Below are 59,967 nucleotides of genomic sequence, written 5' to 3'. Positions count from 1 at the left end.
TAGCGGATAAATACAAACTTTTACACCACATAAATTGCTCGGCATTTATATTATTTGCTTAGCATCGTTTATCAGGCAATGTCCAAGCACTCGCGATCCAATTGGCTGGCTGGCCATAGAAATGTACGAGGGACGGACCCTACTTTATAGTCGGGCTCTTGGCAGCGCTTATTTATTAGTTGGTCTTTTTAAAATATCGCATATTTATATTGTATTTATTGTGGCTGCCCGCTGCCGCCTCTTGCAGCTTTAATATTTATTTCCGTATCCGTTTCCGGTGGCCGCGTCCTTGTTTGCCCAGAGCCAAGCGGCAAGTCCCTCAAGCTGCAGCTGTGTGCTCATTACTTCACTTGCGGCGTACGTAATTCAAGTTGCTCCTCGGACGAAATGGCGGATGCGAACGCACACAAACACACACAAGCATGGGGCAAAAGAGGAAACGGAGACCCACAGGACTCTGTCTGTGTGTCGCAGACACTGACACAGATACAGTTACATATACAGATGCGGAAACAGACACACACACCGATGCAGATGCAGGCGCACACAGACAGACGCAAAGCGACAATTGGGAATGACACAGTTTTGTCGCGCAGTGTTTGCATCGCTGGGCATTTGTGCCTTATATTTTTCCGTCTTTATACCCGATAAGAAGGGTTGCCAGGGCTTAAAATAAAATAATATAATTTGGTATCCTTTTAAAAACCTTTAATCTGTAGAAAAAAACGCAGAAGTTGTTTATAAGACATTCCAAGACATTCTTAATTGCAAAATCTGAATTGTAATCACACATTTTTAGACTTTTTATTAAAACCATTATTAAAACCAACTGATTTATCGATTGATCTATAACTTAAAAATCACGGGTACTTTAAAGTCGACTGTTGCTATATGCTACCAATTTTGCTATATTTTTATTTGCATTATTTCCTCACTGGCCAAGCTCTGGCTTCCAAAGATTTATGTGCAAGTTGCTACTTCAAATGTAATTTACAACAGACTCTGGCCAAATTTATGCGGGTCAGGGAACGGGATCTGTGAATCTGAGACTGAGCCCAAATCGCAGACTCCGTTTGAGTGTTTTTATACCCTTGCAGAGCAAAGGGTATTATAATTTTGGCCAGAAGTTTGCAACGCAGTGAAGGAGACACCTCAGACCCCATAAAGTATATATATTCTTGATCAGCATCACCATCTGAATCCAAATCCGTCTGTACGTCTGTCCGTCTGTCCGTCTGTCCGTCTGTCCGTTTCTGCCTAAACTAGTCTCTCAGTTTTAAAGCTATCTCGCTGAAACTTTCCCAAAATGTGTGTAGTTATTGCACGCAGTATATAAGTCGGAACGGGCCGGATCGGCCGACTATATCGGATAGCTCCCATACGAGAGAATGAAATAAAAAATTCTTACTCCGTTGTTTTTGATCAGATCGACTTGAATTCTTCAAGATGGCGTTTTCTAACTGTTATTGAATTTCGGATTAAATTTGATCAAAATCGGATAACTCTATCATATAGCTGCCATAGAAGAGATCGAAAATTATATATAGAATTAATGGAAATAAATTGATAACATCGTTGTTTTTTATCCCACGAGCATGATTTTTTGAATATAAAGTTTTTTAACAACGTTTATATTGAGAAAAAAGTTTCATAAAAATCGGTCATCTATATCTTATAGCTGCCATAGGAAAGATCGAAAAATCTATATAGAAATAATGGAAATAAAATTATAACATCGTTGTTTTTCATCAGACAAGTATGATTTTTGGAATATAGAGTTTTCTTACGACTCTTGAATTACGAATTAAATTTGATCAAAATCGGACAACTATATCGTATAGCTCCCATATGATCTATAGTCAAAAATATGGAAAATGAATAGAAAAATCGTTTTAGCTTCGATGTTGTCTAGCCTTTATGAGTTTTGTTCGACATATTTGATGACTGCAAGGGTATATAAGCTTCGGCTTGCCGAAGCTAGCTTCCTTTCTTGTTTAAAAGCACTTCGCTATTCGCTCCGCGATAGCAGGCCGAAAAAGAAAAGTTGTGGCCCATGAATTGCCCATTAATGAGATAACATCGAAACGAGCGAAAACCTTTCGCGAAGTTTCGTGAGCACGCTTTAAGCCTTGATGCAATTACGGGGGAAACTGATTACCAGGACATGTCAGCACAACAGACGGAGAGCCAGGAAATTGTCTAGTTTTCAGTCAAATGTCATGAACTGAGTTCAACTCAGACGGGTTGTCCGCCACGACTTCTCCTCCGCCGCTCCGCCGAGTTCGTGGCACTTCGAAACTGACATTTGCACTTTTTCCCAGGCACAAGCCTTCTGTTCTTGGCGCTCGACTCACTTCCAGCTCGCAGTTTCCTTTTTTCATTTTTTTTTTGTTAGCCCGTTTCGTTTTGACTCCATTTTTCGTTATCCCTTTTAGATATTCATATTTTGCCATTGATGATATTTTCACTACTTTCGTATGCATTACACGTACGGCGCCCGCACAGCCGCCCATCTATAATATATATATACGTATATATCTATACTGTATGTGTGCGACTCCTGTTCCTGTCTATGTATGTGTTTCTATGTGTGTGTGAATTTTCGGAGGGGCTTGCCTTTGGGCCGTATTAACTCTGCCCGGCCGAACATCGCTGTGTGCGTTGAATTTGCATATTTTTTGACTTAACACATCCTTCAAAAATTGCGAAACGCGTTTGCGATAGCTTTGGCATTTCCTTGACGTCTTTCCGCTTTTTCCGTCTTTCCCCCTCATTTTTTTCTATCCCGTTTCGGTTGTTTTTTTCCTTTTTTGTTGAGCTATCTATTTGGCCTGCTGTCGGCTAAACTCGTTGTTGGCAAAAGTTCAGCCCATTAAAGCCAAACGCTTTAAATGCGGATTGTGTCCAATGTGCGGGCCTGGCTTTTATGGGACTCCCGTGTGCTGGCCAAATTGAATTGGCCGCATTAAGCGAGCGCACTCCATTGGGGCAGTGTGTACACAAATATGTATGCGAGTATGTAGATATCGGTTGGCCAAATTGATTCGCAGTGGCTTTAATGGCGGCTGGAATGTATTTAAATTTCATGCGGTGCGGGTTTTCGTGCTCGGCTCTTAAGACAAGTGGCGCTAATCCTTGACTTTGCTGCTAATGCACGTCGTATGTCAAACACCGAAAACGTTTACCCCCCGCCGGCATTCCCCGCTTCTTCCGCACTCCCCGCCCCTCCCAGTTTTTCCCGCTTTTCCCGCCTTTAGCCACCCGCACAAGTAACGCAATTTATATGCCTTCCTCACTGGCTTGTTTGTCTTGGCAACGTCTTCTGCGTTTTTCCTCTCCGCTTCCCCTCTCCTCCGCCCCCCTCACCCCGCCCCCCTTTGTGTGCCATGCATTTTTCTGCACTTTTGACTTTTAAGCGTGCACTTGGCCAGGCTCCGAGCCTCGGTTTCAGCCAGCAGCCAGCAGCTCCACTCCCCTGAAAGCCTCGCTCGTTTTGTACGCGTTGTTTGTCTTAAGGGATATATACTCTCTGGTGTGTGCGAGGATATTTGCCAGCACTCTGCCGCAGGCATTTTGATAAGAAAAACAAACTGGCACACACACACACACACACAAACTCACTCGTACACTTACACACACTGGCGCAGCACAGCACACCACACATCACATCAGAGCGAGTCGGGCTCAAGTGTCATTTATGCGTTTTAATGCCGGAATTTAATTTTCAAATTAAGTAAATAAGTTTGCGTAAAAAGTTCCCATGGATACAGACCGAGCATCTCCATCTTCCATCTTCAGCTGTGCACAAAAGCCGCCTTTGGCTGTTCACTTCGCGAGTTGCAGTCACTCTTCAGTCGTAATAAACTCTTGGCATTGACGAAAAATTACATGGTAAACTATAAGATACTTAACGGCTCTGGAGACACTTGAAACATAATTGAAGCGATTCCATTGCAAGGAGATCGTTGAAAGAAATATACCGGGTGAACTGTATTCGAATACTGAAAAAAATTATGCTTTGAAGTCCGCAATTATTAAACCTTAAAGATTTAAATTAATATACATTTCTATCAATCTTAAATTTCATTTGGGTACAGCTTAAAAAGCGTTAATAACAAAACGAACTTTAATAAATGATTATTTGGATTCTTGATAATAAGATGTTACCTTTACCTATGTAATATTTATAAATAAAACTGTAATACGAAATCATTTTTTCGATCAAACAAATTTTACCACTGAAGCATTTTTCTGTGCAGATTGCTGCGTGGAGCTTTCAATTTATTAAGTTCCTTAGAAACCCTTTCGCTTTAGGACCAGTTTCGAGTTCCGTTCGAGCCAGCTCAATAAGCCGCTCTCAACTGTTCATCTAACTGCACGTAATGGCCAATAAGATGGCGACGCGTTACTATTCTGCAGGATTCTCGCTTTGAAGTAATTTTCGTTACTTTTATAGATTGCCTTTGGCTCTTGGCATTTCCGGGCAATTTTCCCCAGCTATTGTATCAATTTGCAATTATGTTTCAATCAATTTTATTGCCATCTAATCTGCGGAGCAAAATAGATTGCTTTTTGCAGGGCAGCGAGGATATGTTGCCACCAGATATGGAGCATGGATATGTATTTTAGGTTCCGATTGAATATCCCATATCGTTTCGTTCATTCACCTTGGAAACTTTGTGTAAGCTGTGTAAAGTGTGTGATCTTTTATTTTAATAAATATTTGTATACTTTTATTTCGTTTGTTCGACCAAGGGGAAAATGATTTACTTCTGTTTTCCCTTTATTATTTATAAATATTATAAATAAATAAGCCCGTAACCCCTGGACACATTTTAAATTCCAATTAAAGTAAACTTTATTTGCTTGGCTCTCACCTTTTATCCTCTGTTCCCGGCCAATTGTCACTTTGGCTTGTTAGGCCCGAGTGTCGCATTGTGGTAAATGACGGCGCTTGTTAGCCGAGTTAACGAGACTTGCAAGTCGCACAAATCCCCGCTTGGAGACTCATTATGGGTCATGTGTTCGCTCAGCCGGGAAATCAAAGGGTGGACTCTTTGCAGGAGGTCCCCATGAATGCGAGTAATTGGCCAAACTGCCCACGCAACTATTTCATAAACAAAATCAGGACACCAGCTGGAGGTCCCAAACATTCGGACCAACCGATTACAAAGCCTGCTAACCGAATTTCGGGATGTGGAAATGATTGCACTGCACGAAATGTTATACTTTTCGAAATCGATTTTAATTTTCTCTTGAATGCTTAATTGGGTATCTTAGATTTGCACTCACTTTTAGTTCAAAAAGTCAAGGATTTATATCAAAATAGTTATCTATTCTCATCGTTTTCGTTATTCACCATCATAAATATCCTTGTAGCTAAAACGGAATTTTTTTTTCTGTGCACTTGAAGTGCGTTCTATTGCCAAAACATCGATTACATTTTGTCTGCGTGCGGCGAAACATTTATCATCAATTAATGGCATTAGTAAATGTTTGGCAAAGAATTTGGCGCTACCAAAATATTATTGTTTATATGCACTGCCATAAATAATACCAAAATACCGTTCTTTGTGCACCCACACATATGCACACACACACATACACAGCAACACGCCAGGCAACTCGCATATTGAATGCAATAAATTTATGGCACATTTTAAATTCAATTGAATTCATGCGTAGCTTTGTTGGAGCCTCCACATATCGGGCTGTATATTTCGTTTTTTAAGCCATACAGCATCAGCAAATATTGCTATTAATTCTTAATAATAATAATAGCAGAAACGGCGTGGATGTGGAAAAGTCTGACTGTTTGTCTGCCGTGGTGACGACTGCCTGGCCTCGCCGTGCTCTTAGGCTGCATTTTATTTATGGCCGGCATTTTGCACTTTTATTGTTTTTAAATTTATTTACATTTTTTTTGATTAAAATATTTTTCATTTGCGGCTTAAGAGCAAATTTATACTCGGCCGTTCGAAGCCCCGCCTGTTGCCAATGCCTTAAATAAGTTTTATAAATTATCCTGCAAACGACCGCGGCGTTTTAAATAGTTGTGCTTTATTTAATTACACACAAACACCGCGGGCATTATATCCCAACCCAACAACATGTGGCCTGCTCTTTTAATTAATCCTCCATTTGGCCACGGGCAGCTTCGATTGGGCCAACTGGACTTGGTTAACTACACTAAATGAGACTCAAACGAAACTTCAAATGTCAGACACAGCACACCCAACATTTTCACTCACTGAAATTTATTGAGTGAACTTATTGTAATATTTACTGGATGATTTTTTAAGCCTCCATCTGCATTATCCATGAGCTGCGACTTGAAGGACGATCTCAGGCGCTTCCTGCACTGGGGTCCTATAACACTTTTCAGTCTCACCTTATTTGTCACATGGACGGTGATCGAAATGAATTCCATGTGGTGGGCTCCTGGCGAAACTTTTGGATCCGTGTTGAATTACTCAATGATCTGGTTTCTCACCTTTGGCACCTTGCACCACTTCGTGAAGTCTTTAATAGTGGGTCCTGGATTTATCCCACTCGAATGGCATCCGGAAAGTGTCAAGGATACTAAGTTCCTTCAGTTTTGCCTCCGCTGTGAGGGTTACAAGCCTCCCAGATCGCATCACTGTCGTCGTTGTGATCGATGTGTCATGAAGATGGATCATCATTGCCCCTGGATAAATACATGTGTCGGCCATTTAAATCAGGACAGCTTTATCTACTTTCTACTCTTTTTCCTAGCGGCCAGCATTCATGGCGGTTTTATAATAGTATCTGCCGTAATTCGAGGATTATCCAAACGCTGGTTGATCAGAAAAGGATTTCAACATTTGGCCACGGTTCATTTGACTTATTTAAATCTAATGGCCTGTATGTTAAGTTTTGGCATAACCACTGGAGCAGGATTGGCCTGTATTAAGTTGCTTTACATGCAGATTAAGGAGGTCTTAAAGAACCAGACTGAAATCGAGAGTTGGATAGTGAAGAAGGCCGTTTTTCGTCGCAACGCATATCCTGGCAATCGAATTAAGCCATTTGTTTTTCCCTACAATCTTGGCTGGCGGGAAAACCTACGTGAAGTCTTTTGGGATAATGGCGATGGCATATCTTGGCCAGTTTTACCAGGCTGTAATCAATATACGCTCACTCGGGAACAACTGGAGCAGAAAAAGGATAAAAGAGCTCGTACTCGCCTATACAAATGCATTCGTCCTGCAACTGGCCATTGGGTTCCCATTTTCTCCCAGGGTCTCTGGATTTCCCTTAAAATACCTTGCACTGATGATCCCCGCATTATCCTGGACACTGACGATCTTATACAGGTGACTCGCATTAGTGACTATTGGCTTTATGGTGAGAGGATAATCTCAGAGGAGGAGAAGGAAAGAGGACTCAGAAGAAAAGGTGCCATTAGAGGTTGGTTTCCAGCCCGTTGTGCCATTGAAATAATTAACGAAGAATTTGAGAAAGAGGAGGAAATGGATTATATGCCAGCAGGAGAACCCTTTCCGAAAAAAGAAGTATTAAATATTAAATCTGGTGATGCAAAAGAAAAGAAAACTAACGAAGAAACCACTAAAAATCACAGGATCTTCCAAGCTCCCAGTTCAGATGGAAAACCCAGAAAGCGCCTGCGTGTAAAATAAAGGGCATTTAACTTATCGACTTTAATACAAGAAACAAATCCCCGACATATGCCGCAATAAAATTGCTTTGGTCAACCGACGCATTAATCTCTTAATGCTTAATGCTTTTCAATAATGCATAAATAAATAAATAAGTACTTACGCGGCGGCAGCAAGCCAAATGCGAATGTTAATGTTAATGCCGTCTGATCGGCGGCAGTTCATTCTATGCCCCATAATTGAGTTGCGGACCCGATTACTTCACGGTACATTGGCTTTAAAGTGACGGCAGCAGCTGCTCTTAACCAGTTGTGCATCTGCTGGCAAGTAATTTGCAAAGCTCCATTGTTTTCGTTTTTTTTTTTTTTTGTTTCTTTCCCCCAGTTAGGTATCCGTGACGGGAAACAGGAACACACACACACACACTTGCACACAGTTGAACAGGATATAAAAAACGGACTGCAACAAGGACGAACGGCATTGAAAGCCGGCTCGGGAATCAATTGAAATGCACGACCTGCAAAAGTTGAGCTGAGTCGCGGATTTGCCATTGTACTATAAACATGGCCATGCAAATCAATACGACTTCTATATCCTATATCCTCTGAATTTCTATCTGCAGGTGCAGATGTAATGGTGCAAGAGGAAGGGGGGGGGAGGCTGAAATAGAAGCGAAGGACAAAAGGTGAGTGAATTCCGCTGAATCATTAGCGTGGCGTCTATTAAATTGAAAGCCCGCCTGATCAATGGGTTTTCTCCATTCGTGCAAAGTGATATGAATACCAGCCCGGCTTGGCCAATGCAAGGGGCATTGAGTAATCACTTACGGCCATCATCACGCTGCTCCGCTCCTCTTGGCCATGTTTTGATTGGGGCGTTGTAACAGGATCAGCTTTTGGCCGGCAAACAAAGCCGTCGCCCGTGGGAATTTTCCCAGTGGCATGTTGTCCAAGTCCAAGGCTGCGGCTGCGTGTTCAGTTCAAAATTAGATAAATGCAATTTGAATTTGAATTTGAATTTGTGTGTAAGTTGTAGGAAGCTGGCCGTGGGGAAATCAGTTGTCGTTGTCATGAGTTAATAGGCGCTGGGAATTGTTGCAAAGAGGCAGCAGCTCGGTCTCATATGACAGGCGGTATATGATAATTCAATGCAAAAGAGCGCAGCAGTCAATAAATATTTGCACGAAGTGTTGGGGCGCAAGGGAGCGTGAAATAGCCGGGGCTGGAGATCTGTTCAGGATTCTCGTTCCGAGATGCCATCAGTGGGGTTTCAGGAGAATCCCCGTAAGCCACCCACTTTGGGAAACCCTTCTAAGCTGCGTGCTGTTTTTGGGGTCATTTGGGTGACGGCGTGGAAAATGCAAAACAAATAATCGCTTCTGGCCAGTGGAAAATCAATAGAAAAAAGGATTTCGTTTTTGTCCGGACTCTGTCTGGGGAATTGAGGTTAACATTGGGGCGATGGGGCGATGGGGAGGAGCAACCGAGCAGCAGCAGCAGCAGCAGCTGAAAAGTATGCAGTAAAAATAGCCATAAATAAATCTGCGTAAAAATAAAGCATGTGCCAACAGCCATAAACATAAACAATGCAACTTTCTGTGCCGCTTTCGCAGCTAGTTTCCTTGTTTTTTTCCACTCACTCCATGGCTCCGCTTTTATAAAGCGGAAACAAAATAAATTTTACATAAACATTTGCCACACAACAAAAGAGTACTTTAATGACTTTTGTCGTTGCAAAATAATTGTGCGTGAATTTTTCGCTGCCACACACAAATCGCTTTGTTTTGCCTTCTTTTTTTTTTTGAGAAGGGGAAGTCCGCGGAGTTGAACTGGCAGGACTCAGATCGCTTTCAATGTCCTGCTGGCATTTAATTTCACGGACTGTCGTCCATTTTATGCTTTGGCAACACTTTTGACTTTTATTTTGAGGCACATCCCCCGGCTTTTCCACTCCCTTTTCCCACCCTCTCCCACTCTGTGGAAAAAAATCCCCCAATTTCATCCTCTTTTGTTGGCTATTTAGGGGCCTGTCGGAATTGGAAGCTGATACCCTCGCTTTGGAAAACGCTTTAAGGACGCCGCTTTTGTTCGCCCGGCAATTATCTGCACTATGACGACTCGGCATTTATCTGCTCGACAATGACAAGCCAAGCAGGTGGGGAGACACTCGTATCACTTACAGTCTGGCAAGCAGAACAAAGGCAATTATGGCATCATTAGAGCCAGATGCAGCAATTGCATCGGCAGGAAGCACTTATCCCATATCGGTAGCAGCAAAGTGCCCGAGTGGATAAAAGCCCAGCAGAGCTGCTCCTCAGCTTAGCAGCACGGAGCCGATTCAATGCCACATGCACATGCAACTGGGGCAGAGTGGACCTTCTTGGGAAAGAAAAAAAAATATTTAGAAACTCTTTAGAGAATTTTAGTTGATAAAAAAAACTTACAACGTGTAACAAATAGATAAACGAACGCCATTCAATTTCAATCATTGGTTATGCATAACAGCAAATGAGACATTTTTTGCCTTACGAAATGTGATTAAAATAAAAAAAGTTATGGACTTAGAATTAGTAAATATTCAGCAAACCCAAATTTCGAAAATTTTGAAAGGAGTTGTAAACTAAAACAATAAAAGTTGTGGGCTTGGCTAACCATTTTTGATGAGTGTAATTTGGACTAAGATTTAAAGTGTAATATTTTTATTCTTTGGTAATCTGATTTTGATAAAATTTCATTTGATATTCAATAGTTGTTAAAAAACACAATTTGGGAGAAACAAATTCGACATGTTAAAAAATAACGGCATAATAATTTTTCCTCATAATTTTTGTCGATATCTCCGATGGAAGCTATCCGATATAGTTGGTAACTATGTAAAAATAGATGCAATAATTGTTTTTTTTTTTTTAATTAATGAAATTCTCTGAATCGGAAAATCTGACTTTTTTTAGTGGTTTAAAGCTGGATGCCAGAAGCAAAGCCCCAACTCCAGACCACTTAGACACACCCCTACTCTTGCATTTGAAACTTTAAAGTTCCGATTGAATCGGAAGTGAATTCTAAGCCAGCTGCTTAGGTTTAGAGCCACCTTAGAACCTTAGAGCGGCAATCGCAATCCAATCAGGAAGTTGTAAAAATGTAGAAATGATCGAATACGCCCCGAAGCGCTGAAGCGTTGAGAATTCTTGGCCGTGTAGCCACACACTCGCAACTTCAATTTACTGCACTCACTTTTCGGCGAGCTATAAATTCCCGGAATTGATATTGAATGCCGGCCGCCATTCGGCCGATTTCCATTCACGTTCCGCATCGCATCGCATCGCATCGCTCACTCGGCCGCGCTTTCAATCAATTCAAATGCCAAACGTCTAACAAATTGTACGATTTTCGCCAGGCATTGGGAATCAGCTTCAGTTTCAGCTTCAGCTTCAGTGCCAGCTTTCGCCTTGGTCCTCGGCTTTTTTGTTATTAATTTGCGCCCCTCGGCGATTCGCGCAATTCCGCCCGGATTAGTGAGGACCTCCTGGCATTTCTGCTCCACTGAAAGCGGCCCTGATCTGTTGTGGATCATTGAATGGACCGGTCGAACTCTCGAAGCTGCCGTTGCAGTTGCGAAATTGCATTTGCCTCCTGTACGCTTTGTCCAGGCCCTCGTCGTCCTGGCTCGTCCTTGTTTATTTATGACGCTGGCCAAGCGGTGCAAATGCAAAGGCAAAGGCAAAGCAATTTTTCATTATTTAAAATGAAGTGAATTGCATTCGGTTGTTCCTGTTTTCCTTGGCTCGCTCCTTTTCATTCGTTCTTCATAAATAATTTATTAATTATAAAAGTTTCTGGCACTCTGGGCGCATGCAAATTCGTCCTGCCCCCCCTGCTTCTCATCCTTCGACTCCTCTCGAGTGGCAAGCGGCAACAGTTGCAAGTGAAAGTTGGGCCAAATATATGGCCAAAATATTACTTGCAATGTCATTTTGCGACTTGCCAAGCAAAAACTTTTTATTAGTTGGCACTGGCACTCTGGCTCACTGGACTGTTTGTCCAACTCCATCTCCTCGACTGGCGTATTTTTCATATTTTAATTGACAAAACTTTTGGCCAAGCGAACTGATGGGTTTTTGCTTAGTTTCTGTTACTGCAGCCTAATCAAACAGTGCCACCTAAGAACCATCTTGCCGCCATCTTCAATCAACTCGGGTTTGCATTTAAAGTTTTCAGTTAATTGAGAGGCAAGTTGCTCGTCGAGGACCTCTTAAAGGCAGAAAAGGACGAGCACTTCACTGCACTCTCAGTTACAGGATACCAAGGGGTTGGAGGGGGGGAGGAGCGGCAGGATTCTGTGGCAGTATTCAAGGCTTTAAGTGGCTGCCATTTAATGGCGAACATGTTTGATGCATGTGGCAACAACCAGCGACCGAGAACATTTCCCTCACCACTGAGCCTCCATGTTGCAGGCTCCAAATCCTGTGGCAGTCGCGCACTCAAATTGTCGCAGCGAGTTTCATGTCCGCCTCCTTCGAAGGACCCTCTGCTACCCCCGCTCATAAGTATGTGTGTTTGTGTGTGTGTGTGTCAAGGTTTATGCTATAATATGCAAATACTGCAACTCTGAGGGGCTGTCTACGAATGTCTCATAAATTCGTTATTAATGTCGCCCGCTTTGATTCCGTATTCGGAATCAGGTTTTAATGCAGCTGTCACTTAGGCGCTGCATTTGGTCGTCTAGATCATGCAGCATTAATGGCTCGCAAGATGGCTACAACTATTATTGGCTTAGACTTCGTTGCCCTAATGTGTCGGCCTAACGAAATTAGCATTAAAATTTGCCAGATTCCATGTGTGACTAACTTCATTTTCGTCACCATCCAGGGCTTCTGAAGGAATTGCTTTTAGTGGAACAAACGACATTGATTGCCGACGACAGGCACCTAATGAAGTACGCACAAAGCTATTTGCTGTAAGGACTTGGACAGGAGAGTCCCTTTGGTAAGGTTACATCATTAAGCTGAACGAAGCAAACGGATTGTCGATGTTAATTAGTGGCTGAAACGCGGGCTAAAAAATAAATAACAATAATAGCCATAACAGTAACCATGAATATTTATGACATCGCCGCCGCAGTTTCCGTTGCGATTTCTTTCTGGGTTCCATTTCCATTTGATTGAAAACAGTGCAGAAATCGATTAAATTAACTGCTCTATCAAATTACGCATACGCCGCATGAGCGGCTTTCATTAAATTGCATTTAATAGCCCGTACTGAGTGGCGAGTCAATATTTATTAACGACATAATCAATAATTTGCTCTGCGCACCCCTTAATGAGATTAAAGTGCAGGCAGCTAACAAAAACGAACAAAAAAAAAAAAAAAAATTAATGCATTTAGTTGTGTCACGCCCCCGAAACTTTTCCCCGGCCTTTCCTCTTCCGTCTTTTTATTTTTGATTTTTTTTTCTGCTTTGTTTTGCCACTCTGAACTTTTCTGCACGATTGCGCCAACTTTCATTTCCTGCAGAACTTTTGAATTTTCAAGTAACCATAAACTGGCTAAGCAAAAAATCGGTTATATAATACATATACTAGTATATAAAAATGTCTGGTGTGTGCCAGTGTCTGAGTGTGTGTGTCTGAGTGTGTGTGTCTGAGTGTGTGTGTCTGTGTGTGTGTGATACTGCATAATTAAGCCTGGCAGTTTGGTGACATTAAGCGACATTGAAGCGACAAACGCCGCTGGCAAAGAGGCTTTTCCAGAATTCCGTCATTTTTTTTCCCGGCTTCTTGCCAACTTTTGGCCAATTGTTTTTGTAGTTTTGTTTGTTTGTTGGCTGAAAACTTAAGCCAACCGTCTCTCTCTCTCTGTGTGTGAGTTTGTTTGTGCATGTTAGTGGGGCCATAAAAGTTGGCGCGACTTAATAAATTAATAAGCCCGGCGAAGAAAAATATGAGCTGAGCCATCAGAAGGACCCGGGAGTTCATCACCGGGAGCCGCAGCATCTGGCCCGGCTAATTTGTCGGCTTGCCTCCTGATAACCATCAGCGGATTAGGCCGCGTTTGTGTTTGCATATAATTAACGCGGCTGTCATGTGAAAATGCTCTTTTTTCTCCAAGGAGGAGGAGGCTGCTAAGCGACGAATGATAGGCCGCCCGGAAAAGTATTCAAGGGTTATGGTCTGGAAGTAAATTATCATAAGCTCATTGCGTTTGATGTGTGGTTCATGAGTTTGCCGGTCGAGGCGAGGTGTTTGCCAGTTTGCCAGTCGGCTTATTAAATACTTGTCAAGTGTGCTCTTTGTTGCCAGGCAGCGCTCCTTGATGGCCTTCCTTCCGAATCATTTAAGACTTAAAGGCGCTCCACGCCAATTTGTGGCTTTGGCCATTGAAAAAAGGGGGAAATGGCTGCCTGACTGCTTGGTTGAATGACTGAGTGATTGAATGGGAACCGCTGGAAGAGAAGGGGTTGGGGGGTGGAAATTCCCCGGCATTCAGACGCTGATTTGACTGCGGCTTGTGGCCAGAAGAAGCCGGGAAAATCCAGCTCCATTCTCAGCCGCAACTGCGGTACTGAGGTCAATCACTGCAATTACTTTCGGGAATTTCGGTTGAGTCGATAAGGCTAAGAAAGTTAATTTCTGGCCAGTCAATCATTGCCAACCGAATCCTGTAAACTGGATTACAGAAGTGGCTTGTATTTCTCGAGGAACCAAGAGCAGTCACCTGAAAACTAAACACTTAAATAGCCCATTTACACTATTCTTAGGCAGTCAACCCGAGTTGAGCACTTGTCAAACCGATTTGCTGCGCATTAAAACTTCACTTCTGTCCTTGGGGAATGGCATTTAAAATGTATTAAATGAATTCCAACACCAGGAGAAGTAGCAGCAACAAATGTGTCAAAACTTTTGCCAGTGTGCAAAATTTATGGCCATAGATTTGCGCCCTCTCGGAGAAGAACTATGTACGAGAAATGTTGACAAACCAAATGAGTAAAATGAGCAAAAATCTGCCAAGTTTTCCACCCCGCCCACTCGGCCTATAAATAAATAATCCCAACATGGGTAACACATTTCCCTGGCAGCTGCCAACTGGAAACCGACAAAAAAAAAAGGAAGGCAGGGAAGGGGAAAAGGGAAACGGAAAACGGGAAAAGGGAGAAGAGAGAAGAGAAGTGAAAGAGAAGAGAAAGCCTCAACATTCTGTCTTCTGGTGTCCGGTGTTGGCCAAGTTCGAACATGGCCGCAATTGTTTGCACGTTACGTGGTCATGTAGCCGGGTCAATAATTGGTTTTTTCGATAGCAAACAAGTTGATTGTGATTGCCAAATGATTACACGAATCACACGGAGCGGAGCAAAGCTCCTGGCCAACAGCCAACAGCCAACAGCCAACATCCAATGGCCAGAAACGGAGCAAAACCGCAGTTGAGAATTGGCTCACAGCTGGGCACCCGAAAAAGTCTTAATCTTCCTGCCAATGTGCGCCTGTAAATTGCCGTGTGTAATTATGTTTGTTTACTCTCTTCTGCTTCTGGGGGGCCTATAATAATATTTTTGATAAATGCACACAGACAAAAATTAGTGAACCGCAGTCTAATGAAGTTTTCACTCGTTCTGGGGAAATTGTTTGCGAACCTTTGGCTTCCTTCTGCGCAATGAAAGCGATTGCGGAATCCGTAAATCCGAATGGCAACTACTTTTCAATCATTGTCGAGCCATTTCAACTCTAAACGGTGGCCAAGTCCTGAAGTGACATAAAAGGCAAATGCTCATGAGATAAATTCGGTGGGGTTAACTGCAGGCGGGCACAATAACTCGAACTCGAAAAAGAGTTTCGTTTGGTTTCGTTTCGGTTTTATTTCATGGCCAGCCATCCATCCGAAGGAAAACAACAACACTTTTTGACTATGTAATTTGGCTGACGTCTTTACGAGGCCGAGAGCGCAACTTGAGCGACTTTAAACGACATCAATAAAACCTGCAGGCATTCAATAAAAATTTCTAGGCCGTAGCACATTTCGTCGCTCGTTTCCTGCCACTTGGCAGTCAAAAGTGCAAAAAAAGGAGGAAAATAAAAAAAAAGGGAAAGTGAATAACGAAGAAATCGAGCTGCAAGCTGAGAGTTTCCCTCGACGCTTTTCGCCTACTCTTTTTTCTTACTTTTGGCTCAACGTGAAAATGCTTTTTAGCCAGGGCGAAACTTTCGATATGTGTGTGTGCGTTGGCCGGATGTGATCCTTGAAGTGTGCATGTCCTTTGGCTGCGAAAAGGCCAAAAGGTGTCGAAGTGCGTGTGGTCGTCGGGTGACGTTTTCATTTGTTCATTTGGAGCGCGTGTCTTTCGGGGGCTTTATATTGCCCCGACTGAAATCGGAGAGCCGAGTCATAAATAGAACTTGCTGCACAGCACACCGACTGCGGCCACACATCTTTGTCAAAGGCTCATTATGCAAATTGCGCACCGACCACGCACCAAGCTAATTTGTCACTGTCTTCAGTTGTCAAGCGTCACACTTAGCCACTCGCCCAGTCGCCCACTTTGCCACGCCCACCTTTGAATGGCCATCGGCAATGGTAGCGGGAATGGCAACGGGAATGGCAATGGCGGCGGCATGGCACCAACCATGTTAGCCATGGCCCAAAGGCAACCAGCACTCTCGCTCGACCGGTGGCTGCTGCTTTCAGCTCTATCACTTTCATTTCCTCGGCCATAAATTAGCAACACGATGCGCCACTCCCCCTCCGCCCCTCTATCCGCTTTCTCGCCCCTTTTGGAGTCCATATCCCTGACAGTCCTGTGGCACAAGAAAGGTAGCCATATTTCCTAACCGACTCCTGCTGACTAACTGACTGACACACTGGGCGAAATATTATTCCGTTTTGTCCAAGTGCTCGGGATGCGTGCGGAATTTATGATTACTTCCGGGTATAATGAAGCAGCCACGTGCGACCAACTCATCCCTTCCGTTCGGCTTAGTTTTCCACTTTCCCGCCTTCCCACTTTCCCACTTTCCCACTTTCCCGCTTTCCTAGCTCCCCGGTTAAGTTAGCCAAGACCTGGAAGACTCTGTCCCCGGCAGACGCGTCTAAACAACTAATAGCTGCGAGTCCTCTCAAGGATTCGCGATGAAAAAGTGCAGCTGCAACCGGCTTCTCAAGTGGCCGTGGCCCATGCAATGCACTCCACTTCAGTACAGTTCAGCTCTCTTGTTGTTTTTGTTGTTGCTGAAGGAGCCGGCAGTCTGAACCCGGCCAGACCCTTCTGCTTTTCGCGCTTTTCCTTCTGGCCATGCTGCCTGCTTTTCGCTCTGCCGCTGCCGCTGACAGCGGAGACAATTTTCAATTAAATAAATGGCTCGTTTTTTACGCCAGACGCACAATGGGACCAAACACTTGAAACCGCGGGTTAATTGGGTAACCACAACACGGATTAAACGGGTGGCTTTAGGTGTGATAACTTTTTTATGAATATCGTTTAGTTGCATAAAAACGATGTAGCTTTAAAACAGTTCGCATGAATTCACAGGATTATGTTCCGTTTTTATGGTAACAAGAAACTATGTCGTTTTTTAGTACGCTGTCTGAATGCGTGATAAAATCTTTCAAAAGTGCCATGAATTTGGAACAACATTTTCAAGTGATGTAGTCGGTTTCTTAAGAAAATTATATTCTCTTAGAGAAAAGTAAAAAATATATTAGTAACTAAAAATCATGTACAAAATACTTACTCTAATATTTTCAGTTCAACATTATTTATTTATTTATAAATTTATTAAGAGCTAATGGATAATTAAAATTATTGACTAGCAATGATGTTGAGCAATGGCGACATGGAAATGGCGCTCGAGTTGTACATAATATTATTTTTAGGATTTCTTATAAGTATAGGTATTTATTTATTAGTTCAACATTATTATTATCTCCTATTTGCTCCTTTCTATCATATCCACAATTAAGATGCTTTTATTAACCCAAAATAAATGCTCAAACATCAGGCCCATTGTGAAATTCTCTTCTGTCAGAAACTCTTGGTTATTATTAAACAATTTTGCAACCGAAATGTTTGTGAATTTTTGCATATCCAGCACTCACTTAGCTGAGACTCAATTAAGATGCGGCTAACTCGGGGTTTAATTGGGTCTCGGCTCGGCTTGGGGTCACGCTCTGCCAAGTGCAAATAATTAGAGTGCAACCGGCTCTTAACGCAGAATTATGGCATAAGAAAACCCATTGCTCACCGTCACCATCAGCGCAACACCACACGCACACTCACACTCACACACACATACAAAGTCGGGGCACACAGATACAGATACTTGCAGATTGCCAACAGGAACTTACATGAGTTGGCCATTTACCGGGCCAGTCATAAGCCGCATAATCTATGAAATCGAGTCCTGCGAGAAGGAGAAGGAGGATGAGCAGGATGGGCAGAGGACTTAAACCTGGACGGAAACTCCTGGCTGCTAAGTTAAAATTATTGTACAACGGCTTAAGCCCTTCGCCGGTCAGTTGGCCTGGTTTAATTGGAGATGGTCGACAGCTGGTGGAGTGAAATGAAATGAAATGCTTTTAGCGCGCTCCATTAAAGCCCGACTGCATATGCCCAGATTGCCGGCGAAATAATGATATATGGACAGCAGCATGCTGGCCGGACTAATGAGCCAAAATGAATTGTTGCCGCATCAAAAATCAACGCAATTTGGCTGGCATTATGTAAAGACCAGAGAGCCAAAAAGAACCAGAAGGCCAAGACGTAGACGAGAAACGAACGAACTCCGAAACGGCCGAAACGGCAAAGTTAATTTCATTAAGGAAATGAAAAAGTCATATATCATTTTTGCCATCGTCTAACATGTCCATTACAAAGGCAAACGCCCACTGACATCCGCCCGGTGGCCCAGACTCCCAGATTCCCAGATTCCCAGACTCCCATTTCCCATCCCATCCCCTCCCCTATTCCCCACTCCCAAATTTTGGCCATCTTGGGGGACTGGGAAAAGATGTTGGCCGAGAAGGAAGTGCAGTGGCCGAAAGTTAAATTAAAGTGTTGAAAGTAGCCAAAGCCGAGTAATAAATGTTCCATGGCCGTGCCTTTGACGGGCTGGCTTAAAATTAAAATGCATAATTCAATGCTCCAAAAGGCAAGGGGGTTGGGGGGAAATCTATAGGTGGCTTAGCTGGGCATTAGCGCCATTTACATGTGAGTTTAAAAAGACGTGCCCCGGCCCCTTGGAAAGATAGCTAAAAGTGTTTCACGTTTCACGGTCCATTAAACGCCGAGTTCGTCGAGTCATTTTGAGCGACTTATCGCTTGGTAGCTCGCCTGCATTGTGCCGCCTGATTGATTTCTTTATGCGTAGCCATAGGCCCCTTGGAATGGGAATGGGAATGGGAATCGGAAAGCCAAGGACCCAAGGAGCAAAGCACCCAGGACCTTCGCCCGCTTAAAGCGGCCTGCTGCTGCTACTGCTGATGACAGGCCAGGAATTTTTTAATAAGTCTCAAAAGGAATTTTTATATGGGCCCTATGAGTGGGTATTTAAAAAATAAAATTCAACCCAAAGGAGAGGCTGGGCGAAAAACATAGGCGGAATAATAAAAATATATATGAATCCACACGTCCTGAAGCGTATTTCGAATTCAGATTGCCTCGTGATTATTTTCAAATTTTGAGTTATGAGCCATTCGAAAATTGCCATCCTATCTGGCACAAAGGACTCGAGCACGGTGCCATTTCTCTCGTTGGATTCGACTATTTCGGCATTTCCTGCATTTATTCAGCGTAATTAACAAAATTCCCAGGTGTATACGAGTTTCGCTCAGTTTTGGGATGCCTGTCTGCCAGCGAGGCTTCGGCTTGAGCTCTTGCCCCTAGTATTTCGGGGCATTTAAAATTCAAGCTGCGTAAATCTTTTATTGGCACGAAATGCCTAGGCAAAAGGTCCGCCAAACAGAGTTGCATAATAAATTATCGATGCGTCGCTAGGAATTTTAAGTGAAGGTCCCAAGCTCGAACGCTAATCAGCGACCAGTGGCCGTACTTATTTCGACAGATCTCCGGACAGCTCCCAATCTCCGCCAGCTCCTTCGACTCCTTTTGGCTTCTTCAGCTCCTTTAGCTCCTCCAGCTGAGACATTTCACTCGACCCCACTTGTCGCTTGTCAATACCCGCAGACAAATAAATTCTGCTTATCGCTCGACAAACCCTTTCTGCACTTTCTTTTATGCCGCCCGTTTTACAACCGCTCTCCTTACAAAGTGCACTTGGCGGTGCCTTTGTCCTTCACCCCTCCCCCTCCCCCTTTAGGAGGAGGAGACTCTTTGATGTTTTCCTCACTGCTGCTGGTCACAGTTTACTGGAAGTACGGAAAGAAAGGTCGGAGACAAACGCAACGAAAGATAAAACTTTTGCTCACCTTGGCAGCTCTTAAAACGAGCGTTTACTTTGAGTTTTCATTTTTTGTCTTCCTGGTGTCGTGGCAGTTTATTGTTTTTATTGTTTGATAATTATCGCAGAGAATGCGAAAAGCTTTCACTACGGCCAGTGCAAACGAAAAGATAAGTGGGGGCTGAAAGGTGGGTCCACAAAGGACCATTGTCCGACAAGAGCTGAGCATCAACATCAACACCTAAATGTTCCTTAATCTCGCTGAAATCTCAGCTAGTTAAAACGAATACCCTCCGAGCTGTTCTACTTTTGCGAGGCATCCAATTTGTAGCATGTGTCCTCTTTTTGCTAAGGGGAAAAAATATAAATACGGTTGACAGTTAACGAATGTGTCGCCATGCCAATTGGTCCTTCGAGCGGAAAGGGGCGCACATGTGTTGGGAAAAGGGGGCGCCCTTTTCTGAATGGGAAAACTCCGCCTTTGATCTGCAATTCCCGTGGGAATCCGGCGACCCTCCGCTGCTTTCGTATGCAAATTCATTAGGTTAAACATGTGTACGGGCCTCTGGCTCATGGCATATTTAAATGCCGGGAAAGTTACGCGACAGTCTCCCTACGCTTTTTTCGAAGATACTCTCGGTTGATTGATAGCTGGATATTGTAATGAATATTTGATTGCAACAAGTGCTCCAATGGCGCACCAGATTCGCTGGCTTGTGGGCTTATAACCCAAATAGTTGACAGAAATGTCAGAAATTTGTCGCAAACAAGGCGATACACCGGCGCAGAGACACTTCACCCAAATAAATGACATAATTAGCCGCAAAAGACGCAAGGATATGGGCAACTTCTTGGGATATTTTGGCAGCAGGCAGGCAGTAGGCAGCAGGTCGGATTCTAAGACAGCTTTCAATTTGCACAAATGCACTCAAGTTGCTGCCACCAGACAGGCAAAATGGCAATTGGGAGTGTGAGTGTCTCAGCCAGTGAATTGCGTCGTATTAGCCTTATTGACTGGCTGTCAGCCTGTCTAGAGTCTGTCTAGAGTTCGGCTTCTTATTAGACAGCCTTGCAACTGCTAGACAAACATTGTCCTTCTCGGCTTTAATTATTCACCAGTTCACAGGGGGCGGTTGCCCCTAATCAGGCTTCTGGATTTCAATTTGATTGAGTGCCCAGACATTAGTATGTTCAAATAGGAATTATGCAAGTAATTTATTGATATGCCGCATTTAATAATCGGAACTGAGGCAATCCGCACACCCCGAAAGTTCGGCTAATGAGTTCCGCCGCCATCACGTGCAGGAGGTGCCATAACGTTTTTTCCTTTGAGCCAGCAGCTCCAATTAGCTGCAGTTGCAATCCTGGCGGCGCTTACGTGACTCCGCCATTTGGCACAACTTCCCAAGTCGTTCGTTGCCACATGAAGTGCTTATGCCGGCTAATTTTCATGGCGCAGATAACACGGCTTACATCAAGTTCTGCCAGCTCGGGTAGTTCGAAATCAGATTTGGCTAATCCAATCATTTTAATTTAGCTTAACATCCGCCATTATGACGGCAAAGGAAAAAATGTAATGAAAATTGCGAGTTGGGGGGTGAGAAAAAATGCCAGCAATTTGGCACGACACAATGATATCGCCGGCTTTTGTTAATATTTAATATTTATGGCGACAATTTGCCAAACGTTTTGGCCAAGCTCGATAAGAATCGAGCGAGCGAACGGTGGTTTCAACTTTTTTCCAGCGATCTTTCAACGCAACACGGTGCTGGTGAAAAGTTTCCGGGTAAAACTTTAGTTTAAACAATTTTGCGCCCTTAGATGGCGAAGTAAAGAAGTAAAAAAGTGCAACGGCAGCAAAGATATCGGGCCGGAACAAATGGCCAACTTAAAGAATTCCTTTTCGCAGCGGCATTAAGTGCAGCCGGCAGGGACAGTGCATAAAAGGCAATAAAATGCAATTATCTCAAACGGCATAACTGTCCCGTTTTTGGCAACGCTTGCCGGCCCCATAAATTGCCAAAGCGCTTGCCAAAAGCCGACGAGGGAAAGCGCGGCAAAGTCGGGAAAAAACAACGGGGAAAGCGCGGTAAAACAGAGAGAGGGAGAGGGAGAGGCAGATAGTGGAAAGCGACTGACTTTGATCTAATTTGTCTGGTAGCGAATGCGCAGCTTAAAGATGTTAGCTGGGGAAATGGGAAAACTGGCTTTAAGGCGGGCGGAAAACTGCAACTCAACTCCCGCCCCTTTTGGCAATGTTTGCAAATGAGCACGCCGCCATTTTCCATTGCACGTTGCACACTTTATTAGTTTTCATACGCGCTACGTTCGCCGCTGCCGCCCGTCGGCAAAGGTACAAAAGTTTTCCACCAGCTCCGCGCTTTTCCCGCCCCGCTCCCCACCGCTACCCTACTGTTTTCCACCCCGTTTTCCCGCCCATCGACCGTGTCAACCATGCGCAAGTCAAATGCAAAACATGTAACTTTGGGCCCATGAAAGTTTTGCAACAAAAGATGCAAATTTACCCCCCCTCCCATCCCCGGCATCCCCGTGCGCCGAACGTGAGTTTTCCAAAAAGGGAAAATCGGGTGTTGGGTGGAAAATGCTCGCCCCCCCTATCCGCGGCAGAGCTGTTTAACGGTTTAATTTTGCATGCAAATAATTAGTGCACCCACCGTTCGGCGGGGTGGCTTTAGAATCCCTTAAAGCTCGGAGGGCAATTGAAAAGTTTTCCTATTGCCATAAAGTGAATGCTCGGATCGGTTATAGTTGCCCAGCCCATGCAATTAGTTTTGATTTTATTTTCCCCCTTTTTTAAAAGGGGGATTGCAAAGGGTTTTCCTCGTTAGATAGAGCCAACATTGCGCATACGCAGTGTTGCGGCGAAACAAACCGAATGCACGCCATAATAGAACATAGATGGTATAGTAAGTTGGCTAACGGGGAATGGCCACGGGATAACCCTGTGAACTTTCTGGGCCATTTAGCAGCTGCTAACGCTCGCCCCCAACTGAAATAATCAAAGGAAGTTGTTTATTGAAGCGCCGGGCCCGAAAGGAAGTGCCCAACTAGCGGCGTGTAATGTTAGTTTTATGAGCACGTGTTGCCATTTTTATGGCCCACCCGAAAAATCCCCATGCAATCCTCCGCAAATGAACAATGTGGGCGGAAAGCCACAACAAAGTCCAAGACATCGGCTCATTCAATTAGAAGGCAGCGCTCTCGGAAGTTGCAGAATTTCAATATTTTCTGCTCAGAGGAAACCGCAGACGCAGCCATAAAGAAATTCTTTAATATTTTGATTAGAAGTGCTTGCGGTTTGCCGCTAAACGCAGTTCAGTTTTCCTTTGCCCCTTTACCCCGTTTTCTTCCGTTTTCCCCCTTTGCCTTTTTTTGCTATTTGTATTTCTGCAATGCAAAATGATTTTATTTGACAGGCATTGTGCGGTGTTGCCACAGAAAGGACGAAGGAGGGAAAGGGTTTTACGCCAAAAGTATGCACTGCATGTTCAGGACTGAAATATAATTTGGAGTGGGTGTGCGTGTGCATGTGTATGTGTATGTGTATGCGAGAGTGCAGTTGACTGGGGAAAAGCGGAAACGTCTGTGCCACATCCGTTTCCGCCTTGATGGTTATAACTTCTTTTTCCGGCGCTGGCCAATCAACGTTTCTGTGGCCAGGATCACACAACCAGCAACCAGCAACCAGCAGCAGGAACCAGCTGTTGCAGCTGTCCCAACGCTTTTCCCCGGCTTTTCCCAAGCCCTTCCCTTTATCCCTCCCCCCCCCCCGCTTTTCCACTGCCCCCCATTTGTTATTTCAGCTCCTGTAGCCAGTGCGTTTGGCCAGTAAACTGCTTTCTGACAGCTGCACTTGTTCTCCTTCAGCTAAAGCTTAGCTCCTGAGACACAGCGACTGCAGAGACTGCCCCTCCGAGTGGAACTGAGACTCGGATCCAGCCGGTGACACAAACAATAACAGCACAAAGGCGCAAACAATGCATCTGGAATCGGAGTAAACAAGTGTCCACCTTGTGGAGGAGGATCCCATGTCCTGGAGCTCCTTGATGCGGCTGGGCATTAACCGATTGATAGGGGCCATATGTTGTCGGCGTTAAGCTGGGAATCGGAACAACAAATTGGTCAGTTGGCCGCTTATACAGGCTAAAAGCCTATTGTTTTCAAGCGCACTCGAGCTGGCTAACTTGTTGGTTTTCAGGTCGACAATTGAATCACTCTTGCTCTAAATATAAATCCAAGCTTAAGTCGATAGACAAAAAGCCAAAACAAATACTTCCAAGTCATTCGAATGTTTTGTAAGAAAATATACAAATTAATTGTAATTGACAGTTGGCTAAAATTAATGTTTTTGTAAGAAAGGGTGGTTTTTGCTATCTTTGGTGTGAGTAAAAATGTAAAAAATATTTATGTATTTCTAAAAATGCCAAAAATGTATTCCCTATTTTTGATATTTTATCTGTACAAGTTTCTAACGAAGACAAAAATAACCAATAAAATATTTTTCAAAGAATGCAAAATATTTTAAAATTATTGGTCAATTGAAATTATTTTTTTTTTTAATTTAGTTATGAAGCATTTCTTGAATTTCTTTGTCAAACCTCATTTCAAACGAACAAGCCCTTACATTCCTTAAGACGTGTCACTCACTAATATTGTTGATTTTTCAATTTTGTGCGCCGTAAACAGCATTCTTAAAATAAACTCTCACTCAGAGAGCTTCGCATTTCACCCAGGATTCCTGTCCAGGCACTCAATTTATTTTGGGGACAGTGGAAATAAATTTTGGCACTTGCTTTTAAATGCCGGCAAACAATCAGCATTCAGTTGTGATGACGTCTGTTTGATCTATCCATTTGCATTTGCATATTGTGAGCTCACCTCTGCCCCAACACCTTCTTATGTGCAACCATATTTCTATATGTATATGGTACATATATATATTTGTATGCTCTTTCGTTTGTTGTGTTCGGGGGGCGTGGCCGAGTCGCCTTGCCCGGCCAATTCATAACAATTGCGTTTCATGTGCCGGGAACTTGACACTCAAGTGCGGCATGCCAACATATTTGCACTTGAATTGCCGTGGAGCGAGTTGCAGTTTATATGGAAATTTTTACGTTCACGTATATTTGCATGCACTGGAAATGCTCAAAAAAAAAAAAAAAAAAACAACAAAAAAAAAGAAAACAAGAAAAGAAAAGTTTAAAAAGAGGAAAGGAAGGACACAAAGGTCGGAGGAGAAGGTGGAGAAGCGTTTTCGGGCCAAAGGCTGCATTGTATGAGAATTGCAGCGGAATGGGGACGATGTGAAGAGAAAGGGGGCGGGTTACGGCCCACAGATGGCAATCAATTTGCCGGATGCCGAAAGTAATTCGCTTGCAGTCTGAATTTCAGAATTACAGTTTGACGAGCACTGGCAAACGGAGTGGAGGAGCGGCCAAAACGACTTTTAAAGCCCGGCCAAAGCAACTGGGCTAAACTTTAAAGGCGGTCGAGATCCATTCGGATTCCCTGGTGGGGAAAATTGCATCCGGCCCTTATCTCGCCCATAAGCGTAACGAAAATAAAATTGTCTGGCAATTGCCAGCAAAACGGCAAAACGGCAAAATGGCAAACGGCGCTCGGCAATCGCGTCAAAGTTGCATATTAGCATTTCAAACGAGCGGCAGTTAGCCGAAAAATTGCTGCCAATGGTCGCCAAGAAAAGTGCGCCAAATTGGAAGGTGCAAAAATGTGCACAAAGTCAAATCAAAAGGAAAAAAAGAGATCGAGAAAAAATAGTAAATTCCCCAAACCCCAAGAGAAGCACAAAAGAAAGCCACTTAAATGCAGATTACAATAAAAGGTGCGGCAAGCTTTTTGCATCTGACGGCTTTGGCGTCGACTTTTGCATTCGCCATTCGCCATTTGGCATTGGCTATGTTTTTTGGACAGTTTCTGGGTTTTTAGTGTGTGTGTGTGGTGTGTGGCCTACAAATCAAATCGTCAGCGGCAGCTGCTTTAATGGCCGCCACATGCGAGGTCTCTAAAATAATTCCCTAATGCTTGTCACAGCCATTACCAGCAGCAAGGACCTCCGCCATCAGGAGCAGGACTCGCTCCGGCATGCAAAATGCAAATGTCGGCGAGCAGGTGAATCACTCAAGCGGCTCACGTTCTCAGGTAGACGCTGTCTGCACTGCCGGTGACGATGGAGAAGGATTTCGGGGGCAGAGGAGTGGCAGTAGGAGCTCCTGCCGAGACCCTGAAGTTGGCAGAGTGCAAAACAAAAACGCTAAAAACGTCACAGAACGATTCACGCTGCCAGCACGCATGACGAGCAGCTTTCGCACTCCCGCTGCGAACAGCACTTCACCTCCTTTGGTCACCTGAAAAACACAAAGCCTTTAACAAGGTCCTGCGACTTAAAGGAAAAGTATAAAAGCATTTAAGGTGGGGAATAAAAAAAGTTAATTTTCTGATATACAGTTCCTAACTTATATTTAATTCTAAACTTCTGATATTACATCACAAACACATTATAGCAATTTTAGAACAACACCAGAGAGCACAGAACTAATGATGCAATTTTTCCCAACCAAATGTATACAAATTTTAGGCCTGCATTTTAATTTCATACCCAAACAATTCCCCAATTATTTGTGCAAATATTTAAGGAGCTCACCGTTCTACCCGTTATTGCAGCGCTTTTCATTAAGTTTTATTAAAATATTCATGGTTGATAGTCTGCGAAAATGAAAGTTTAAAGCATTCCGCGACTGCCCTATATTCCCGGTTTTTATGTTCCCACCCGCATGGATTTTTTTCGTACTCGTTTTGATGCTCCCCCAATCCCCGATCCCCGATCCCCAATCCTCAATCCCCGCCGACTGTCCGCTGCAAGCCGTGCACCCGTTTAATAAATTGCCCTCAATTGTTTCCTCTTTTTCGGTTATGTGCATCACTGCACCGCTTCGCCAACAAACCGCCCGCCGAACCACCCACTGGGTTTTCGGCAAATTATTTCCGCTTATTGTAAATGATTTGCGCGGCAAGCGGCTTAAAGCCAAAAGTTTATTTACCCGCGCTGCTTAAATATTTCGAGCGCCTTTGATTGCGAGTAGCTGCAATCTCGGCAATTTTATTTGCGCTTTAAGCAAATTCCAGCAAGGCAAAAGTTGCCACAAAGTTATTTCATTAGCTGCAACCGTGCTGAGCAGAAGAAGAAGAAGAAGAGGAACAGAATGAAGAAGAAGAAGAGGGAGAGTCTCTTTTAAGGAGGATTTTATTAAACTTCAATGCTTGTTAGTTGCTTGTTGTTGCCAAGTTTTTTTCCCCGTTGATATTGTTTCTTGCACCTTTCGCAGTGAAATCAGAGCGAAAGCCATTTAGAGGGTAACTTTTTTAATTTCCTTGCCGTTGTCTCTGTGCATTCGCTCTGCACACGCGGCGTATACTTAATGCGACTGTCAGCGTTAAGCTCAAATGTCAAGCAAAACGCAACGACTGTCCTTGACAATTCTATGTGCATTTTCTAAAACGCATTTAGCTGTCTACCAGAAAGGGGTTCTGGCCACCCAAACCGCCAAAACAGGAAAAAAGGAATAACCAAAATAACTTTTAATTAAGACATTTGCAGGTCCAGAGGACCGACATATTAATTTTCAACTGCCGCAAACAAAACTCGCAATGGCGAATGAAGATGGCCAGATGGACAGCAGCAGAAGCGGCAAGAGCAGCAACAATGATGGCAAAACTAAACGCAAAGTGTGTCAAACTTGCAAAACAAATTGAAACTCAAATAAATGTCTGTGCAGTGAGATGTCCGTTCGGAGACGCAGACAAATGCAGCAAAGAGTGATTGGGCAGCCTTGCTAATTGTTAGTTTTAAATATTGAAAATTTCTCAGATAAAATTGTCTTACCTACGGGGCCATGCCAGTCGAAGCAATTTGTTGCCGTCTGCCCAAATGAGAAAACAAAGACCTGGCACTGCAGAAACGAGAAACCGAAACTTCAAACTGGCAGCAATTGGAATTGCTCAAAAATAAACTTTTGAATTAATTGATTTTTGTTTGATTTCAATTTGTATAAATAAAAGTTTAAAATGTGTATAAAATATATTAAGTACAACTAAACAAGCTGTCGTATAAACTTCCAATTAGGAATAAATACAATGCTTTAAATTCAGCAACTTTTTAAGAAGTCCGTCTTAGCCAAAAATCCGATCCCCGGCTGTATGGCAAACACAACGACGATTTATGTCCCTGGAGTCCTTTTCATCCTTGTGGCGCAGGAACATCTGGTAGTCCATCAGCTTTTTCGGGTCAAGAGGACCCCAATCGGAATGCGGCTTAATTGAATTGCTAATGCGACATTTTAGCGATCCTTTTGGCTGTTTGCAGTTGGCATAAAATGCCCAATAGAACAGCTGGCCAATTATGAAACCAGAGACACACCAGCCAAATACTAAAACAAAGAGTATTTGAAGGGTATATTACCCTTTAAAATTAATAACAATAATTATTTTATTTTACCTCTGTAGGAAAGTGGAAATTCCTGTCCATTGTAACTTAGTGGTCGCATGGTGAGCAAGCTGTAGATTAGGATGATTACCATTACCAAAGGAGTGACAATGGACCAGCAGATCCTATAGTAATAAGATGTCTTTATGTTTAGCATATACTCGGCATCTCGGCAAAGGCGTTTTGTACCTTAAAGGAATATTAAAGTAATTTAAAACAAAATAATTTAATAATTTGAATATATTAATCTGTTCTCCAATTTTAAGTCCAGTATTTTAATAACTTCTTCCAAATTTATTTAATATAAATATATAGCAACCAATAACAATTTTTTAATAATTTTTTTCTTACCGTAGATCCAGCCCACGGCAAATAGCTCAAAAATGGCCGAAACCAAGGAGACAAAAGTCACTCCATGAAAGTCCATCAGCGTGATTATATATTGTCCTCCGGGAGTTATGTAAATCAGACCCACAAGAAATCCAATTAAGGACAGGCAGACCACGATGATCCATAACTTCAAGTTGACCAACTGATCCTTCAGAACCGTCATAATGCAGCTGACCATGCCCACATTACTGCCAACGCCCAGCATAAAAAGCATGGCAAAGAACAGCAGCGAAAAGACCTGCGGCAGAAACTTGAATTTGGCAATGGCATCTGGATAGGAGATGAAGGCCAATCCAGGACCCGCCTTCACCACACTGGCAATATCCTTGGTGCCAGATTCATGTGCCAAGTTTCCCAGGATTCCAAAGATAATCACTCCAGATAGCAGCGAGGTAAATGTGTCCAAGGTGGTCACAATATTGGCATCTCTATAGACATTGTGTCCGAATCGATTGTATGAGGAGTACATGATGATCACGCCAAAACAAACAGCCAGGGAAAAGAACACCTGGGTAACTGCATTGTACCAAACCTCTGGTTCCAAGAGTTTTCCCCATTGTGGAGTCAGGAAGTACATGACGCCATCGTAGGCTCCTGGCAAAGTTAAAGCTCTCACAAGCAGAATGAACATCACAACATATGGAAAGAGGGCCAGAACATAGGCAGCCTTTCCTGAACTCTTAACTCCCCGAATGATGATCAGTGTGACTGTGAGCCAGGAAATCCCAAGCATCAAAGTTAAACTACCACTCGGATAACCGATTCCGTGCTCCAGCGAATCGGTTTCATTTAGCACAACGCGTTGCAGGTAGAGTTGCGTGGAGGAACTGAAGTTCCCCGACAGCTGACCTTGAAGAACCTGATCTCCTGAAGCACTCACACACCCATTACCCCATTCCGGGCGGCAGTTGCTCCACGGCAACTCCGATGCGAAGGAATCGAAGAAGTATCGCAGCGTTAATGCCATCACCGAGGCATAGTAAGTGGCCAAGACCCCGAGGGCCAATAACTGAGCATAGCCCACACCTGGAAAATAAACAAAAAGTGTTTAGTAATAATAGTAAGTAAGTTTGAATACCAATGATCGAATAAACTTTTGAGAAAATATTTAGTAAATAAAAATTTAAGGCAAAAAAAAAATAAACATAATTATTATAATGATGGAGGTACCAGAACTGAAGTTTTTTAAAACCCATTTACTTGTTATGTAATTAAATAAAGGATTATATTCAATGTAAACATGTTTTTAAATTAATTTTTTTATATATAAGTTGTAGTTAAGATATTTATTTGTTGTGCAAATTAAATGAAATTAATTGATGTATCCGTTTCGGAATTAAATGATTTCGATATCTGCTTACCTCTCATGAGCGGTGCAAAGTCGAAGACCTGCACGATTCCGCGACTGGAGAACTGGCCCAGCAGCATCTCCATGTAGTAAATCGGCTTTCCCACCACGAACAGGACGATGAGGTAGGGAATTAGGAAGGCGCCGCCTCCGTTTTCCAGTGCCGTGAATGGGAAGCGCCACACGTTGCCTAATCCCACGCTCAGGGCGATGCAGGACATTAGGAACTCCAGCGAATTACCCCAGTTGTCCCGGGCCTTCTGATCCGCCGCCAGCTCAGACGATTCCAATTCCATGGGCACCAAGGATGGCCTTAGCAGCGCCTCGCCACTGCTGCAACACTGTGCAAAATTCAGGGATAAGATTTTCATTGAAATAAAGGAAATGTTACCTATATATTATATATAAATATAAATAATTGTTTTTTGTGAATACGTTCATAAATATTAAAACAAAATGTTTGATTTTATTATATATAATTATTAAATATTATAAACGTGAACAAGGTTTTCTGTGATATTTTGATCCTTCTTTTTTTATAAGAACAAGGTATTGGAACAAACCAGTTAAGTGGGCCTTATACCAAATCAATCAAGATTTTTCATTGATTAAAATTGTTTATACTAAATTGACTCCATTTGTTGTTTATTTTAGTGTAGTTCTCGTTCATCAGACTCTTAAGTAACCTAAGAGATTTGCTGGGATTGCACTTACCCTGCTGGTCTCCGGTTTCGGGAGACTGGCGCTCGCTGGGTTCTCCGTTTTCAAATCTTTCATCGTAATGCGTTGCTAGAAAGAAGATAAGAACGCCAACAAAAATTTAAAGACGAGCAGCTAGCATTCCCAGACGCTCCTCGAATTCGAGTTTAAATTGGCGCCGACAGCAGCGCTCCGAATTATTGAAATCTAAAACGCTGAATTGCAGGACGGCGGCACGAGCCAAATTGTCTGCAATACAGTAAAATCATTTTAAGGCAAACCAATAACCATAAATGAAAGACTTCAATAAGAATTAAATACGAATTTTAAAATATATAATATATTTTTGTGGCAAAAGTTTTACTGAAGTAAAAAACTATTTTTAACTTTAAAAGGAAATCTTTGAAGAAGTTTCCCTGTACTTAGCTCAGTTTTCATCTGATGCAATCACATACTACGATTTCAGCAAACTGTATATTAATGTTTATCCGATGGCAATTGAAGGGGCCAATTGTTTGCCAAGGCACTAACCCCGTAATAAATATTTCACTATTAATACCTTTTAAGTATTTTTTGACCTGGATGAGATAGACGTGATTTTGAAGAATGTTATCAATCGGAACCATGGACACAAAAGCACACTTAATAACTCGCAACCGACGAATACTGAAACAAACACTTTAAAATCAAACAACAACGTTTCGTGCGAGACTTTTCAATTTTTCACTGTTTGCGCGAAATTAAATCACAGAAAATCAACACCGCCGATCAAGAACCGTTCCATCCACATTTCCCTTCGAATCGGTGTTTATCTAGGTTTGTTTATTCCCCTTCTGTTCGGCTGTCTGCTCCCCTTTCTTGGACAAAAGCTTCTGAAGTAAAGCGGAGAGCAGTGGCCTCCTTTTATAGAGCCTCCGCCACTCAAAGCCCGGGTTTCGCTCAAGAGAGACTTATTGGGGGTCTTCAATCAGCCGGTCAATTTAACTGATTAAAGTCCGAAGCGGATTTGGGCGGTCTCCACTCTTTGATTTGTGCGCCCTGAGTGCTTAATTAAAATTCATTTTTGGCAATGTTTGTTTTAAAGGGAAAAATACCTACAAGCAGGGTTCAAGGCCAACAAATGTTTCTGTCAAATTGGGAATAATTGATTTAAAAATAAATGATTTATCAGATTTCTAATATTTATGGTTTCTTTATGTGGTTAAAAAAAAGGTAAAATTTGGTTGCCTTCTTTTAGGCACTCATCTCTTATACTATTTAGCAAACAAAAAGCTGATCGCTGCATCATTAGCTGCCTTGTTCGAAGCTATCTAGCAGCCAGCTTTGCGTCATCTACCAATATAACCGATTTTTAAACATTTCAAATCTGATAAAACTGTTAAATGTAATCCCAATTAATTTATTTATTCCACTAAAGACATTTTGTTTTTCGTAGCTTATCAAATGCTTTTAACTTTTTATTTATTCGCATCCGTTGCTGTGTACTTTCCTTAGGTTAAATATTGGCCAAACAAAAAGATTTATGGAGATAAGAGAACAAACGAGAAATGTTGCCAGTGCTTATCGAAGATCCAGTCGCAGTGATAACCTTGATAACAATGACCGGCTTTCCGCTATCAAAACAGCATGACTTTCTGCATCGTCTATCGCTAAATGGAAGCAGTAAGTTCATTGAAAAGATTGCTCCCATAAAACTATATAGCTCACCTATCTCTTTATAACCCATAATTGTGGCTCAATATAAAAAAAAATGCTTTTTTTAGCATATTAATATTGAAGGTTTAAAAATAGTAGAAAGCGTTATCTATGCAAATATTTATGTGCTGGAACTTTCAAAACAAAATCATAATCGCTTTACTACTAGAAATTTTCCGGAAACATTATTTGTGTAGCATGTTTAAAGTGTAATAAATTTTTAAGACACATTTACAGACGTCATAAAACGGGTGCTTGTATTAGTAGGGCACAAAATAATAGTTTTCGTCTGACAGATAAGATTACTTAATATTTACATAGTGCAATAGTCACCTAAGCAACGTGGAATAATATTTTTTTCGAGTGAACCTAATGGGAGTGGGAGTTAGTTAAGTCAATGACCCAAAACCGCTGTGACACCACCCAGTGGTTTTGTTAAACGCACCGCCCGACTAGGTTTAACCACTTTTTTTTACATAATTCGCAGAGCTTTTTTTAATGCCACACACACGCTTCAATTGGAGATGTTGTCGCTGAAAAAACTCGCGGATTTCCGCTAATAGTTCATGTCAACGATTCATCAGGCATAAAGCGAGCTAATGCAAACACAACCCTCGAAATCTGAGAATCCAAATCTGAATCTGAACAATCCAGCTGGCACATAAGTAAACTAAAAAGACGGGAGGCCAAGAAATTGCCTGTCATTCCTATTCGCGGAGAATATTTTAGCATCTTGATGAGGCCGAAAACGAGATGGAAAGTTTGGCTTAAACGGGAGTCAAAACAAAAACAAACACCTGCGCGATATACTTTAATATCTGTTTTATGATTGCGGCTCACATTGCCATTTTGAAGGCATCTAAATGTATAATTTGACTTGGAATATGTTTATTGTCTGGCAACGAGATAAACCAACGTCAACGGAATCTTATACCGTTCCGTCTGTTAATAGATTCTAAATGCTAGTTCAAACATTAACAAATCTGAGGTGAGAAATTGAACGTGTTAGCGCATAAAAATACCTCTTCCTAGTACTTTATAACAATGATCTCTTTTGCATATGCAATTATCTGGCTTCTGAGCAATGCTGACACCTTGAAGGAAATTATAGCCGCAATCTGCAGTAGAACGCATATTCAATGCCAAACTCATGTGATCGATAAATGATTATTAAAATATCATTGGCAATTATTTATGGCCGTTCGACAAAATCGCCTCTTCAAGTGTCTCGCTGAGATTTGATAACCGAGCGTCCACACTTCAAGTGTGATAAGGTAAATAGCCAAGCAAATAGACTCGAAAGCCAACACTCGAAATCAAGTGGAATTTCCCAGCTTATGCGGGCAGTGTAATCTAGGATTTTCCACCCTCGGAAAATCAGACGAGAATCACTGTGCATATTACTACATCCATGAATGCCGATGCTTTGAAACCTGTCGTCGCCTGGGAAACAAGTTTCCTATGTGCTCACCGTTCCCTGTGGCCTGAAATTCAGGTGGGCCAATAGTCAGCCACTCAGCTGCATAGAATCTGCAAACAGCTGCGGCAGGGCCTGGTTAAATATTGCGAAAGACTGCCCCAAGAACCAGGAACTGGGCTAATGCTAATTATTAATTACCATAATTACACATCGACTGCTATGTCGTCAGATAAAATGCATTGCGAATGAGCTGAGGCGAAACAAAAAACAATCAATATCAACATCAATATTTGCTATAAGATTTGTGTGCAGAGAAAAAAATGTAAGGAATTTGTGTTGAACAATTACATTAAAAACACAAAGTTACCTCTTACTTAAAAGCAATTAAAGAGATATTATTATTATTAATAGTTTGAATTCACGATATAGTAATAAAAATGAACTCAACTTTTAATTTTCTAAGAGAAGCTCTTGCCATAACAATCTAAATTTACCTATTAAAAAATACTTGGCATAATATATTAAACAATTCTGTTAAAGAATCGTCTAAATAAAAGATAAGAAATTCCAGTTTTATGTTGAATTTTTCCATGACTGATATGTTTAAACCAAAATATATAAATAACTGAAAAACTTTATGACGCACTTGCTAAAGATAATCCCGTTGAAAATATATGAACATTTGTTTGGAAGTTTTGATAAGTCAAAACAGAATAGAAATAAATATTATCTTTTCTCGCTGTGTGGCCACTGCTCCTAAGACAAAGAAAGGAAAGGCCCGACCGGACCCGATAAGACCTCGATCGGAGGGGAAAATCGCGATGCGAGAGACCCGATAGAGCGTAGTTTTGGGATGCGAGAGAGCTGTGGGCATTCGCCAACTCCCGCCACATATGCTGTATCTGTATAAATTGGTGCGTCCAGAGGCACAACATTCAGTCGCCGAGCGAACCAGAGCAGACCAAGATCATCTTGAGCAGTCGTCATCAGCCAGTCTTTCGCCAGTCCAAAAATAAACCAAAGTCATCGTAGCTGCGGCAAAAAAGGCACCGAAAGAAATTCTGCAAAAAATAGAACATAAATTTTCCATTTCGTATCGATTCGGGGACAAAATTCAAAGAATTGCGTAGTTTGTCGGGAAATTGTCAGAAGACCACCACCACCACGACCACTTTCATGTCTTGCCAAAATCTTCGCTGCGTTCAGGCCATCGGAGTAAACAGCTGCCGCGTTCGACAAGCGGCAATGTCAGCACTTTAACAAGAAAGCAAAATAAAATAGAAGGAAAATCAACCGAATAACAAATCCATCGGGCATCGACCAGATAGTTGAAATATCCAAAAACGAAAAAAAAATTAATAACTCGCCGGAGTGCAAGTGATTCGGGAGAGAGTGCGGAACAACTTTCCGCGGCAAACAAAAACAGGAGGACAGAGACCAGGGTGCAAAAATTGATTTCGTTAGCCTTTTGCCAGCACCAACTGCATGGGTAAAGTTATGAGAGTGAATTCGTTACCGCCGCCCGCCCACAACTGCCACGCCCACGCCCGCTCCAAGCAACAACAGCAGAAGCAACCGAAATTGAAGAAAATTGAAATCTATTTTATGTTCAACAATTTGTGCAAGAGAAAAACTTTAACGGATTATAATTTATTGACACTAAAACAAAACCGAGTCAGTGAGTGAATTACCCAAGCGAACCGGAAAACAGTGACAGTGATCGTTAAAGTTTCAATCAACATAAGTCCGTAAAAAACTCACAAAACAAATAAAATAAAGTCATATTTCTAACACACCAATAAATATTATCGGAACTACTTAGGGAAACGTTATTGCTTGGGTGAGTGTGGGCTGTCAGCGGACCCAGGATTTAAAAAAAGGGTAAGACCATTAAAAAAATAGTATCTAAAAACACTGTAATTATACATGTTTCTTTTAAAAAGTACTTTATTTTTACACTGACTTGTATGTTGTGGGTTGTAAGTTAAAGTCAATTAAATTTGGGGGTTTCCCAGACAACGAAACATAAAAAATGTTGTAAGAATAAGTAAAGACTTCTTTACAGCCACTATTTTAAGTATTAGCAAAGATCAGTTTTACAGCTTTAAGCCCCTCATTTATTTTTGTAATAATATAATTTAACTTCATGGCAAATAATGCTAGTTTCATATAAATGAAGTCAGTCAGCTTACTTCCAAGCATTTGTCGTTAGATTAGTTCAACTAAACTGAGCTTCCCAATTTATTTGTTTGTATTTTAGAATTTGTGAATTAATTATTCCATAATTAACAGGACTTAATATTTCACTATGTGATATAACTGTTTAACGGCTTTCTTTGTTCCGTGATATTACTGAATAAAATAAAAATAAATCTCTTCCCATAATTAAGGGAGCCATAATAAACTAATAACACGGTTCATGCCTGCGCACAATAAGAAGATCAATTACGCCTCAATTGACGGTTAAATGAACAGCCTATATATTATATGTTGAGCCCAATGTGTGTATATCTTTTGTACGATCTGTTCACACCCCCACAATAAAGTGAGATGCATTTTAAGCAGCGGCAGTTTAATAATCATGTTAATTACAAAACAGTTTAATCGCCATGGAGTCGACGACGAAAACAAGCAACAATGGAATGCATGCGAAGACGTGTGAATTTGGCAAACATGATACTTTGCCAATGGATAACTGAATGTAAATCATTTCCTCAAGTCTTCCAGATAACCTTGACCCCATTAGGCGAATGATTCACCCAATCCCCCGAAGAGTTGTCAACTGCGGAATGCTTATCAAGTGACTTCCTAATAGTAGCAGGCAATTAATGCCAGCGGCGACTTAATTAATATTTAAAGCTCATCTGTTTGGTTCTTTTTTGTTGTTTTTCGTTTAATTAAACATTTATTGACCTAGTCTGAGGCGATTTGATTACGATCCGCTGTTTTTCTGTTTCGGAGAATAGTTTATGCATATTCAAGAGCAAAAGCGCCGGTCATCTAACCTGCGGCGAAATGCGGGATCTGAGATTCCAGGAGATGGATTGTTGTGCCTACACCCACATGACCTGCAACTTGTCTCAATTACCACGGATATGTGACAATGTGAATGACACTCGGGGGCTGCCGGCGTACAAATTAGATGTTTTGTATTTTAAATTTATTCGAGCTTTTATTATGATTTTATTATTATTGTTGCTGGTGCTCACGTATGGAGCAGATAAGTTTTGGTCAATGGCTCAAAGACAGCGCTCGCCAGCCAGACTTTTAGTAGTGATAGAGAAACCCCGAGACTCGGTGATTCGAAGACCCAGACTCAGTTTCGATTTGGACACGCGACGTTTTGGTTGTAGGAAAGTTTTTGTGCCGCCTCAAAAGACGTTTACAGATCGCCCGCAAAGATACAATTGAACCCAATATAAACCGCTGATCCGTCAATTTGCAAAAGTGTTCGCTCGCAATAATTCGAAAATGTGGCTGATCGTCAAGTTCAAGCAAAAGAGAAATTGAACCACCGAAAACTAGTGATTAAAGATTGAACAAGTGTGATATTAGCTTAATACGAATTAAATAAGAGTGGTTAAATAATTAAAAAACAAAACTAATTATAGCTAAGTAAGTAAGTGAGTTAAAAAGAAAGTTAAACTTTTTTTATATTTACTGTTTCCTTGTTTAAAAAGTTTTTAATGCGGGTGAAGACTTTTTTGCGATTTATTTATAAACTAAGAATCAAGTATTGTTTCATATGTAATATCGTCTTCCGTTTTCTTCCGGGCTTCATTGGATTATAAAACTAGTTTCCAATAAATTTTGTTTGCCAACTAAGAATCGTATTAAGCTCAAAGCAAATGGGATTAATGAACTCGTTTCCAAGTTTACACGAAATGATATTAGCCAAGTTTGAATCCAATTAAGTTCTAAACAGAGCTCGCATTACAATCTTTCGCAGAAAGTCTGTATGCATTATTTCCGATTATGAGTAGGTTTGTGAACCCATTTCGGGGTATATGTTCGGTTTCAATTTCGATTTCGCTACCGCGATAAGCCCCCGAATCACAATTCATTCTCGTTTGTCTTTCGCTGTGATTGGATTTGTTTGTAAACAAATAGCCGCCGTTCAGGGTTCGCCCTCTATAGGCAGTGACACAATTGAGGGTCTCCAGTGCAATTGAATTGGAATTGAAATTCAGTTTCATACTTATATTTCGCCATTGCACCGTGGCCGCGCAGCTCAATTAATCAGAGATCTTTGACGCTTCTTCGACGTGCCGCTCCAGATGTTTCTAGTTTAATCGGTTCAATGTCTCTGGGCTCTGGGTGCGATCAAAAACAGCACGACCGCCGTTTGGCAATTAAAGATTGCGATAGGGAATTAAGCCCAGATGTGACCTAATAGATGTGTAAGCTGCACCCCAAGCAGTGGAAATTTTTCGGCACAACGCTGATTTTTTTTTTTACCTTTTTGGAATCAGAATGATGAAGACTAAGAAGATTGCTTTTAAATTCAAATTCAGATCATAAATCTCTTTCGCAATATAAAAAGTAATGAAATTTAATAATATTAATTTCTGGTGGGTTTATATATTGTTTGTCATTTAAATTTATTTATTTATGTCTGACATATTCATAAAGAGTTTTGGGTGCGAGATAAATTTTTTTAAATGCTGAACACCGTTTTGTACTTGTAATTACTCTACCTTTTAAAGTAAACCCAAAACATTCTATTAAAATAAAACTGTTCTGTGTGAGAAAAAGGAATCTCTTAAATAATCCTACCCTAATATATATATTTCTCTTATACTTGTAGCATCTGTAAATCCCGATCAAGATGGTGGGAGTGACTGCGGATGCCTCGCAGGCGAATCAGCTGTCATCGGAGAAGAACCCGATGATCAAGTACATGCTGAAGACCCGTGAGAACCATGCCAGGGAACAGGATCGCGACTACTCGCACGTCTTCCGCCGGAAGACGAGGTTCGAGATGTTCCGCTTGTCCGCCATCGCGATGGCCATCGAGTTTGCCTACGCGGCGGAGACGAGTTTCGTGTCGCCGATCTTGCTGCAGATCGGCGTGGATCACAAACATATGTCCATGACCTGGGGACTGTCGCCTCTGATTGGATTTTTTGTCTCCCCGCTGCTGGGAAGTATTAGCGATCGGTGCAAACTTCGCTGGGGTCGCCGTCGTCCAATTATATCGATTTTATCGTTTGGCATTATGTGTGGTTTGATCTTGGTGCCATATGGCAAGGATCTGGGTCTGCTACTTGGCGATAGAGGATACACCTACGCCGAGTCAGCTCTGAACTTCACCACCTCTGGGGCAGGATCGGTGGCAGCTTTGGTTTCGAGTGAGAGCACAGGTCCTTCCGCTTCTGACTTTAAGTTTGCCGTGATTCTGACCATTTTGGGAATGGTTCTGCTGGATTTCGATGCGGATACTTGCCAAACACCTGCCCGCACCTATTTGCTGGATATGTGTGTACCTGAGGAGCAACCGAAGGCGATGACCATGTTTGCGCTCTTTGCCGGATTCGGAGGAACCATAGGATACGCCATTGGAGGAGTCGATTGGGAGACAACCCACATTGGCAGTTTTATGGGTGGCAATATACCCACTGTATTCACCCTGGTTACCATTATCTTTGCGGTTTGCTATCTGATCACAGTGACCACATTCCGTGAGATTCCACTGACTTTGATCGAGGAGGATGAGCTGCTGAGACCTCTTTCCGAGCAAGCCATCAAGAAGGAGCTGAAGAAAAAGAACAACACCATTTACTATATCCAGGAAACCACTCAACTGGAACTGCAGATGGCCAGCGATGATCCCAAGAGATTGGAGGCCTTGCAGGGAAGCTACCAAAATGGATATTCACCTGCTCTGGAAAAGCAAAACAAGTCGCAGGATGTGGAGACCCAGTCGGATTACGAGGCTCCCGTTTCCCTGAAAGCCTATCTCAAGAGCATCTTCATCATGCCCTACTCCATGCGAATGCTGGCTCTCACCAACTTATTCTGCTGGATGGGCCACGTCACCTATTGCCTTTACTTCACGGACTTTGTTGGCGAGGCAGTTTTCCACGGAGATCCCACAGCTGCTCCCAATTCGCAGGATGCCCTCAACTACGAGGCTGGAGTTCGATTCGGCTGCTGGGGAATGTCCATCTACGCGTTTTCCTGCTCCGTTTACTCGCTTTCCGTCACCAAGCTGATGAAGTGGTTTGGGTGAGTCTTCAAATTGAAATGTATAATTAGAGCAAATTTATTATTTATAACCTGGGCTATTCATTTTTAACATTATTATCACTAACACTGAAATCTCAACCTCACTGTTATCACAATTTATTCCTTTCACTTCTTACGCCTTAATCAGTTTACTCATCACCCAAAGTCATATCAACATTAGATTATGAAGGGAAATTTTAACTTATTGGTCTGATAACTCTTAAAAAAACAAACATAAATTTAACATTTTCGAATTATCATGATGATATTCGCAGAATACAATATTAATAGCAATACTTATAATCTTTAATAACACCATTTCAGAACAAAGGCTGTCTACATCAGTGGCATGATCTACTATGGCATTGGAATGCTGGTCCTCGGCTTGTGGCCCACAAAATGGGGAGTCTTGGTTTTCAGCACATCGGCGGGTATTCTTTATGGAACAATCTTCACTGTGCCCTTCATACTGGTGGCCAGATATCATGCCAAAAATTGTGTAAGTAAAATACAATGAATATGTAACCATAATTTCTACATATTTGCAATTTAATTTCCAGTTCTGCATTAAAAATGGCGAGACTGTGCCGCTTAAACAAGCTCGAGGCTTGGGCACTGATGTGGCCATCATTAGCAGCATGGTGTTCATTGCCCAGTTGATTGTGTCCCTTTCCGTAGGACCTCTAGTGTCCTGGATGGGCACAACCTGCGCCGTGCTGTACGCCTCTACGTTCTTGTCCTTTTTGGCTGCCATAGCCGCCATGTTTGTGTTATATGTCTAAGAATTTAAGGATATAGTACCGATCTTGTGCCAGTTATGCACACATATCTTTCATGAATTTTACGTAGCGTAAACGTAGCTAGTTGAGTATCTTTGCCTACTTTCTGGCAGTATCTGCGACTGCACTCACAATGTTGTGGCATACTTTTAAGATTGAAGCGTATATTGTACTTGTATTCATTTAAACACTTATTTTTTTTTGGTAACCTGCATGTGAATAAAATATACTAAACTAATAAAATTATCCAATATTTGTTTTCCTAAATCTTTCACATAAAGTGGACCAAGAAAAATCATTTCTTTCAGATGAACAATGAGCTGAAGGGCGGATATTAGTTTTTACGCTCGTGCGTGGCATTTAAATGCAACTTTTAATTTCCTCAAGTGCAATTTTTTCCCAGATGCTGCCAATTTCCTTAGCAGCTGCACATGCCACCTCCCTTCGCCTCTTTGGCGTTCTTGTAAGTGTCAGAGACACATTTCCGTTGTCGCCTGAGTGATAAATAGCATTTAATAATTTTCCGTGCGCACAGTTCAGGTTCCAGAGAGAATAAAGCAATTAAATCCATCTTTCTTGGCTGCGCACAATTCGCGTTCTGGGCGGTAAAAGTGAAGGCTGCGAAAACATAAACAATAATTGGGAAATAAGTAAAAAGTATATGGCCAGGGAGCATAAGTTGAGGGCGGGTCGTAAAGACGGCTGTGTTAATAAAACTAAAGGAAATAAGACGACACACACATCCACACAACAAACACACAAATAAACGCAATAGAAAAGACATGAAAAGTGCAAATGGGCAACAAAGGCGAACTTCTCGTCAAATTGAAAATAAACTCCCCACGACAACTTCAGAGTCGCACTAGCGTAAGTATTGGCTTTAAAAACTTTGACAATCAGCGGCGTCTTCAGATGGCAATTTGGGAGTCGCAACACGGCGTATGCGTAATGTGAGATGCTGTAGAGCACGCCTCGATACCAGTTGGCAACCTCCTTCATCCCGCACTTAAGAGCAAACAAATTGAGTTTATCGGCGGCTACAAATCTACAGGAAGCACACAATCATCCATCATAAGACCCAACCCAATGCCATCATCCTCGTCCGCATCCTGCTTCGTCCTTTTCCCAGCGAGCACTAAAAAATATTTACATTTGTCTTGAGCTCATTTCGAAATCCGAGCGAGCAATCGCTGGGGGTTTGCCAGCAAATCAACAAGCCACGTTAGTTTCTTCATCCCGTTTCGTTTCGTTTCGTTTTGTGCGTCTGTGTGTTATAAGCCAAAATGCAAAAGCCGTCGCAAATCAACAAAGGTAAATTCATTTCAGATTTGATTTGGGGGCCCTTCTGAAAAGGGAAACACGTGCACCATTTATCCGCCCATCCCAATCCTCCCAATCCACCAAAATCTCCAGCTCCTTGACGCTGACGATCTGTGACGTAAGACCGCCATCTCATGCGAGCCGGAAGTGCAGCTCCCCTCTCTCCAGCTCTCCAGTTCTCCAGGAAGCAATCCCCCCAAAAGCCCCTCCAAAAGTGCCGGGCCAAAGCATATGCATTAGCATTGTTTACCTGCCGACGAGGATTGCCGATGAAATGGGAAGCTGTGCTGCTGACAAGTGTGCAGGATATTGCTGCGGCACACTAACCAAATTTTACACACACAAAAATAGTATACAAATATCATGAATATACTGGAGTTAGATTTTTAATTTAAACAATGAAATTAAAAAAATATAAAGCACTCATTGTTTGCCTAATTTATTTAATACTTTATTGATGTATAATAACACAAGATGTTTCAGAGCATTATATATATTTCAAAGTAAAGTGAAGTAAGGTTAAAAAAAAAAAAAAAAAAAAAAACAATAACTAAAATTAAAGAATATAAATAATAGTCTATCCAATAAGAACAATGCCTTTTTCAACTTATTTCATATTTTGATTTAAAAATAGATTATTATTTTTTAGTTTATGACTCGTTCACTGTTTTTTGCTTTTAAAAGCAATTTTGTTAAACATTTTCTCTTAGTGCAGTGCAACTGCTACAGTGATTTTTGCCCTATTGACACAGCCCAGCAGTTAGCGATAGTCTGTCTGCACGGGAAGTTGTCGAGATATTTATTGCATCGCTGTGAGCAGAGGATCGGTGGTTCACTAACCTCCTGATGGGCAGTTATCACTATTCATTTGGATCGGGGAAGCGTTAAGACCGCTTCCGTGGGGCTTCAGTCAACGCGCTTGACACCTTTGGCTCAGTCGCCTTCAATCATAATTTATATGCAAATTATTTCGGTATAATTCTTTTCGCCAGCAGAGACGCTTAACTCTTAACTCTTTTGGCAATGCCCCCTTTCCCCTTTCCTTATTTTTTGCCACCGCCGGAAGCGTGCCGCCATTTTATAAACATTTCACAGAAATAAAAATGCCAGTCCAAGCTGAAGGAGAAGGAGAATCTGGGTGGGGTGGGGGGTGTGGATAAATTCCAGAGAGGAAGGAGCAAAAAATAAATGGTTTAAGGGTTTCCGCTGGCTCCCCCGAAGTGATGGCATGTCAAGCAGGGCGACATGTGCAATAAAAGGGAAATAATATGCAAATGCAATTATAAGCAACTGGCTGCGATATGAGCAAGACATCCGCATCCACATCCGCATCCGCATAGCCGTCAAGCTATGAAGCTGACGCGGATCTGAAGCTGGAGCGACGTCGCCTGCCAAGCGCAAAAAACCGCAAAAAGTTTTGCATTTTTTGTTTGGCGCACTTTCAGCTAACTTAATTTTCGCAGCATAAACAAGCGGTACGAAAAAAAAGAAATGACTGCTCGAGAGTAATTTGATTGGAATTTGAATACATGAATTTGCATTGTCTTCTTATGCAGAGAGGGGGGATTACCCTCCGATTAATCCCTGGCACAATTGCATTTTTAAATTGCAAGTTGCAGGCGCAATATAATGCTTCGATAAACTTTTGCCTGGCAAATCAGAGAAACTAACACGAGCCATAAATTAAGAAGGCGACAGAGTCGCCCGTTCAAACATTTCCCGCACTGGACACCGACCGACCGACCGACCGACCGACCGACCGGTTGATGTAAAAGTTTTGCTGACCCGAAAGCCGGACGTGGCCCAAAAGCAGGAGCAGGACTCCTCCATTCCAGGACGACCAGAACCAGGACATTCGCCCGCCTGTCTGCCAGCCGGCCTGATACATGAAATGTAATAAATTTCGTTATCTATGCATTATTTATGTCGTAATTTGGTATTTTAGCCCCAAAACAGAAAAATGAAAAGCGTCGAGCCATGGCTGGCAGGACATCCACCAGCCACCAGCCAGCATCCAGCATCCAGCAGCTAGCAACTCCAGGCAGGACCATCAGGACATCCCTCCGCCTGGCATCGGGTCAACATTACACATTTTCACTGGGCGTGTGCGAGTGTGTGAAGACGCATAAATTACACTTGCAGCCTGCCGCACTTCTGATGTGTGCAAAATATATTTTAAATGAAATTTTTCGCCACGTCCAATGAAATTTGTCCAACTCACCCAGTCCTGTGGCTAAGCGCTGCTAAATTGGCCTGACCATCCCCCCAGTCAGCCGCCCACAGGAAAAAACGACAGAAAACACCGCCCGCTTCAATCAACTTTATACCGAAAATCTTAATATGGCAGCAACATCAAAAGGTTGATTTTACTACATGGACGGCCATCACCAACAAAAAAAAAAAAATGGGAGAAAAATAACACACAAATAGCAGAATAAATTAAAATGTATTTGAACCAAAATTAAAATTTATTCGTTGCGCCATCAATCTGCATAAACTTTGTTCGGAAATTTCAAAGGACTCCATGTGTGCACATCGATTTGGGGGCCAGAGGTTAGGTGAGCCACAATTAATTTGTTGTTTACACCAAAGAGTTCTCTATTTGTTTGCGGCCTTGGCCCAGTTGATGTCCATGATGAAGGAGAAGTCCATCTCGAAGATGAGTGCACTTCCACATTGCCTGACATTTAGAAAGCCAATTGATTTTGGCACTTTCTTGGCATTGTTTATTTTATTTATTGAGTGTCTTAGATATGCATTTGCCACAAACACACACACACACCCACACACATTCTCTAACTTAGGTTGGGGGGTTGAGAAAGTTGAGGGGGAACGGCATAAGCCATGAGTTGGCCAAAAGGAAAGGACCATGAAGCGGGGCGAATCGAGGGGGCGGAACGGCTCACTCTGCATGTGAAAGCGGTGTGAGGAAAATTGCATGAAAATTTTATTGGAATTTCTAGATGTTTTATATGGCAACGCTTTTACATGACTGCCTGCCACCGCCTGAGCCTTCAGCCTGAGCCTCAGCATGTGCATGTGTCTAAAAGCAGGGATGTAGGGGATTCCCAAAGGGGGATTTAATTTTTAAAAATTATAAATATAATTTAAAAGTAATGAATCTAATTCTGGCTTAATAACTACAGTTTCATATCTAGTTAAAATATTTTTCTGAACTCTTAGACCCCCCTTAACCCCCACCACTGTTAGCTGCTGTGTCTGCCGCTGTCTTCGTTGCTCTGAAGGGGGCGCTGGCAGGAGCTACTTGAATTTCGCCTCAGATGCACTTACGCAATGTTTTTCCAACATAAATTGCATTTTCTACTATTGTCAACGTGGCGTATGAATAACTTTTGCAAATAACAACAACACCAGCAGCAGCAGCCGGCGGAGAAAGTCGGAGGACGGAAAGTCGGTTATTGGAGCCACATCGGGCCCAAAGACATGCAATCGAAGTGCATAAACACTTGCTGTTGTTTGTGGGTGAGTGTGTGTGTGTGTGTGGTGTGCAGGGTGTTAGCGTATGTGCGTTGTAATTTTAGTAAGTACATGATCTTTAAATATATGTAAAAGTTGGGTGTGCGGCAACATCAAAAGGGCAGATTGCCGCTCCAGATGCAGCTGCTCTTGGTTCTTGGCTCTGGGCCCTCTCCCTCATTTTTTAGCTCCTTGTTGGGGATTTTCTTTTCAGTTCTAGGGCTGTGTGTTTGCCTGGACCGAGAGTACTTCTCAAAATGCATTTAACTCACTTTGTCATAGCCCGTAAATTTGAAATGTCATGGCGACTGTCGACTGGCATACAACCTTGTGGCTTTCATATGACATGGCACACACGCCGGCAAACTCGGAGTGGGGTTTCGGTGGATTTACTGAAAAACTAAGTCCAGTTCTAGCTCCTATTCTTCGCCTGTTGCTCTCCGTACTTCCCCTGCCCCGCTCCCGCCCTCTTTTGCTAAGTACACGAGGGGGCGTGGCCCAAATCCGAGGCAAAAAAGTATACACATATAGAAAAGAAATAAAGCCAAGCTGAAAACGAAAACCGGACAGTCAAAAGTCAGTCAGTGACAGCAACGTTGGGGACATTTAAAAGCCAAAAAGGCTGATAAATGAAAAAGTTGAAATGTGAAATGCAATGCGAAATGTGCTTGCCCTTAGACTATTTCCCCCTATTTTCCCACCCCCTTTCCCCCTCGCCATGCAAATGCTCTTTACGCTTTTTAAATCAGAAATGTAATTTAAACTTGCTGCCGGGCAGCACGAGGCAGTGATAAAAAATAAAATAATAATATACTTTGCTGCGAGTGAGGAGTGCATGATTTTAAAGCGCTCCCATTTCATTACATTTACCATTTAACGCATTTATTTGGTGGACTGCCTTTGAGGTACATTTCAGCACACAGTGAACATCCACAAAAATTTGAGCATGTAAAGCGAGCATTTAAATGGGCCGTTTAATATATATCAGTCGGTTGATTTCTTAATTAAGCAAATGACCGAGTTGCGGACTCACGCCCTTTTTATCAGCATTCAATTTTGTGTTCTCTTCCGATCACTTTTAAATCCAATGCTCACCTGGCCACTCACCTATGTAGCACTGACCGCAAATAAATTATTTCTTATCAAACCGAACTGGCCGCAAAAGTTTTTTGTCTACCCGGTTGGTCTACGGCACTCTCCATCCATCTGCAGCTTCTTGGCCACGCTCTGTTCCTTTTTTGTCACACGATAATTTGTAGAAGACTGTCGTCGTGGCCGTAAATTGTCTTTGGCAGGCGGGCTGTCTGGTTTTCCCCTGTTCTCGAGGTCAGTCTCAGTCTATGCCAAAAGTTTTAGGGCCATCGGACGATGGCGAGTTGCGGAGTGCGGGATGAGGTTTGGGGTCAAATCAACAAGCAATTGTTGCAGATAAAACACGTTCCTCCAGCTCTCCTTGTGGCCTGCGTGGTCGAAGATTTTAGCTGGGGAAGTTTTAATTTTATAAAAACAAACTGCAGCCGAACTGAAATAGGAGCGAAAGGTGGGGTCAAAGGGCGGTCTGTGAAGCAAAGATTATAATGATGTACCGCACAGACAGATAAAAGCAAAAGGGGAGTTTTGCTCCTCCAGGAGCAGTTTATATTCACTTAAACTGCAACGATTATCCACCACAGGGAACCTTAATAAATCACTACAAATGTCTGTATCCCCTGCAATAAACACAACGCACAGCAAAATTCTATTAAATTAAGGTGGTTTATTTATTTTTAATGGTTTCCAGAAGTCAAAGAAGATTTATTCCAGGTGTGCCCTTTAATATAAATCTTTCACAAACAAAAAAATGCTTTAAAAAAATAAACTGTGATGTCCAGCTGTTTTTATTTCAGTAAATGACATAGTTGAATATACTTCGATGGCAAGAAATTAAGTAGATTTTTTGCGTTTATGTTAGCTTAAAGATCCTTCCTTCCTGCTAAGCTACAGTCAGTACTCACTACATATTAGATAAAAAAACATTTTGCATTACAAAATGATTTTAAATGTTCAATCAAAGCTTAAAGCACATCAACATGTAGAATATTTACTAGTTATCCTTAAAGGCTTATAATAGCCAGGACCTTGCCCCATTATTGGCTTTTATCCAAAGCTCAAAAGCTTCTATGCTAGAGTTTGAGTCTAGTAGAAAATATGATATGATGCAAAAACGTTCTAAACCTGCGAAACATTGTCAATAAATTAGATAAATTTTGCCTGTCAGCATGTGTTCAAAGCAAATTTATTTACCAAAAGAGTACAAATGAAATGAAATTCGTCATAATTGTAAACATCAGGTTAATCCCTCCTTGTTTACACAGGTTTTGCTTTCCTGTCATTTATTTATTTTGTTCCAAGTAAATAATTTGAAATAACGCCATCTAGGGGTCAAGTTAAATGCGAGCAGAATGTACGAAACATTGGGCCATGTAATTTGTGTCATGTAAGATTTCCGGTATAAGTAAAATATAACATTTTCTAAGTAAAAAACAAAAATCGTAGGAGTCGGGTTTCCGGTCATGGCGGCAATCTGCACTTATTCAGGTGATTTCCGGTAAAAAACGATCGAGTCGATCTGGAACTGTTAAAAACCTGCCACAAGTAGAAGATCCGCTTCGGACTAATAAATTCTTCTTATGGGAAAAGGTTTTTCTTATGGAAAGTGTAAATAATAAATTTAATTTAAATTTTCTTTAACATAATTATTGAATTTTTGCACTCAATTGATCGATGAAACCGCACTTAGTTGACCTAATGCATTTCCAACTTTGTTCCGTTCGAAGGGGCTTGCTTTCCTGTCGAAATGATTTCCAGGGCATTTAGAATGCAGCCCAGGAGGAAAACTGACAGGCTGCTCAAGGCGAGACTTTCTATGCGGCGAACCGCGCTGGAAAATCATTAGACGCGGCAGCCATTTGGTTTTTCCCTTTTGCCGCTGGCTGGTGTTGTTTTTGCCACTAATTGAAATGCTTCATTTATCAAGCTGCCATTGATGCCACGCCGAGAGCCGCAGTGCTGCAGTGCTGCAATGCCGTCTGCTGCAGCTGCCAGTCAGCCGCCGTCAGTCGCTCAAAAAGCAAAAGCTGGAGCGGAGGCAGGAGCAGAAGCAGCAGGAACTCCCCATCTCGTTTAGCAGTTAGCAGTTTCATTTACTATTTGCTCGCTTTTTGTTTTTCAATAGCGGGGGCGCGAGGGGCGCTTCGCAATTTCCTCTCGGCACACGAGACAAAAGCAGAAAAATTGTAATGAAATTCGAAACTGCAACAGCAACAGCAACAGAAAACAGCGACGAAAACCCGAGAAATAATGGATGAATGGGTGAATGGATGAGAGGGTTCGCATAGAAATGTCATCTAAAATTTAAGCGAGTGAAAGGCAAAATTGTCAGGAGCTTCGCTGCCCGTCTGTCTATATATACACGCCACATATCATATATACTCTCGTATAGCCTTGATTTTGGCATATGCATCAGCAATCCACAAACGGATCGGAATCGCAGTATCGCTCCCAATCAGAAAATGACACCGAATGCAGTCGCAATTTGCGGTGTTTGGTGGAATGGTTTCCATTTCATTTCCATTTTAATGGAGATATTGATGTTTTACATCCAAGTGGAATCAGTGTGCGTCTGTGTGGCTCTGTGTGTCTGTGCAAATAAATTCATTTTATTTTTAGCTCTTGCAAAAATGTCATAAATTATCTGACACCAGCATTACACATCATCATTATCACTGGCGACAACCGCACCGCACTCTTGGCGAACCCGTGTGAGTGCTATGCTATCATTATAATCGTCAAATATTTGTATATGCTCTAGCAATATCCTGTGCGAATGCAAAGAGCATGAAATTTAAATGGAAAAAGGCAGCTGGCTGCCAGTGTGTTGGTTGCCTTTCGCCTTTCGCCATTCACCATTCACCATTCGCCGCCATTCGGCTGAGTATCTGTGTTTGCAGCAACTGTCAACCTTTGTCACTCAATTTGCTTGTGAAATACTAATCCAGTTAGGGGCTTTCTAGCCCCTCGCTTGCCTGGTTTAATCAGTGAAAATGAGCAGAGACAGCCAGCGGAAACGTGTGCGTGTGACTGCAAAATTCCATTTCCGGTCGCCCCATTACACACAAACACATAGAGAGAGGCTCACAAACAGACACCACCCCTTTTTGCCAGGCCGCAATTAACAAAGCTAAGCTGCGCTAAAAAATAACAATAACAATCGCAAATATACGTTTGCCCATGGAGAGGATGTGGCCTCGTGAGTTTATGATGACTACGCAATGAAATGAGGCCAACCAGAAACTCATTCAGCCATCAATCAATCAAAGCGCGCGCCTTGCTTCGCAGCTTGCTTTTATTATCATCAGAGGGGCGTCCTGGGGTTGGGGCTTTACGCAGCGGTTCAGTTAGGTCCTGGTGGGTCCTGGAGGGTCCTGGCCGGGTTACGTTCGCCTCGGATGCAGAGGTGGAGGTGGAGACGGAGATGGAGACCCTAACCCGAGTCTCATCATCATCCCGCATAGGCAAATCCCCGCACGCTCGCAAAAACTTGCCAAAGCAGCGCACAGTTTAATAAAATATTTATAAATTCTTCAAACGTAGCCCACGATATAACAACTCACTAGGGGTTGAGCTGGGTTGGGTCCTCTCCTCTCCTCTTCTCTTCTCTTCTCTTGATTTTTTTTTCGCTTTTCTCGATTTTCCTCTTTTTTCCGAGTTTTCCCACATTTTTTTTTTTTTTTTTGTTTTGCCCCCGCCGGTTTTGTTTCTTGTTTTTGTTTGACCGCCGCTTCTTGTTATTAAGCCGCCTTTGTTGTTGGCGGGCGCTTAGGTGTCCGCCGATATCGGGTGTCGGTTCTCGTCTATTTTTAATATTCCAGCAATGTGTCAGTTTGCCGGGGAAACGAACCAACGTTAGTCTCTACTTAATTGAAAGTGATTAAACGCAAATGGATACATTAAGGCGGGTGTGCATTAGGGAAATTGTTTTTAAAATTGTTTTCCACCTATCTGGGTGATTCGGAAAGGATATTTTAAGTGCATCTGGATTATGTGGGTCGAGGGGAAACTTTAAGCCTCTTAAACCCTCTTTGTTTGCTGTATTCTCGGGTATACGAACTCAATTTATTTAGTAAGAATCTGCTTTGAAATATTACTCGATTTTAGAATGCATGAAATCTGTTGGATATAATACAAATGGATGCTGAAATATAGTTTAATTTCCCCATTAGCTTAAAGCTGACATACTGCTTTTAAATTAACAATTTGAGATAAACGTTTAATTCTTAAATCGGAATAATTCCAAGCGTTTTTAAACGGCTTTTAATGTGATTTCTTTAAAATCCAATAGCAGTTTAAATAAGCAAGGCATAGTATGTAGGGAAAGGTACATTAAAGGCTTAGGACTATCCCACTTCCGTTTAATAATTGCAACAACATGTTTCTCAGTAAAATATTTATAAAATGTTCTAAGGATATCTGAAAGCTTTCAAGGTTGATTTGGGTTACAGAGCTCCTGGGGGAAAACTTTAAGGACTTTTTGGACCGGCATCTGGCAACGCTGTCAACGCCCATAATCTGCAGAGATCCGAACTATAGCACGTGTGTTTTACCTCGTTGGTAAGTGTGTAAGTGTAAGTGTAAGTGTGTGTGTGTGGATGGGTGTATGCATGTGCCGCACTCATGATTTGATGCCAGTGGCTGCGGCGGCCTCATCATTTGCTCGTTTTATATTTCAACGGCAGGTCGGGACTTTTACCGCCTCCATCGGCATACTAAGCAGCCGCATCATCATTAACACTACGGCAGCGAGGCGGCGACATTGGCCAACAACTATGTAGCCGGCGTACACCTTACACCTTTGTTGCCGCTGCCAGCGGCATATATTAATAAAAATTTCATGTGCCAAATAATTACAATTAACATGAGTTCTTAATTAAGAGCTCGACGCAGCTTTGGGCCCCCCTTCCCCATTGCCCGATGTTACTGCTGCTGCTGCTGCTGCTGTTGTTGCTGTTGTTCTTGTGGTTGTTGCTGTTGCTGTAATCATTTGCTGTCGTCCTTGTTGCCGTTAATAGGCTCGTTCATTTGCCGCCGAGCCTCCCTGGCTCCCCCGGCCGCCCCGGCAGCCCCGCCTGATCCCCGTTTTGGCCAGGACCTCGTCCTACCTCACCTCACCTTTAATGCAATACAACACACTCGGCTGCGCTCGGTGCGGTTCGTTAAATCGCCTCGGCTGATGTTGCTGTTGTTGTGGTTGTTAGTGTTGTTGTTGTTGTTGTTGTTCCTGCCAGTTGCTTTATGGCCAGTGTTGTTCTTGTTGATGCCAAACATGGGTGTAGTAAATCAAAGGGGTTGCAAAAGAGGTAAAATCAGGGGTTAAACAAAAAGTTGTGATTGATTCACAACAAATGCAAAAATTAACAACAAATTTGAATTATTAATTAATTTAATTATTTAATAATTAGGTTATTAAATTAATTTAGTTTATCTTAATTGGCTGGCTTTGTTTACCTGCATGCCTATGCTTCGTTTACTATAAACTTATATAAATGCAGTTTTTGTAGCTTGTATGTTAATAAATACTTCGCATACTTATTTCAGTTCGAAATTCATAAAAATATAAATAACCCTCCCTCTACGCCTGTGGTTTGTTTTTGCTACTGGCTGCTTAATTTTCTGCTTGCCATCTTTTTTTTTTTGCAAATTAAGTGTCGATATTTTATGCCCTGTTCGTTTAATTAAAAATGCCAAAGGTTAACGCATGCGGCCCTCGACTCGTCGCCCTTCTAACCCCTACCGCTGCCCCTCTCACCACCCTCCCCCCCCCCCCCCCCTCACGCCCCCTTACTCCCCATTGCGCACCCCATCACTCGATGCTGGCGTTTATGAATTTTATTTATTTTAAGCACATAACTTTGCTCGGCTTTGTGGAGTACAATCTTGTTACTGCTCTTGCTTTGGGGATTCGTTGTTGCTTTTGTTGCAGTTTTAAGCAGCTTTGGGAAAAGGGTTAATCAAAGTCAGAGGCAAACGGGGACGAGAAAGTGCGACTCCGTAAATTAACCCATCAAAGCTATGCGCATATTTATTGTAGCCCTCAAATAAAAACTCCAAGCATATTTGCGAAAGCCGCAACAAATTTTTAAATGTTTCCGAAGGGGGCCCTTGGCAACCCGAATCGCCCATTTTTATTTTCATTTAATTTGCCGCTTTGGTCAAGAGCGGGTTAATGGACGCCAAGCTGAGAGCCACCACAGTGCGGCTACTTGATTTTTAATGCAAAGTGAAAGAACGCTTACCAGCAGGGGAGAGCCCACAAAAGTTGCGTTTTTGAGTCGAGTTCATAAAAGTTTGACACAGGTTTATTAATAGCTGCTGGTCGTTGAGCTATTCCACCACCTCGCACCACCCACAATTTCCCCCCTTTTTTTGGTGAAACTATTTTTGGGGCCTTCGCTCGGCAGCTGGAAATTAGTTTTGACAACTAGCAACTGCTTCGTGTGGCGTAATGAAGCCGGAAGTGACGCTCGTGTATAATAAAGCAGCGAGCGGTGAGCAGAAATCTGTTTTATTAGAGACAAACTCAGAAAGCAGAAGTCAGATGGCCGGGACGCCAGAAAGGCGGGTTCAGGTACATAATAAACTTTTAAGAGCGCACATACGGGCCTATATAATGCCCGTTCGTAATGGCCAAATGTATGGGCACTCACTCACGTGTGTGCCAGTCTGTGTGATTCGCCCATAAAACTGTCCATTGCTCGGACGCTAAACCAAAGCCTCCTGCTGGCGATGATGCCCCCGCTGGATGCCCCCTTAGGATGCCCCGGCATTCCGGGCTGCAGATGGCTGCTGGTGGCGGAGATGCCTCTGACGCTGACGATGATGAAAGATCAGACAACGCCCACACCTAACGCTGCCTGACTGAAGGCTGAAGGCTGAAGTGCAGGCTGCAAAATAAAGCTGCCAGACGCGGTGTGAGATGTTCATCCTGATGGTGTTGCACCTAAATAAAATTACCAGGCAAAATGAAATTGTAGAGAAAAAATACGTTTAATTCGAAGGTGAGGTTTAAGCTTTTATCTCAATAAAAATTTTCATCAAAATATGTTCTATGTTAAACATAAAAGGTTTAGTTATTATTGTTTATAATACTTTAACTAAAAAGAACGACTTATAAAATTATTAACGATTATTATTTTCGAAAAAACAAAATATGCATCTTCTTTTCATCTTCAAAATCCATTTAAATTTTAAATATTAAAATTTTAAATATACGGAAATAAATGTTAAATACAAGATAATTAAAGTTCAATAACTCTAAAATCTTGTGAATGTATAAACTGCCATACAAATATTTTTTTCAAGTTTTTTATTACCTTGAACCAATATGTGAAATGACTTTCTAATTCCTGTATGCGTTTTTCCCTCCGTGTAGCCACCCTGACGTGAGGCAAGGCAAACACAAAGGACCCAGGACCAACACCAGCCGTAGGACAAGGGACTAGAAGCGGGAGGCAGGAGCGGAAAGAGTAGAGAGAGGCGGAGGCGGGGACGGGGGCGGGGAGCAGGAGCAGGGCCATCGCCAGGACCCAGTGAAGACAGCCGGCGGGCGAGAGTGAATGGCAGGCAAACACAGAAAAGGAAAAGCGGCGACTGCGAGATGTGAAATGAAGTGAACTGAAGCCAAAGCCAAAGCCACAGTGGGGAAAAGTGAGATGAAAATGGGAAATGGAAGCTTGCGGGGGGATGCAGGCTGGAGCTAGGCAACCTACCGACCAACTGACTGACATAAATATGTAAACAAATGTCAAATCGAGAGACAGAGATAGATACAGATATAGGAGGAGGGAAGAGGGAAGAGGAAAGGGAAGATGAGAGTAGAGGAGCTGGGACACATTTGAATGGTGGTGGAGCTGTTATTGTTGTTCAAGTGGCGACGTTGACATTTTGTGTGCTCTGCTATGAAAAATGCATGACAAACGGTCCCAAGCACGCATGGCCCGAAAAAGTATGCTTAGGTTTTTGCTGCCAAAGTGATAAAATGCCAGGAAATATGAGTAAAAACGCGCAAATAATTCAAGCGCGCACAAAACGCACACACAGGTACGGGTACGGATCCTATATAGGATCAAACATATGTACGTATATATAGTATGTAGCTGGCAAACAAACAAAGCCTGGCAACCAGCGGCGACATCTCACAGATGCCAGGAGGCAGGGTTTCCGAGGTTTTCATTTCGGCCGTGGCTGCTTGCTATTTCATATTTGAACAAGGTGAGGCTGTGCGTTTTAATGACGTCATAACTCAACACACAACATCGCGTGCAAGGGCCGCTAACCTGGCGAGCAGAGAGCACGAACGCTCTCTCTCTCTCTGTCTCTCTCTCTGTGTCTTTCTGAACCTCTCTCTCCGTTTGCAGCTATCAGTTTAACAAAGCTCCAATCTGATTATCTCGGATGCTGTGCAGAGTCGCTCTCCCTTTTGGGACTCTCTCGCACTCTCTCTCACTTTTCGCACCTGTACAACAATGCGTATGCTTGATATCTCCCCCGCGTGTGTACATGTGTACGTGTGTTTGTTTACACAGCCATATATTAGTTTTTATTATGAGACACTTTTGATTTTTCACTTGATTTATTAATGAGAATTTATAGCCGACAGGCGGGAAAAGGTCGGATGCATCTAATGAAAGCAACGCTTTTGCATATTTATAGTATGAATTTCGGGGCGCAAGAATTATGAGGCTGCCCTTGCTAAAGTTAACGTCTGGCTAACTGGTTTATAGTTTCCACGGCTAGCGAAGATTAATGTAAATGTTTCTAATTTGAATATACATTAAATGGGAGTTAAATAAATACCGACGAGTCAGATATTTTAAGTTTAGGTAACAGAAGTTAAGCGTGTTCTAAAATTTGGGTTTGGTTTAGTTTTACTTAGATAAAGAAAGCTTCAGTCTGCGTAAATCGTGTAGCGAAAGTTTAAAGAACTTTAATAAAATCAATCTACAAAATTGATTTAGAAAATAATGGTTAGCAAATGCCGACAAAGACTAACATTAAAACATAATTCGGAAAATATGAAAACTTGTTGAATTTAAATCTAAATTCCACTGCCAATAATAGCCTTAAAATCTCAGTTCAACTGCGGTAAATATGAGTTTATTTGTCTTTGACAATGGTGAGGGAAATCCAAATAAATCATCAGCTTATCTGCAATCCCCCTTCATTTCAATTTCGCTTTTTAATTTTGGAAATCCACTCATCGCTTTCGACCAAAAGAGACCGCATTAGACTAATTGAACTGCGGTCGACTCAATCGCAAATCAAAGCTCAAACATTTTGATTTTAATAAATTAAAACGTTGGCCCAGCCGTCAGGTTCCGCAGACCGGAATAAAGAAAATAAAACCGTTTGCGGTGGCACATCCTGCGGCCCCAACTCACCTGGCCAATTAATTAAGCCAAATGATTAGGCAAATGTGAATGCATATCGTGATTAGGGACGCAAAACCGCAAATTACATGGGCCAGAAGGATGAGGAGTGGCCGGTGTTGATTTTACAAAAGCCAAGGCGACGACGCCGCTTTGACAAAAAAAATCCATTATGCTAATTTGTATAAGATCTTTGCCGCTGCTGCTGCTTCAAAGACGCCAGATATACAAAAGCAGATTTTGTGGCTCGCCTGCAATGAGGCGCAAAAAGGAAAATATTATGCTCACACACACAGCCAAAAAAAAAAAAAAACAGCACCAACGAAAAAAAAAACAGAATACAAAACAGGAGAAACAACAATGCTGATGGCAAGTGAATGTAAAAATGAAAGAAAAGGTCACGCACTGAAAGCTAAGCAGCATATAAAATGAAAATGGCGCATATATATATACACACTCACACACACACAGACGCACACACGTGCAATAACAGTAAAAATAAAAATGGCAACCACAACAACAACAGCGGCAGAAACAACAACTAACACATGTATTTAACCTCAGATTAAGCTCGAATGGGCGGGGTGGGAGGTTTTCCACGGGTGGCACGAAAATATAATGTTGCAACAAAAATTAAGTTGAGTGCGTGGTGCGTGGGAAATTGTTTCGTCGTAAGGTGTAAGGAAAATGCACACAAACAAACAGACAGCCAGCAGCAACAACAAAGAGATTGAAATCTACAAAGCAAATCTACAGCGAAGTCAAGGGGAAGGGAAGGAATTCGGGCAGACACAAAAGCGCCAAACGCACAACGAATTGAGAGGAAACTCGAAAGGAAAACTCTGGGAGAGAGATAGCGACGGCAGGGAAAACTCTGCAGCATCCTGGCAGCAGGCAGCAGGACTCTCTCTCCCTTTCTCTCTCTCTCTCTCCGTCTCTTAGCTTTTCAGGAAATTCCCGGGCAAACGCTTGCGCTGTAAGCTCTCGGTGTTTTTCTTGTTGCTTTTCGGCCTGCTCAAACATTAATAAGTGTTGCCATTTCTGTTTTACTTTTTGCCTCTTGGATTTTTACGCTTCTTATTTTTCTTCTTTTTATTTTTATTTATTTTTTTTTTTCGGTTCGTTTTGCTTTTATTTTTGGGCTACCTGCGCTTGGGCGCTTCGCAACTCGATGGTTTAAAAATTCATGCAGCACAGACGAAATTATGTATACGACCCCTTGCCCGCCCACCGCGAAAGGCAAAAAGTTTTTCGACAGAGGGCTAGAGCCAATTTTCACGCTAATGGCTCGTCAGCTGTCCAACAAAAATAAGAGCTGGGCCGCGCCCATTACGCGACTTTGGGATCTAGAGAACTTGGCAGTGGCTTTTGGGATCTGGAATCTGGAATCTTGGATCTCGGGCAGGAGTGTCGCTCCGACACTTTTAAAATGCAAAATGGCAGAAAGCGAAACTAGCGGAAAGTTCAGGCGCCATTTTGTGTACTTTGTTTTCCCACTGCTTGTGTTTGTGTGTGTTTGGGTCACACTAATAATTTAGTAACAGGCAAAAAGGGACGAAACATGCGAAAAGCGAAAGAAACATTTGCACTTCCTGCTCCTTTGTAAGGCAACTGTCGTTTTTCTTCTTTTTCGTTACTTTTTTCTGGTGTGTGTGTTTGGTTTTTTTTTCGAGCCACATCGAATATTGCTGGGCGGGTCAGCAGCATCAGGAAAATGTGCCAGCTAAAATGATATTTTTTTCGTTCGTTTTGTTTTGCTCTTTTCGCTCTTATTTTTGCCCATCTTTTGCTCCATTGACAAAGCTAAAAAATGTTGTTGTCGCCTACATTTCGTGTGCTATTCTCCATTATTTTTTAGACCGTTTTTCTGCTGTGCACATGCATTTTTCACTATGTCCAGCTGCTAAGTGCGCGCAAGGCGTTCATGTCCTTGCCACGCCCACCCATCAAGAGGCGGCAGCTGGCAATGGCAACGCAGCTGCCGCTGATGATGATCATGATGACCATGCTGGGAATGGAACCCAGAATGGGAATCCGAATGGGAATGGGAATGGGAGTGGGAGTGGCAGAGGGAATGGGTATAAGATGGCCTGGGCTGGGATGGTGTAGCTATGAAACGGGCCATGTCGGAGTTAGGTGTATGGCACATTAAAAGATGGCACACAACCGGCAGCCAACACATGTTCGGATATCTAGGTAAAGGAGGTCGGGAATGGAATCGGGAATGGGTATTGGGCTGGGTTGGCCTGGGTCGGGATGCTACAGAATGGGATGCGATGGAAGTGGCGAGCAGAGAGGAAAAACATCCTCTCAACGCCTTTCTATCCCATGCAGAGAGTTGGCACTCACATGGACACAGGGACACATTTATTGCTTATGCTGCACAGTGGCCAAGAAAGGTAAAGTCTAAAGATTTACTATAACGCAATGCCAAAATCCAAAGGAATTCTGAGTTTTTTTTGCAGATATTTTCTTTTTAATAATCAATGGAAAAAATAACTATATTTATAAAAGCAATACAAACTTCTTCAATCCTTTTTTTGTGGCCAAAACTATTATAGAGAGTAAGTAATTGAGCCAGGTGGTTTGGTTTTAACATATATACTCATAGGTAGCATTACCTTAACTCACTTTGGTTGAAATTTTATTTGTAACAATAAGCAAGTTCTTGTTTAGTTTTAATTGCTTTTGGTTTCAAATTTCAAAGGGCTATCATTAGACTTATCATTTACAAGTTTCTTTGATACGCTTTCTACCTATTAACTTAAAACCTTTATCATGCTTACAGCCTAATGCTTACCCAAACTATTTTTTGAAGTCATTTTAGATTTCAGCGAGTCCATTTTGAGGCTCATTGGCATGTAAATGAAATCCTGGCAGCACTTGCCAAATATTCTCCTAATCAACTCGCTTCATTTTGAGTTAAATAAATTATCTCCATTATGGTATAGTGGCGTGGAAATTTGTATTCCGATCAGCGGTCCACTGTTTCGTGGCTAACTGTGTCCTGTCGCAGCGTTCGCTCCTGCTGTTTTACAAATGGAAATATGGCAGGGCCCCGCCCCCTTTTGCCCATTACCAACACTGTTGCTGTTGGTGTTGCTGTTGGTTGGTGTTTCTTGTTTTTGTTTCGCTTTTGTTTCGAACATTGTCGTTGTCGCTGTGCTGCCGTTGCCGCTCCCGTTGCCGTTGCCGTTGCCGTTGTCGTTGTCGTTGTCGTTGTCGTTGTCGTCATTGCCCCTACTGGCCCAGTCCCAGAAAAGGCATTGTTGCGGGGCTGGCCCCGATTGTCGTTCTGCGAACGCCCCGAGCATAGACAACTTTAATGAATTTCCAGCGCTTCTCATGTGGCCTCCCTGCAGCATCCAACCTCGGAAAAGCCCCCGCCTTTCCCCTCCGTTTTCCCCCCTGCTTTCACCCCCCCGGAGACCCGCGTCGAACACAAGCCGAGTAATCTGGCGCAGCGGTAGCGGCGGGAATGGGGAATGGGCAATGGGAAATGGCGAATGGGGGCCAACAGAAGGGTTAAATAAGCGGTTAATTATGTGTTTAAAATTTCTGACATGACGCAGTGCAAATTATTTATTCACATTTTATTTTTAGCGCAC

General features: G+C 42.3%; 3 protein-coding genes across 5 annotated transcripts; 2 read left to right on the top strand and 1 right to left on the bottom strand.

Annotated features, from left to right (window-relative positions):
* Positions 1-6,226: 6,226 nt before the first annotated feature.
* LOC108096181 (palmitoyltransferase ZDHHC6) lies at positions 6,227-7,756 on the top strand. The gene has a single exon (XM_017197565.1). It carries the CDS (start codon positions 6,321-6,323, stop codon positions 7,659-7,661), a length of 1,341 nt encoding a protein of 446 aa, XP_017053054.1. The 5' UTR covers positions 6,227-6,320; the 3' UTR covers positions 7,662-7,756.
* A 20,319-nt stretch (positions 7,757-28,075) lies between these two features.
* Positions 28,076-31,835, bottom strand: LOC108096345 (sodium-dependent nutrient amino acid transporter 1). The gene is made up of 6 exons (XM_017197892.2): positions 31,537-31,835; positions 30,993-31,067; positions 30,292-30,619; positions 28,892-29,956; positions 28,553-28,729; positions 28,076-28,484 (listed from the first exon to the last, which is right to left on the bottom strand). Exons 2-6 carry the CDS (start codon positions 31,053-31,055, stop codon positions 28,228-28,230), a joined length of 1,890 nt encoding a protein of 629 aa, XP_017053381.1. The 5' UTR covers positions 31,056-31,067; positions 31,537-31,835; the 3' UTR covers positions 28,076-28,227.
* A 3,179-nt stretch (positions 31,836-35,014) lies between these two features.
* Positions 35,015-41,345, top strand: LOC108096346 (proton-associated sugar transporter A). Of its 3 annotated transcripts, none has more exons than XM_017197893.2 (4): positions 35,015-35,973; positions 38,900-40,320; positions 40,645-40,819; positions 40,881-41,345. In XM_017197893.2, exons 2-4 carry the CDS (start codon positions 38,921-38,923, stop codon positions 41,100-41,102), a joined length of 1,797 nt encoding a protein of 598 aa, XP_017053382.1. In that variant the 5' UTR covers positions 35,015-35,973; positions 38,900-38,920; the 3' UTR covers positions 41,103-41,345. The 3 variants fall into 3 exon arrangements, with proteins under 3 accessions (XP_017053382.1, XP_017053383.1, XP_017053384.1); XM_017197894.2 differs by lacking the exon at positions 35,015-35,973 and adding an exon at positions 37,389-37,707; XM_017197895.2 differs by lacking the exon at positions 35,015-35,973 and adding an exon at positions 37,389-37,711.
* Positions 41,346-59,967: the final 18,622 nt, after the last annotated feature.

The sequence above is a fragment of the Drosophila ficusphila genome, unplaced genomic scaffold (assembly GCF_018152265.1).
Source record: "Drosophila ficusphila isolate 14025-0441.05 unplaced genomic scaffold, ASM1815226v1 contig_106, whole genome shotgun sequence".
NCBI lineage: Eukaryota > Metazoa > Arthropoda > Insecta > Diptera > Drosophilidae > Drosophila > Drosophila ficusphila.
The sequence above is the reverse complement of the archived record's forward strand: the minus strand, read 5'-3'. Positions and strand labels throughout refer to the sequence as shown.

Bases quoted from the DNA above. Each gene is read 5' to 3' on its own strand.
- LOC108096181 (XM_017197565.1), top strand. From the start codon at position 6,321: ATGAGCTGCGACTTGAAGGACGATCTCAGGCGCTTCCTGCACTGGGGT.
- LOC108096345 (XM_017197892.2), bottom strand. From the start codon at position 31,055: ATGAAAGATTTGAAAACGGAGAACCCAGCGAGCGCCAGTCTCCCGAAA. The intron at 29,957-30,291 runs GTAAGCAGATAT...TTTATTTTCCAG, and splicing joins CTTTGCACCGCTCATGAGAG to GTGTGGGCTATGCTCAGTTA. The intron at 28,485-28,552 runs GTAAAATAAAAT...TCTTTGTTTTAG, and splicing joins ATTTCCACTTTCCTACAGAG to TATTTGGCTGGTGTGTCTCT.
- LOC108096346 (XM_017197893.2), top strand. From the start codon at position 38,921: ATGGTGGGAGTGACTGCGGATGCCTCGCAGGCGAATCAGCTGTCATCG. The intron at 40,321-40,644 runs GTGAGTCTTCAA...ACACCATTTCAG, and splicing joins AAGCTGATGAAGTGGTTTGG to AACAAAGGCTGTCTACATCA. The intron at 40,820-40,880 runs GTAAGTAAAATA...TTTAATTTCCAG, and splicing joins GATATCATGCCAAAAATTGT to TTCTGCATTAAAAATGGCGA.